Raw genomic sequence first — 72,089 nt, forward strand, 5'->3', positions numbered from 1 at the left:
AGGAAACATTGACAGGGGTACAGCAAAATTATCATTATATACTTAGGGATTATGCGGTACCACCGTCAATGTGTGCCTATACATTGAGCCAGACACTGACAACCCCTATCACTATATACTAAGCCAAACATTGATGTGGTGTAGGCCTACCGCTTTAGTGACTGGCATAGTATATAGTAGGGATGCACCGAAATGAAAATTCTGGACTGAAACTGAAAATTCAGCATTCACTTGGCCAAAACCCAAAAAAAAAAAAACTTTAAAATACTTTATTAAAAGTAACACCAAAATTAGACAAAAAAATCAATAACAATATTAACATTATATATATATATATATATATACACACACACACACACACACACACACACACATATATATAACAACAATCACGATCCTATCATGCCCAGGTTCTAGCATGTGCTGGCTGACTTAGCATGATAGGAGTGTGATTGCAATTATATATATATATATATATATATATTAATACTGTCATTGAATTATTCTGTCCAATAAAAGTGTTAACACACCAAAGTTGGACCAAAAAATAATTTATAACAGCAATCACACTCCTATCATGCCTAGGTAGCCACTACATGCTGGAATCTGGGCATGAAAGGAATGTGATTATGGACTCCCTATGCCAAGCTATCCCCCAACACTTACACATCCATGCTATCTGAAACCCTCATTCAGAAACATTCAGCATAACACCCATCACTCTCACACACTTACATTCAGCATAACACCCATCACTCTCACACACTTACATTCAGCATAACACCCATCACTCTCACACACTTACTAATCCACTCTCCCTGAATCTTGTCCTACCTTTTCTTCTTTCACTCTCACTTTTCCTCCTCCTCCTCCTCCTCTTTTTCTTCTACTTCTTCTTCTTCTTCTTCCTGTCCTTCCGGTGTACTGAGCGCGGAAGACGGTGGGCGTGGCTTCAGTGTTGTGCGCCGGGATTTGACATCAAGTCCCGGCGCACAGCCACAGTTGCCGCGCACATCGTTTCTGAAGGCGTGCCGGCATGGTGGCACCCCTCAGATGAGCGGCAGCCGGGGCGGGGCGGACCGCCCCCCTCCCCCCCCCCGCCAGGTACGCTACTGGCATGACGGCCGCATTCAATCTTGCTCGCGGCCGCTTAGTTTTTAACTTTGCGGCTGCATTGAATGCTCGTCCGTCCGGTCCAGAGTTAGGGCGGCCTGGGGGGCAATCGCCCCCCTGCCCCCCGGCCCAGCCCGCCCCTGGTTATTGGAATGTTTCTAAGCTTTTGATTGGAATTCTCCAGGTTTGACTTGGAGTCTCCAGGTGAGGAGCTTCTTCCCGGGGTCTCTGACACTGCATTTAGTGCGCCCTGCACACTTCCCCCTCCTACTCTCATAGGAGCTAAGGGCTAGCTCCACCCATATGCATTGCTAACTCCACCCTCATAAGCTTAGCCATGCCCTTTGGGTGGATAGCCCTGCCTCCACCCAAAGCCACTCCCCCAGAAGAGGAGAATAGATTGCAGAAAGTTCCTAGGTATGCCCATAATTTCCCAACAGTGATGGCGGCAGCTCCGGATCATACCAAACAGTTATCACTTCTACCCAATAATGGAGATTGTGACAAAATCGTGCCAGATTATTGGTTAAAGGAGGAGCACCCCCCCCACGTTAAAGGAAGTCTGGTACCCAGAGTCGTATTTATATGTTTACTGCATGTTGGAGTCCATTTTGCATTTAAGAGACTTCTGTAAATTTAACTCCTCCCCCCACTGCCTCTACTGAAACCAGGAAGTGGTTATAAGTACACTTTTTGCACATGCTCAGTAGCCCTCCCATTGCTTTCCCATTGAAATCAGAGGGACAAGCAGCAGCCAATCACGTCATCTCAGCACCGATCAAGTTCCTGTTGTAAAGCCCATCGCCTTACAAAGGCTGCCTGAACCAACTTAACAGTAAGAGAGATAACTTAATGGGGAGGAATAATCATGCATTTCATGAAAACATCAGGTTATAGTAAGTTTTTAATCCATATGTACAGTATATAGCTTATTTTAACAAATTAATACCATTATATAAGCTAATTTAACTAAAATGTAGGATTGTACAAGTTACAAAGAAGACCGCGGAGGGATCGGTGTGGAGAATACCGAGCATGAAGGACTGGGGAGGAGTTTTCCCATGATCCTCACTGTCAGCAGAAGAGGTTCAGCGGAGCTTCTACTGGAGACAGCGCCTGAAAATCAAAAGCCTGAGACTCTTGGTAGGTATGATACATGACGGAAATGTAACAGCCAAAGCAATGTAGGCGCTAAAACACGATGTTTGCGATGCAAATGAAGGTGTAGAATGCTGGCGCCCTCTAGTGGACAAAGGGTAGAATATCAAAGCCTACGTCCCAGAATGTTTAGGCTGTGAAGTCTGACAGGCGGAAAATCAGCTCAGGAGGGTCGTGAAAAAAAATCAAAAGACCCCAGAATTACAATGTATTACATCAGCGAACAGACCCCCCATCACTTAATCCATCCACGGCCCACAGCTTCACCAACCCTGTCTGTGTTACATGTACACGGGTCTGAGGACTCGCGGGTCCCACGTGGCTACCTTGTGACCCCCTGAAGCTAAACACACCACTAGGTGGCCGGACAGGTGCGTTAGGCGGTAGGCGGTAGACGGTAGGCGGTCCTTCCCCGCTCCCTCGTCAGCCCCAGTTCCACCCCGATGAAGGCGCTGATCTGGACACCAGAAAGTTGGATGGAATGTCAGCACCTGAGCCACAGCCGATTAAATATCAATTTATAAAGGTCTGGCCAATCAGATTTTTAGATACAGAAACGAGGAGGCTGAAAAAGGGCAGACTAGACGCACCGATTGGTTCTTCTCTGCCGTTACTACCTACGGTACCTGAGAACTGTCTAAACGCGCTGCCCCGGAGACAATTTAAATATTAACCCTTTAATAGCCCATCATGAAGATTCTACATAGCCGCTGACCTACTGTGTTACCCACATGAATCTTATACTGGTCGCCATGGAAACCGTAACTTCTTTTTATCTAAAGATGCACTTAAATAAGTCACCTGCGTTCAAGCAGGGATATTAATCATAACATACTGGGAGCAAAAGCACCAACTGGGAGCCTTATATATGATCCCAGCGGGGGGAGAATAGGAAGGAGTCAGACAGTGTGACCCCGAGAATCTGCCCCGTCACCCCGAGACTGGGGCAAACACCCCTGAGAGTTCCCAGGTGCGCTATGTATGTAACAGCTTGCGGATCAGTCGGAACGCGTTCCTCGGCTCCGGCGGTGAATCCGGTTAGCACTAGGACCGGGCAGAGCCGGCAGCGCTCCTATCGCTCAGCTGCCTGTGTGTCTGTGCGCTGCAGCTTCTCGGAGCATCACCCGTGTGAATCAGCGGAGAACCCGGGGGGCACCTATCTGCCCCCCAACACAAAGCATGGCTTAACCGGCCGCGGCGGAGCTCGTTCTACAGCCTGAGGCTCTCCGTGCGCCATGCAGGGGCCATCGCGTGAGCTGGAATAGAGGAGCACGGAGAGGAACACGGCACCGGGATGGCCCAAAGCAAGAGGCACACGTACAGCCGGGTGAGTGCTGTTCCCATGGTGACAGGTGCATGTGGCAGGGTGACACACGGGGTAACGTTAGTGGCAGGTGATTGTATCCGAGAGGCAAAAAGACAATGGGCGGCTGTGTCTAACGTGCTAAAATGTGGAGCAGTTACCATGGAAACAATAGAATGTTCCTGCTGATTGCTACACATTTAGAACCGTGTGCCAGATCAGCCGTTTATCCGCAGGACTCGCTGTGCGATTAACCTGTTAGATGCTGGCAATGCAGGTTCATTGATGAATCCCCGTTCAGGGCGTTCTGCGGGGCTCGGGTTTATTTCTATAACATTTTATGAAGTTTTGGGTCGAAAAGGGTCTGCGGGATTCCGCTTCTCTCCGTAGCCCGAACCAGGGTTTTATCCTCTGCGTAAAATAAGCGGCAGGCAAGAGGTTAATGAATTGTTAATGAAACGCCTGCGTCATTGGAAGGGTTAATGTTGGGGAACACAGCCACAGATTGGCTCATCGGGGGGTTAATGAAGCCCCCCCCCATAGCATTGTGGATACTGAAAGTGTTAATTTCCCCGCAAGGTTAAAGCTGCCGTTCCACTTACTCTGTTGAATTTAACACTTTCCTTACCAAAATGCCTAATCCCTCCCCAAAATAATGCTTTAATCATGTAATGTGTTGCCGCCCTAATATTTTTATGTGGGGGGGGTAATTATCACGTGACACAAAAGCAGGCACTGATAGGTTGTTGCCATAGAAACCTTCATAGGAATTATTAGTAGGAATGGGTAACCAAAACTGATGGAAACTTAACCCATTCAGTAAGGTGAGGTGTAAAGCTGAGGCTGATGAGAGTTGGCAGACACAGCGGCAGAATAATACATTGTGTTATGGCTGGCTGCGGATGATGGGAGTTGTGGTCCAACCCCGTGTCAGACATAGAGACAGAATAATATACTGTGTTATGGCTGGCTGCGGATGATGGGAGTTGTGGTCCAACCCCGTGTCAGACACAGAGGCAGAATACACTGTGTTATGGCTGGCTGTGGATGACGGGAGTTGTGGTCGGACCCAGTGTCAGACACAGAGGCAGAATAATACACCATGTTATGGCTGGCAGCAGATGATGGGAGTTGTAGGCTCATAGGCTTTTTCTGTAGGGGTTAGCTGAGGGTGATGGGAGCTGAGAGGCATTCTCCAGCAGCTGTATAAATGCTGAATGGGCCTCGTTGTTCGGAGAGGGATCCGTCCTCACCTCGCAGACGAGGCCTTTGTTGCCGGCCGCGGGGAAGGGGTCTCCATTTCAGCCGCAGAGCGGTTAACGCGGAGCAGGCGTCTCGTTTTACTCACTTTTACTATTATAGTTTGTAATATTTGGAGAAATAATTGTTTTTTTAGCTCAATATCATATGATGCGTGGTTTGTCCTGAAGTAGCTATTACTGTGTGTGTAAATCTAGAATAATATATATAATATACATAATATAATATATACAGTGTATACACGCTTTCTCTGGGACTGCGTGGAAAGCGCTGCCATGGATTTCCTGCCGCCGATCGGTTGCTTGCGCAGCAGGGAGGAGGAGCAGGAGGGCTGCTGTTGCTACAGGCCGGCCTCTTCTGCGCCAGACATTGTTGAAGAATGAACGTTAGAGCGTTGGGGTTACTCACGGAGTACTTTAATATGCATTCCGCTGTAAGGAGGTGCCGGAGACATTAAACTGTCCCTGTGAGATAGCCTCCCGTCTGTCCCGTGCGCTTTGCAGGCAGGAGGATCTTCCAGAATCACGGAACGTTTCTGCCTCTTGGAGCATGAAGTCCGCCGGTTCCTCGGTACGGCTATCGATGCCGTATTTATTTTTTGGGAACCGTCTCTCCGTTGGTCTTCATCCCGCTCTTTCTCCATCACAGGGATGCTTGGCTGTCACTTAGTGGCCGCCATGTTGGTTGGGGATGAACGAGCACTTTATCGTTTCTTAGAGGACCCCTAAGGTGGGCAGCGGACGGCCGCACTCCTGCCAAGATGCAAACGACGTCCCGAAGAATGACACGAGTGCGGAGAACGGTTGGCGGTCTTCACCCAGAGGACAACACGAAAGCTGTAAATCGATGACGGTTGTCGTGGAAACTAACCGGCCACGGGTGGTACTCTGGCAGAATCTTGACCTTTCTTCTGATTCAGAGCCGGTTAAAGAGAAAATGAGATCTGGACACAAAGAAGGAAACGAAGCAGAACGACCCGAAGGCGAGACCATTGTGCTTCACTTGGAGTGTGTCCAGCGCACGCTTATTGTGTTACTGCCCTCGCCGCTCTCATACGGCCTTCCTACCCTCATAACGAGCGCCCCCTGTTAACAATCAGCGTGGCGTGGAATAGGTGGTATTGATTGTTTACAAAAAGAACAAAAACGCATATTGTCTCCTGAAGCCAAATGCTTACAATACAGAAAGCAGAGGCTATGAATGGGAAACACGGCGGGTAAACGGGGTAACTTGGGGTCTGGTTACCCCAGCCGGACGTGAGACCAGTGTTCCCTCTAAGCTGTGCGCTTGTGCGTGCGCACATAGCTCTCAGGGGGAGCCCACAACCAATAGCGTACCGAGGGGGGGGGGGGCTACTGGTTGTGCGCACGGCACCCCTCCAGAGCAGACAGTAATGTCCGCCGCTAGAGGAGCAAGCACACCGCCTAAGAATAATCAGAGGGAACATTGGGTGAGACCCTTCTACATTGTGAAACCTCAATCAGAATTAACCCTGGGCGTATTTACATAAAGGCGGGCAGACCCCATGCCAAGGGTCCTCCACCCCCTCCTGGTTTGGACATTTTACCCGCACAAAGAACTCTTTCCAGTTGGGAACCAAATTCTATTCGCCGTCTCGATCATAAACACAGTGTTACAAAGTAGAAACAGTAGCAAGCTCCTCTCCGCCGGTCCTCTCCACCTATGCCTTGACGTCCATCAAACTCATTGGCACCACAACCGAAAGCCTCCCGGCCCAGTACAGCACTACGTTAGAGTGCGGGAGGCTGATGATCCCTTACGGGGAACGCATACGGCCATATTGGTCAAAGAGAAGAGGAGTCTGTAGACCTCCATAATACCTTCTCTTGGGCCAAGAGGCTGCAGGGTCGTCCGAGTTTTTAAGACGTCAGAGGCTTTCTCCGCAGAATTGAGATTGATAAAGATTCTGTTACTTGTGCTCCAGAGCAACATCGTTTTAGAGCGAGATGTTACCCCATGCAAGGGTGAAGGCAGCGGGACTGTTTGGGGGTAGAGGGTTTGTGGCCCCTGAGGGATGTGTCCGCTGTTGATGTGACGGATGGCGCATGTTCCGTGCCCATGACGCGGCTGGGTTTTTATATGGGTTATATGAACAGTGGGTGGCGGGCACAGGTCATAGAGGTCGAATGGTTCCTCGGCTGGGGTGACGTAGGGACTTATCACTACAATCAGGGTCTGTGTGCATTGTGCTGTTTTCTACATGGGGAACACCATGGTTGCCGTGGTAACTAAAGAGTGAATAGAAATAGAACTGAATAAGGCTCTGTGGATATTATCAGCTGACTCCGGGTCATCAGATCCAGAGGAGCCGGCCCAGAGAGTATTTACCCCAGCAGCTGGGATGCCCCGGGGCTGTGCCATGCTGTACACTACAAGGGTCTAATAAATTAAACTAACGGCCTCTCCCCTCTGCTGGGCTGCTATACAATATATCTACTCTGCATTACCACGGTTATTACTGCTGCTCATAGCTGCCAACTGTCTGGATTTGGACAGTCCTGACAGAAGAGCTTGTAATGAGTTAGGGTTCTTGTGTGCACGTCGGCCATTTGGTGAGAACCAGTGAGCTTGCAGGAACGGGGTATAACGTGGGCAGATCGTGACTTCACTACTCCATCATGCAGTAAGGGCGGGGCGTCACTTCACTGCGATGTAACTCGAGGGAGAGTGATGTCACAACTCAGCGACGGCCCAGCGGAGGATAGGTTCCTAGCAGTGAGGCGCGTGTGAAACCTCCTTACTAGATACAGGGAACCGGCCCATACTACAGCAATGCATACCCACTAAGAGTCCCATTTTTGCGGGACAGTCCTGATTTTCAGATGCTGGTCCCGGTAGCTGTCAAGCTTTTGTTGTCGCACTTTGCTGTTGATCCCCATGAGGTGGCTGTTTGGGTATGGTGGGTATGGGCATACCTCTGGTCCTGCCCTAGTGCCACCCCTGCCCATACCCCCATCCTGTCAAACCTATGCTGACTTGGACCCCTGAAATGTTAGGGGGGTATGCACTGACCCGGGAACCGTAGCAAATGCGCACAGCACTGTACATGCGCAGCGCACCAAGGTGGGTAGAAATGGGCAGGAATCAGGTGAGACCGTGCGCGAGATTAACGTGACCTCCTCGTGTGCCTCTTTAACCCCTTCGTTACTGCGGGTATTTTTCAGACCTAGAGCTTTTTTCGGATGTTTAGCGGATTTCTCCCTTGTTCCGTTTATTCCGCGGCAGGCGGGGGGGGGCGCCTTTCTGTGGATAAATAACGTTCAGTGCGAATGTAATATTTGCGGAAATGCCCGGAACGTCACCGTGCATCGTGTACCGCGCTCCTCTCACCGCAGCGAATAAAGGGTTAACTGGCATAATATACTAAACAAGCACGGTTTAGGCGAATCTATTGCGTTCTTCTGTTGCACCTGCTTTCATGTAAATACAATATGTTAAATACAATATAGTATACATTTTACTGATATACGTTATACATTCACCGATCAGCGGCGCCCCCTGCCCCCTGCCCCCTGCAGGTATGCTGAACCTGCTCTCTTCACCAAGCACAAACATATCCCCAGCACGCATGCGCGTCAATGATTATGCGTTCCAAGCCTCCCTAACGTACTCGCGCGTTGATTGGTCTGCTACCTGCGCTCAGAGCGAGGCTTGGGCAGCGCTTTCTGTCACCGGCGTTTCTGTGTGCGAGTGGCCACAGCCCGACACCGGAACCGACCGAGGACGGACGGACAGGCAGACAGCGGGAACCGCACACTCCTGCGACAACCGGCCCGAGGCCTGCAGCGGTGAGAGGCAGTAAGCGACCGCTGCGGGGGCTGTACGCGGGGTGTGAGGGGAGCATCTATTGGCCGCACGGGAGGCAATAAATCCAGTGTTGCGGGGTTAGTATCAGCTGCCGTCACACCATTCCGCCCATTAATGAATAGGCTGGGAGTGATCGGGTTCTCCGCCGCTTAATACAGGAGCCGAAGCGGCACTGCAACCCCTATCATCCTCATCGCAGCATTAAGGGGCGTGCCCAGTGACCGATCAATACATTTCTATACTTTATACATATATCCTCACTGGTGCACTTGTATTATTCCTCCCCAGGTGTTTTGGGAGTGCTATGAAACCATAACAGGTTCCCCGGTACGCATTAAAATAATCCGTCTTCCCGTTATATGGACCGGTATCAGCGGGTGGGCCGGTGTCTGCGCTCTGTACGTCTTAAATGTGTGGCGGATGTGAATTCTGCGTACAGAGAAACCCCCCTTTATTTATTCATTACGCCCGCCATCGCTGTCAGTCATGTGATATTTTGGGTGTCTTTCCCGGCTCCAACACCACACTGAGCTGATGCTTTATGGCGATGCTAATGAAGTCCCTTCCCCATAGACTTTCATTAATCGCAGAGTCCCATTGGGTGATTAAGACTGAGCCGTTCTATTGTTCCCCACAGGCAGTATGATAAGGAGTCGGGGGGTTTAGTAGATCGGGGGTCAGGTAACAGAGCGAGAATCATACAAATGGCTGATATGCAGCTGCCTGAAAACTTTATATTACGGGGCAAAAACTACAACTGGGGTAAAACAAAATATCTATTAATATGGATTTGTGATCTGGTGCTAGGAGTGTTGTTGCAGTTGCTACAATCTTACGTTGGTTAATTATCGGGGCAGCGGTACCTCTTCCCCTGTGTCTGAAGCTCCAGTCCTGCTGAGATCTGTATGTTGGGATGCCAGACGCTGCTTTAAGCGTAAAGCAGGGACGTCGCCGGCGGTTGGCAGCGGTGCCTCCATGTATACAGAGAATGGAAGCTGGGCCGACGTCGCTGAGCGATCTACCGTTTACTTCAGTGCTGCGTAGTTCCCTGCTGCTATCCATCTGCGGTCAGGGTACTTTTACTGAGAGGGTGGTAGATAAGTGGAACAGCCTCCCAGCAGAGGTGGTAGAGGGTAATACAGTGAGGGTATTTAACATGCGCGGGATAGACATACGGCTCCGGAATCTAAGACGAGACCAACGACTGAGTAAGGTTTGGCAGGTACTGGAGTGTGCTGGGAGCTGCGCTGCTATAAATAATAAGAGTCTCTGCCCCCGGCCGGCGTGATCGCTGACGACGTCAGGGTGATTGGGTCTAACCCAGTTATACAGACACGGGGCCCCGCAACCTGTCTATTATAAACCGGGGGCCGGGAGAGATCATGTAGTCGGGGGACACAGACACGGGGCCCCGTAACCTGTCTATTATAAACCGGGGGCCGGGAGAGATCATGTAGTCGGGGGACACAGACACGGGGCCCCGTAACCTGTCTATTATAAACCGGGGGCCGGGAGAGATCATGTAGTCGGGGGACACGGGGCCCCGTAACCTGTCTATTATAAACCGGGGGCCGGGAGAGATCATGTAGTCGGGGGACACAGACACGGGGCCCCGTAACCTGTCTATTTTAAACCGGGGGCCGGGAGAGATCATGTAGTCGGGGGACACGGGGCCCCGTAACCTGTCTATTATAAACCGGGGGCCGGGAGAGATCATGTAGTCGGGGGACACAGACACGGGGCCCCGTAACCTGTCTATTTTAAACCGGGGGCCGGGAGAGATCATGTAGTCGGGGGACACGGGGCCCCGTAACCTGTCTATTATAAACCGGGGGCCGGGAGAGATCATGTAGTCGGGGGACACAGACACGGGGCCCCGTAACCTGTCTATTTTAAACCGGGGGCCGGGAGAGATCATGTAGTCGGGGGACACGGGGCCCCGTAACCTGTCTATTATAAACCGGGGGCCGGGAGAGATCATGTAGTCGGGGGACACGGGGCCCCGTAACCCGTCGTGTATGAAGTGGATCCCCGGGGACTTCTGGTTACTTTGCATGATGTCATGAAATGATGCGTTTCATCATAAAGCCGCTACAAATGAAACGGATTCCGCGCTTTGCCGTCCGCCCAGTATCGTCGCCATGGAGACATTTGTGGCAGAACCAGCCTGTCTGATAACTTCCTGTCCCGGAGCAAAGGGGGCCGATGACTAAGATAATACGTGGGGGTAATAATAATAGCGCGCGTTACTGATTTATATCACACCCGGGGGCGCCGCAGATTCCCTTTAACGGGCATCAAAGCCAATAAATCTCACCTCGAAATCTAAAACTCCCGCAAGTTTCTACGTCGTGGGGGGGAAAAAATCCCATTTTGAAAAAAATATATATTTTTTTTAGAAAATGTAAAAATGCGCATTTTTTTAATTTTTCAGAAAGATAATTGTTTTGAGATTTTTCAGAGAGCGTTAAAGGGGCATTTAATCTGTATAGATAAACGATTATAAGGCGACCCCCAAAATGTGAGTATAAGACGACCCTATATGTAAATAATAATTCATGGTAACAATTTTTTCATATTTAATAAAAACTATGATGCATTTTTTTAAATGAAAGTCCGGGGGGCTTCCGGGTGAAACGCTGTGAGTTTAATAACTGCTGCAGAACCGATCAGAGTGGGCGGATGATGATCAGATCCCTCCTGGCCAATAGGAGTGATCTGATCGTTATGGCGGCCCCTGGATGACCCTTAGAAAGAGAGAGGGGTCATCTGGGGTCATTGTGAAAAAACACAAATTATTAATAAAAAAAAACCGCATAATTATTACCTGATCACGTGATTATTGATCGGCCTCCCTGATCGAGGTCAGCGGCCTAAACTCGTCGCTTTCAAGTAATCTGATAAAAAAAATATTTAAAAAAAAAACTGAAGTGCGCTCGTTCCAGTTTAACTCCGCAATATCTGAGGATCATGACTTGTGATGCATGTGGGGGATCGCTGTACTCGGGGGGGTCACTGAACACAAATCCAGACCGATCTGCTCCGAAAAATAATCACGAGACCGCAAAGGGGATGTGAAAATGTTTTCTTTTGGAAGGTGCCGGGGTGGAATAAGATGCGTGGGACGGGCCAATACGCCCCTAACTAGATTCCCTGAGCTGTATCGTTTTAGGGGTTAAAATGAAATATGGGACCTCTACGTACCCGGACCCAGCAAACTGATCCGTCAGAATTCCACGTGTGAAAACTGACATGCGCATGTTCCAAACCCGCAGTGCCACAGAGACGTGCCCCCCCCCCCCCTGTATACGGGGGGATTCCTGGAAAACAATTCCACAAATACCGGGTTTGGATAGAATGGGTTCGTTAAAAATGAAAAGTTCCTGCGATGTTTAGGACGGACCGGCACTGAAATGGTTAAATCAAAAGCGATGTCATCCTCCAAAAAAATATATACTTTTGTTGGACTTTTTTTTCTGGCCGCTGTTGGGGCGCAACTCCCAGCATGCGCGTCATTCATATTCAACCCTGTAAGTGCCAAAATAAATGAAAATACCAGGCGCATGAGGCGTTTCCTCCAACCGAGAAGAGAGAATTCACTGTTGAAGAGACAGAAAAAACGGCTCCGGTCTTATAATCGAGCAAATACGGTGATAAATACATTTCAATCTAGGTTTAACCCCTTAACGTCCATTGACGGGTCAGGCATGTCACACAAAAACGTCAGATGACGACCAATGACGTGCCTGGCACGTCATTTTATTGAATAACCAATCACGTCCCGCCTGGCCGGTTATTGCGCTGCGCATGCACACCGGTAACCGTGTAGATATCGGTGCTGGAAATGTGTTTTTGCGTTTTTATTCGGATATTGTCGCGGGTCCCGTGTCGCGCGCCCGTCACCATGGAAACCGCCTGTATTCTTCCAGCCGCCTACCATGAGCCGTGTTTTGTCTCCTGTGTTCCAGACCCCCAGCTCGAGCGCCAGGATGAGCGTGGAGGCCTCGGGAAAGCCCCTGAAAGTGGGCTCCAGAGTGGAGGTGATCGGGAAGGGCCACCGGGGGACCGTGGCCTATGTAGGGGCCACGCTGTTCGCCTCGGGGAAATGGGTGGGAGTGATCCTGGACGAATCGAAAGGGAAGAACGACGGCACGGTGCAGGGCAGGAGGTACTTCAGCTGCGAGGAGAACCACGGCATCTTCGTGCGCCAGTCGCAGGTAACGAAGATTTTAATAGAAACCAACCTCCCCGTAGAGATGCTGCCATCCCCGTTCCTAACTTTACTTATTACTCGTTCTTTGTTTCTAGATCCAAGTTGTGGAAGACGGAGCCGACACGACGTCCCCGGAAACCCCGGAACCGGCCTCCTCCAAGCTCCCCAAGAGAGGTGCGATAGTCGCTGCGGGGTATTTCTCTGCGTGTATATATATATATAATACATGCAGCGCGGCCCTGTGATATATATATATATATATATATAATACATGCAGCGCAGCCCTGTGATATATATATATATAATACATGCAGCGCAGCCCTGTGATATATATATATATAATACATGCAGCGCAGCCCTGTGATATATATATATATATATATATAATACATGCAGCGCAGCCCTGTGATATATATATATATATAATACATGCAGCGCGGCCCTGTGATATATATATTTATAATACATGCAGCGCGGCCCTGTGATATATATATATATATATAATACATGCAGCGCAGCCCTGTGATATATATATATATAATACATGCGGCGCGGCCCTGTGATATATATATTTATAATACATGCAGCGCGGCCCTGTGATATATTTATAATACATGCAGCGCGGCCCTGTGATATATATATATATAATACATGCAGCGCGGCCCTGTGATATATATATTTATAATACATGCAGCGCGGCCCTGTGATATATATATATATAATACATGCAGCGCGGCCCTGTGATATATATATATATATATATATAATACATGCAGCGCGGCCCTGTGATATATATATATATATAATACATGCAGCGCGGCCCTGTGATATATATATTTATAATACATGCAGCGCGGCCCTGTGATATATATATATATATATATTACATGCAGCGCGGCCCTGTGATATATATATATATAATACATGCAGCGCGGCCCTGTGATATATATATTTGTAATACATGCAGCGCGGCCCTGTGATATATATATTTATAATACATGCAGCGCGGCCCTGTGATATATATATTTATAATACATGCAGCGCGGCCCTGTGATATATATATATATTTATAATACATGCAGCGCGGCCCTGTGATATATATATTTATAATACATGCAGCGCGGCCCTGTGATATATATATTTATAATACATGCAGCGCGGCCCTGTGATATATATATATATAATACATGCAGCGCGGCCCTGTGATATATATAATACATGCAGCGCGGCCCTGTGATATATATATATATAATACATGCAGCGCGGCCCTGTGATATATATATATATATATATATATAATACATGCAGCGCGCCCCTGTGATATATATATATATATATAATACATGCAGCGCGGCCCTGTGATATATATATTTATAATACATGCAGCGCGGCCCTGTGATATATATATATATAATACATGCAGCGCGGCCCTGTGATATATATATATATAATACATGCAGCGCGCCCCTGTGATATATATATATATATATAATACATGCAGCGCGGCCCTGTGATATATATATTTATAATACATGCAGCGCGGCCCTGTGATATATATATATATAATACATGCAGCGCGGCCCTGTGATATATATATATATAATACATGCAGCGCGCCCCTGTGATATATATATATATATATAATACATGCAGCGCGGCCCTGTGATATATATATTTATAATACATGCAGCGCGGCCCTGTGATATATATATATATATAATACATGCAGCGCGGCCCTGTGATATATATATTTATAATACATGCAGCGCGGCCCTGTGATATATATATATATAATACATGCAGCGCGGCCCTGTGATATATATATATTTATAATACATGCAGCGTGGCCCTGTGATATATATATTTATAATACATGCAGCGCGGCCCTGTGATATATATATATTTATAATACATGCAGCGTGGCCCTGTGATATATATAATACATGCAGCGCGGCCCTGTGATATATATATATATATTACATGCAGCGCGGCCCTGTGATATATATATATATAATACATGCAGCGCGGCCCTGTGATATATATATTTATAATACATGCAGCGCGGCCCTGTGATATATATATATATATATATATAATACATGCGGCGCGGCCCTGTGATATATATATATATAATACATGCAGCGCGGCCCTGTGATATATATATATATATAATACATGCAGCGCGGCCCTGTGATATATATATATATATAATACATGCAGCGCGGCCCTGTGATATATATATATATAATACATGCAGCGCGGCCCTGTGATATATATATATATAATACATGCAGCGCGCCCCTGTGATATATATATATATAATACATGCAGCGCGGCCCTGTGATATATATATTTATAATACATGCAGCGCGGCCCTGTGATATATATATATATATAATACATGCAGCGCGGCCCTGTGATATATATATTTATAATACATGCAGCGCGGCCCTGTGATATATATATTTATAATACATGCAGCGCGGCCCTGTGATATATATATATATATATATAATACATGCAGCGCGGCCCTGTGATATATATGTTTATAATACATGCAGCGCGGCCCTGTGATGTGTATATATAATACATGCAGCGCGGCCCTGTGATGTGTATATATAATACATGCAGCGCGGCCCTGTGATGTGTATATATAATGACCGCCGGCACCTTAATGCACCGCGGTATATAATGTCTGTGTACGCTCTACTGCTTATAGCGCCACGTGGAGAACCCCCTTCTGTATACATCGTGTGTATCCCGCACACCCGTGTGTATCCCATTCGTTGCGTGTATGTCATGCATGTTATATTTTCACAGATGCACCAGAGACCCCCAAGGCCAGCAAACTGGTGAGTCCACGTGTGTTTATTGCATGTATCGGCAGAGGGGGGGTCCCCACATGTGATAATGGGATTATGTGATGATTTTATGAATCTTGCGAAAGTGACTTACTTTACTGAGAGGGTTTAAGATAAGTGGAGCAGCCTCCCAGCAGAAGCGGTAGAGGGAAATACAGTGAGGAGATTAAACATGCATTGGGATTGACATGCGGCTCCTGAATCGAGATTCGGGGAGGAATCACCTCAATCGAGTACCAATACCCTCACAGAAGTGTTTGGGGCGAAGTAGCCACTAGGGGGAGCCGAAGGCTAATGATTCACGGGGGGAGGGGGGTTGGGGCTCTGGGGTAAATATATGCCACTTACTGGGGTAAATCTCACGGCCTGGGGGCAGAGACCGGGGCTGGGGGAGAGGCATCTAAACACAGAAAGGACCGGAATCTAACACTAGAGTCAGAGGCTGACGGAATGGAAGGAAGTTTTACTTTACTGAGATGGTTGTAGATAAATGGAACAGCCTCCCAGCAGAGGTCGTAAGGGGTAATACAGTGAGGGGGCACGGCTCATGATTAAGGTTTGAGTCTTTCTGTCCGTTGCATGTTTCTCTCCCCCTTACATCTGATGGTAATGGGGGGCACAGGCTGGATATCTGGGGCCACCTGCTCCGTGCGGCTGGGCTCTGTATAGAAAGCCCTTATACCTGTGTATAGCATCACCGATTATAAACTGGTAATTAATGGGAGGTCACTGGGAACGGCCAGCTTCTTCCAGACAGAGCGTCTGCTGCGTTATTCCTCCCCGTCTTCCTTCCTTTAACCCCGAATGATACCCAGCGATGGGGTCTCTAACCTGTCTAACCTTTAACCCTTTCCATGCAGCGCGGAGTGAAGCCTAAGAAGGTGCTGCCTGTTTCTTTATTTCTCCCCGGTGCTTGCAGACTCATCACCATGCGCATGAGACCCCCCATTCCTGTGTACCCTCTGTACTGTGCAGCCATCATTCCAGCACCGCATGGCCCCCCCGTTGCATGCTGGGGCGAGGGGGTAATTAGTTGAATCATATTATGGGGAGCCCCACCCCCCAGGCTTGGCGAGCGGGGGGCATCCATCTTTCCTAAATGACACATGCTATTGGATAACCGCTTATGAACTACACGCATGTTACTCGCTCGGATCCGTGTTCATGCAGCGCTCGGTTCTCGGATTACCCCTGGATTACCCCTCCGCGGCCAGCACAGCTACTGACAGGGTGGTGGATACGTGGAACGGACTCCCAGTAGAAGTGGTTAAAGGGACATACCAGCCATGCGTCCAATAGCTGCGTGGTCTCTTTTCATTTCTGTGCCCCTTGCATGGGGGGGGATTCTGCAGAAACCCCCCCTCGGTGATTTGCCGCCGCTGCGCATGCATCCCGCTGATTGCAACAGGGATCGCGTTCTGGCTGCTGATTGGCTGCAGTGACGGCAGCTGCCGGGGGTGATGAGTACCGGTCAGTGGCGGCGGCTGTCGTGATTAGTAAAATGAATGGAGGTCTGTGCTGTTCCAGCAGGTGGGTGGCCACACCTCCAGCCCCGCCCACTCCTGCCCACCTCTAGCCCCGCCCTCACCCCTGAAATGTTGGCGTACGATACATGTTTATAAAAGGTGCTGGCAGATCTGTCACCCGAAGGGTTAATCCTATAAAAACCACAGAACTGAAGAGATTTGTTCTGTTTCTATGGCAACAGTGTATCAGTGCCTGCTTTTGCTCATATGACAATTAAGTGTTCCCGGCGTTTTATCATCTGGTGCCTTTTCACTCTACCTGTGCCTGCCAGGAATAATAATCAATTACCCATCTAAAGCCTTTTCACTCTTATACCTGCCAGGAATAATAATCAATTACCCATCTAAAGCCTTTTCACTCTTATACCTGCCAGGAATAATAATCAATTACCCATTTAAAGCCTTTTCACTCTTATACCTGTCAGGAATAATAATCAATTACCTATCTAAAGCCTTTTCACTCTTATACCTGCCAGGAATAATAATCCATTACCCATCTAAAGCCTTTTCACCCCTACCTGTGGCCGCTGGCACGGTTCTGCTGCTGGATTACCACGTAGAGTCCTTGTATTATTGTCCTCTTGAGGAGTCGAGGCCTGTCTGCCCCCAGTTAGTGCTCCGACCTGTCTATGCCCCCCCCCGGTTAGTGCTCCGTCCTGTGATTCCTCCCCTGGTATTAACCCCCATGTGTTTTGAATCACGGCAGGATGTTCCATGCGTCCTCAGCAGTCCCGGTCTGTGTGAACTCAGGGACCGTTCTCACCCCTCGTGTCCTCTTCCTCCTCCTACCACGATGATGTCATCAGCCCCCAGTTCTCACCTCTCATGTCCTCTTTCTCTCATGATGATGTCATTGGCCCCCCGGCCCTGCTGCGCCCCCTCTTTGGGGCTCTCGTGGTGGCAGATGGCGGCAGCGAGGTGAACGGCTGATTGACCTTTAAAGCAGCCTGAAGCCATCTGCCGGCCGGCGGATTATCTGTAATGGAGACTCTTCCAAGCTCATTAATACCCTCAGAGGGGCAATTGCAGCCGGGACTGTCCCTCCCAGCCGGGCGGCCTTTACCCTGTAATGATACATAAAAAATATATATATATAAATACACTCCGTTACCCCCGCGTTACCCCCGCACACACCATGCCCACGTTGTTTCCTTAATCAGCAGAGTATAGAATATGTGATCCGGTCCTAACCCCAACGTGCGAGGAGAGGGGTTTCGGGGTAATTATTTCTGAGGATGTAAAGGTAGGCAGGCAGTGCAGTAGGGCAGCAGGTAATGCGAGCAGAATGCTTGGTTGTATAGCGAGAGGTATTAGCAGTAGAGAGAGGGAAGAGCTTGTGCCGTTGTACAGAGGACCGCTGAGACCTCACCTGGAGTGTTGTGTACAGCACTGGAGACCGGATCTCCACAAGGATATAGAGATGTTGGGGTGCAGAGAAGGGCGACTAAAATGGTTTATGGATTACAGGATAAACCTTACCAGGAAGGGTTAAATTATCTCAATGTGTATGTATATATATATATATATACATACATACATACTGTGCTGTATACATATACACTGTGCTCTATATATATATATATATATATATACTGTACTATATACACACACATATATACATACTGTGCTGTATACATATATACTGTGCTGTATACATATATACTGTGCTATATACATACTGTGCTGTATACATATAACTATGCTCTATATATATATATACTGTACTATATACACACACATATATATATATATACTGTACTATATACATACTGTGCTGTATACATATATACTGTGCTGTATACATATATACTGTGCTATATACATATACACTGTGCTCTATATACATATATATATATATATACACATATATACTGTACTATACACACACACTGTGCTGTATACATATGTGTAAGGTTAATGATGCCTGTGTTTGTTACCCCGGGGGTCTCAGTCAGGGGGTGTGTGCACAGCGCTCCCTGGGGCCGCCGCCGGGAGTCGGATCTCTGTGCTGGGATGTGCCGCTGTTCCCATGATGCTTAACCCTTTCGGGTCCCTGGGCTTTGGCGCTGAAAGGGTGCGGCGATTCTTCCCGCTGCTCCTGAGTCCCTGACAGGCTGATTGCGTTGCCGGGTAACCTGCGGCTCCGCCCCCTTCGTGTCCTACTCCGTTAGATGACTGATGATGTAATCGGCGAACGGGGCGGTGGTTAGCGGAGCCGGCGGGGAGCGGCAGACCAGGTTGCGGTGGGAGGAAGGACTCCGTCATCCCGTCCTCCAGTATCCTGCCGCATCCCGGGGATGGAGACGCGCGGCGGGGGCCGTGACCGGCGGCCGTGACAGGCGACGCGCACACTGCGGACATTTGCGTGGCATTGGGGGAAGCTCCGGCCGCAGTGCCGTGATTTCATGCGTTAACCCTTTCTCTCCTTCTCTCTTCTGTTTCTCTCGTCTGGCCCTTGTGTGAAAATGAGGCAGGCGCCGACCACCCGGAAGGTACCCCCCCCCCCCCCTATTTATCCCCCATCCTCATTCACCCCACCTTTTTTTATTCATCCCCCCTCTCCTCGTTCACCCCCCCATCGGTTCCGTGCCCGTCGGTAGTGTGTCGCATGCCCCGTGACCCGAGCCGTTTCCATCTCATCTGTTAATCGTCGCAGAGCTCGGGGACCCCCCCGGCCCCAGTCCGAGTATCATTACTCCGGTACTCCTGGCAGGGGGGTCTCCAGGCTCTGCGGATTTTTATAGACCTGTATAAATTTATGAAATGCAGCAACTCTAAAATCAATACTCCGTGTTATCATTCACCCCCCATCCATGTCTGGGGGTGCTGGGAGTTGTCTTATAGAGCCACTTAGCGGATATCACCCTCGGATTGTAGATCATCCACCTGCCCCATAGATCCGTGATACCCCTCCCCCCCCCTCCCCTGAGGGTCCGGACTCGTTACCGGGGATTGGGGGCGAGCGATTAACGTGTAGCCGGGTAGCGATGTTTGTTATTCTGCCCCGCGCTGCCACCCCGTCTACCGGGGAGAACCTGGGTCTAAATGACTTCAGCCTCGCGAACTGTACCTGCCTCGCGTATCCGGGCTCTAATTAGTAATTTTGCCCCCGGGGTGTGTGTTTGGGGGGCATATTAAACACCCCACCTTTATACAACCCCCACCCGGAGAAAACAATTGCCGTGCTATGAATGCGCTCTGGGATGCTAAGGGTTAAAGTGGGGCAGATATTTGACCATCGAGGCAGATGCCCCGCTCCCACCGGCCGGGGGCTTTAACCCGTTATCCTCTCTTACGCTGTCCCTTTAATAAAGAGCCCGTAGAGGGGCAATTGTGCTACAACCCCCGGGGGGCAGCTCTAATTACCCCTCTTACTGAGGCTTTCGTTGGGTTGCTGGGAGGTTTCTGGCTGCCGTTCTCTTCTCCCGTGGCTCCCTGCCGGCCCCCGGGGACGAGTGAAGTGTTTGTCGATGAGCCCTGTGTGCCGGCTCCTGCTTCGCATGCCAGGCCGGCTCTCCCCCCAGCCCCTACCGTGCCCCCCCCCCCCCACGGGGCCTTCTATTAGGTACCCTTCGAGACACGCAGGGAAGTCCAGGCTAATGAGCTTCTGTTCTGGCCAAGAGTTTTCCTGTCCCAGCCCTGCTGGGAGTCGGCTCCGGGGAGAGACCAATATGTCAAAGATTAAGAAACCACAAAAAACAAAAGTGACTTTGCTGTCTGTCCCGTGTTCCGAGTCTGTCGCATGTATGTTTGTATGTTCTGGCCCCGTGACGCTCTGCTCTTCCTCGCCGGGGCCGTCTCTCTCTCTCTCTTTGTGTCACTAACTGTCTCCTGCTGTCTTATCTCCCCTGTGCCTGCTGCTGACTCTCCTGCTGTGTGTGTGCCTGCTGCTGCCTCCGACTCACGTCCGCAGATCACCGCGCGCCGCACCAAGGTGAGAGCAGCTACCCTATTACCCCGTCCAGGGCAGGAGGTCTCTGCGGCCGTGCCCACCAACTCCCATCACTCCTTACCATCGTGAAGCCCGATCGTCGACTCGATGAGCCGCATGTTTCTTATCCGCAGCCGGGTTCTGTGCTTTTAGGGTTAAATGGGCTCTGCTTTCATGCAGTAAATTATGAGACAGGCTGATGTCATTCATACCCCCCCAGGGGGTATCTCTCCAGCGCTGCCCCTACCCTCACCATTAAATTCTTCTTTGATGGCCAGGGGGCCGTGCGCTCGGCTCCTCGTCGGGACAGGCCGTGAAATCGCATCGCGTGTAAAGTGATATGTTCTGTAATCTAGAACACTGACCGCTGCACGTGTGTGCGTTCTGCGGCCACGGCGATCTAGAACTCTGTTGTTTTCTGCTCTTGTCTTTAGCAGTGATCTAGAACATGGGTCTCGGGGATTACCCCGCACTCTTATAATCTAGAACATGGGTACCAGTATCTGTAATCTAGAACATGGGTTTCGGGGATTACCCCGCACTCTTATAATCTAGAACATGGGTACCAGTAGCTGTGATCTAGAACACTGTGTTTTCTCTGTGGTGGTAATCTAGAATTTAGCGCTGTACGTGTTCTGTACCTTTACTTGTTCTTAACGTAAGACGCCAGGTGTGAGGCTGTCTAATCCGCAATCGGGTTCCTCGCGGGGTCCCTTTCCGTTGTCGGTGGTCCTCAGGTGGCCCCGCCCCCTTTGAGGGTGTTTAGCGCGTGGCCCCCGTGGTTAGGTCAGTGTGGAGAACAGGCAATGACCATCTCTCTGGGTAACGTTTGCTCGGCAGCCCGCCCGGCCCTCCAGCTCGGCAGCCTCCAGCGGAACCGCGGGGGCCTCGGGCTCCGCGTCCGCGTCATGTGGCGAGATCAGCAGCAGCGAGCCCAGTACTCCGGCCCAGACTCCGCTGGCGGCCCCCATCATCCCCTCACCTTCCTCCGCTCTGACCTCGCCTGTGGCCCCGATTCCGGCCCCAGGATCCAGCAAGGTAAGACCAGCTCCGCATTAGATGTTCCGTGTCTGTCTCTGTGGGAGGTTCTAGGCTGGGCTCGGACGTACGGGTGGCTCTCATCCTATCGCTGGCCTTGCAGGAGGAGGAGAACCTGCGCGCCCAGGTCAAGGACTTGGAGGAGAAGCTGGAGACGCTGAAGATGAAGCGGGCGGAAGACAAGGTGAAGCTGAAGGAGATGGAGAAATCGAAGCTGCAGCTGGAGCAGCTGCAGGAATGGAAGAGCAAGATGCAGGAGCAGCAGGCCGACCTCCAGCGCCAGCTCAAGGAGGCCAAGAAGGTAGGAGGCTGTGCTTCGAGTACGCAGGGAAGCTGCAGTTATAACCGGGGGCAGTAAAGGGAGGGGGGTAATAAGCTCGCGGGATTCAGGCTTGGTTTGTTTTGGTAGGAAGCCAAAGACGCTCTAGAAGCCCAGGAACGTTACATGGAGGAGATGGCCGACACGGCCGACGCCATCGAGATGGCCACGCTGGATAAGGAGATGGCCGAGGAGCGAGCCGAGTCCCTGCAGCAGGAGGTGGAGACGTTCAAGGAGAAAGTGGAGGAGCTCACCATGGACCTGGAGATCCTGAAGCATGAGATAGAAGAGAAGGGTGCGTGTCCGGGCCACCCAACACCCGGAACCCGCGCGCAGCAGCGGAGATACTTGTGGGGAGCGCCAAGTTAATTCAGCCTCCGGGTTAAAGTCAGGAACCCAAAGTTCACGCTGGCGAGAGGGGTATTGCTGTGAAGTGGTAGTGGGTTCATTGCTTAGCCTTCTGTCAGGTGTTGGTGCTCTAAGGTCCTTTGTCCCTCCCGGTGCAGGTTCGGACGGAGCGGCATCCAGTTACCAGGTCAAGCAGCTGGAGGAGCAGAACGCCCGGCTGAAGGAGGCGCTCGTCAGGTAAATGCCCAGGTTTACGCCGGGCGGGGGTGCTGGGGGTATTTAGGTAGGGGGACGTCCGGGAGGCTTGATGCCCCGGGTTACAGGGTGTACGCGTTATGAAGCGTGGGGCTCTCTCTCCCAGGATGCGGGATCTGTCGGCCTCGGAGAAGCAGGAGCACGTCAGGGTGCAGAAGCAGCTGGAGAAGAAGAACGCGGAGCTGGACTCGCTGCGCCAGCAGAAGGAGAAGCTGCAGGAAGAAGCTTCACAGATGGAGAAGACCATCGACGAGCTGAAGGAGCAGGTGAGTCTCGCGGCCGAGCGACGGGGTCTCTAGAGAGAGCGGTGACGCCGTGGAGCAGGGGGATCTCCGTCTTCTAGCGTTCCCCCCGCAGGGTGTAATTAATAGCCGGATTTCGCCCCAAAGCGGTGGGGGGGGGGTTGCTACAGAGCGGTTTGCGGCTGGATGCGGATCTCGGGATGCAGCGGCGCAGTGACCCCGGTGACCTTTAACCCCCATGCCGTTCGTCTTCCCAGGTGGATGCTGCTCTGGGAGCCGAGGAGATGGTGGAGACCCTGACCGAGAGAAACCTGGACCTGGAGGAGAGAGTCCGCGAGCTGCGCGAGACCGTCACCGACTTGGTATGAGCGCCCCCTGCTGTAAGATACCGGTGCCGCATGTCCTTGCAAATATCTTAACTTCTGTTTTATTATTCCTCCCCAGTAGGTTCCATTTATTGTAGTTATTTGGTCGATGAACTCTTTTGTTGCCGGTTTAGTTATTGACGCCTCCGGAATGTAAAAGCATTTTTGAAAACCTTCTCGCCCCAACGGGCCTTTACAGGAAGCCATCAATGAAATGAACGACGAGCTGCAGGAGAACGCCCGCGAGACCGAGCTGGAGCTTCGGGAGCAGCTGGACATGGCGGGCGCCCGCGTGCGGGAGGCAGAGAAACGCGTGGAAGCGGCCCAGGAGACGGTGGCCGATTACCAGCAGACGATCAAGAAATACCGGGACCTGACCGCCCATCTACAGGTGAGGAACTGCTGGGGGTTAGAAGTGTGTGTGGAGTGGCTGTGTGTGTGTATGAATGTGTGTGTGTAGTGTGTGGTGTTGGAGAGGCAGTGTGTGTAGTGTGTGGAGTGGCAGCGTGTGTGTGGAGTGGCAGCGTGTGTAGTGTGTATGAATGTGTGTGTGTAGTGTGTGGAGTGGCAATGTGTGTGGTGGGGAGTGGCAGTGTGTGTAGTGTGGGGAGTGGCAGTGTGTGTGTAGTGTGTGTGTGGTGTGTGTGTAGTGTGTGTGAAAATCCCTCCATGAAGGGGGGGGTAACTCCATCTCAAAAGCTTCCACCCGTTTTTAGGGTGAAGCTGTGGGGCGAGTCCCCGGCGCGGGGGGTGTCCGTAGGATTTCTAGCCGTATATACAGTCATGATGATGATCACCGCTGTTGGCGGGCGTGATGTGGCCCCCGCGTGGCCCTCGCACACCCCAAAATGTTTTTCACGCTGTTTGTTGTTGCAGGACGTAAACCGCGAGCTCCGGAGCCAGCAGGAGGCCACGGCGGAGAAGGAGCAGCAGCCGTCGCCGGAGACCTTCGACTTCAAGATTAAGTTTGCAGAGACCAAAGCCCACGCGAAGGTACCTAGCCCAGATACACGGGCCGGCGCACCGGCGGAGGTGGCCCACGTGGCGCGTGAGTCTAGTCCTGTCTCATGCTTTGTCCTCAGGCCATCGAGATGGAGCTACGGAAGATGGAGGTTAATCAGGCCAATCGGCACGTGTCGCTGCTCACCACCTTCATGCCGGACAGCTTCCTGCGGCACGGCGGGGACCACGACTGCATCCTGGTGCTGCTGCTGATCCCCCGACTCATCTGCAAGGTGAGTGCTGATCAGACACCCCGCGCGGACTCTGTGAACCGCCCCACGGAGCTTACGCTTCATTCCGCACTGGCGCGTGTCGCCCGCAGGCCGAGCTCATCAGCAGGCAGGCGCAGGAGAAGTTTGAGCTGTCGGAGGCCAAGGAGGAGCGGGCCGGCATGAGAGGAGCGGTGGGAGAGCAGATGAGCTTCGCCGCCGGGCTGGTGTACTCCCTGAGCCTCCTGGAGGCCACGCTGCACAAATACGAACAGTAAGTGGCGGCCCCCGATACCTGCGTTAATACGCCGGCGCGCCCCAATACCCCCCCCCGACACCTGCGTTAATACGCCGGCGCGCCCCAATACCCCCCCCCGACACCTGCGTTAATACGCCGGCGCGCCCCAATACCCCCCCCCCCGACACCTGCGTTAATACGCCGGCGCGCCCCAATACCCGACACCTGGGTTAATACGCCGGCGCGCCCCAATACCCCCCCCCGACACCTGCGTTAATACGCCGGCGCGCCCCAATACCCCCCCGACACCTGCGTTAATACGCCGGTGCGCCCCAATACCCCCCCCGACACCTGCGTTAATACGCTGGCGCGCCCCAATACCCGACACCTGGGTTAATACGCCGGCGCGCCCCAATACCCCCCCCCGACACCTGCGTTAATACGCCGGCGCGCCCCAATACCCCCCCCCCGACACCTGCGTTAATACTCCAGCGCGCCCCAATACCCCCCCCGACACCTGCGTTAACCGACTAAACCCTTTAAGAGAAACATGTTACGGCCACCGGGTGGCGACATTTAGTCAAATACTAAATACATCTCATATATATAGAGGTTCTTTCTCTGTGACCTGATCCCCGATCTACTAAACTCCCCGACTCCTTATCATACTGCCTGTGGGGAACAATAGAATGGCTCAGTCTTAATCACCCAGCTGGACACTCTAATGAAAGTCTATGGAGGAACGGACTTCATTAGCATCGCCATAAAGCATCAGCTCAGTGCGGTGTTTGAGTCAGGAAAGTCGCCCAAAATATCACATGACTGACAGCAACGGCGGCTCCAGGTCTGCAGATAAAGGGAGTTTATTGGGATAAAATGAGATATACAGTATGTGGGGGTAGAGGCGGGGGTGGGGTGCACAGTGGGGGTAGGCGCGGGGTATATGCGCTTAGTGATAAGCGTACGCTGGACGTATGACTTTCACCTGAACTGACTGCAGACTTCAATAATCTGTTGTGGAAATTTCTGCAGAATATTTAATTTGTGTGAAATATTTTTATTCCCCCCCCTGGTGTAAAATCCCTGACACCGAGGGGTTATTAGCAGGGGCCCCTTCTCATCCTGCGCTCCCTGACCTGGAATACCGCGGATCCGGGTCGCCTCTTCTCCATCCCGGCCCCATAAAAAAGTCACCATGGGGGTCAGATCTTCAGCCGTGTTATTCCACCCCAGCCTCGGTAGCGGGGGGCCGTGTATTATGTAGCTATTTCAGCCCTCGGTGGGTAGCAGACGGCAGGGAATGATGCTTTATGTCATCTCCTTCCCATATAACCGGGGGGGGGGGGGCGGGGTTTACTCCGGCAGCTGCAGGAAGTCCAGCTTCCCTCCTTCCTGTGGGATTTAGGTTCTGCCGGCAGGTGCAGCAGGAATCCCACGGCAGGGGCCCCCGGTTCTCCGTCCGTGCGCAGCGTGGCTCCGTGTGAAATGTACTAATAGGTAGACTTCCTCTGTATAAAGAGCCGCTGGGCTGCCCTGCTCCCCCAGAGCTTACGCTCTAAAAGGAAAAGAGTAAGCGGCACAGAGGCTGCGCCCCTCATTGGCTGCATGAAGTTTGCCGGTCAGGAGTCTGGGGGGGGTACACTGTCATGGCGTGGGGGCCCCCGGCTGACGTGTTGTCCCGCAGGGCCCTGGGTCAGTGCGGCGTGGACGTGTATAAGAAGGTGGGCTCGCTGTACCCGGAGATGAGTGTCCACGAGCGCTCCCTGGACTTCCTCATCGAGCTCCTGCACAAGGACCAGCTGGACGAGACGGTCAACGTGGAGCCCCTCACCAAGGCCATCAAATACTACCAGGTGCGCCCGGACCCCCCAAACAACTGGCCAGCGCGCCTTCTAACCCCCCCTAAGAGTGCCGCGTCCGGAGGGGGGCGCTCTCTGCCGCGTCTACAGAGCCCCCTCCTCGCTGGAGGGTTGTAGGACCCCTGAAAGACGCGAGCGTGACCCCCTCTTCTTGTTCCCTCAGCACCTGTACAGCATCCACCTGGCCGATCAGACCGAGGACTGCACCATGCAGCTCTTCGACCACATCAAGGTACGTTAACCCTTCCATCGCCTCCTTTAGATATCGGGGGGGGGGCGTGGCGGGATCTCCACCGGGGGTCATGGATTAACGCGGTTCCTGTAAAGCTTCACGCTCCTCCTACGTTATTTCTCCCCAGTTTACGCAGAGCGCCCTGGACTGCGTCGGGGTGGAAGTGAGTCGGCTGCGCGCCTTCCTGCAGGTGAGTCATTGGAGCCCCTCCGCTCGCTCGGCCCCTGCTGTACGCTGCGTGACGCGGCCGTCTCGTTCCAGGCCGGGCAGGAGGCTTCCGATCTGGCCGTCCTCCTGAAGGATCTGGAGACCTCGTGCAGCGACGTCCGCCAGTTCTGCAAGAAGATCCGCCGCAGGATGCCGGGCACCGAGGCCACCGGGATCCCCTCGGCGCTCAGCTTCGGGCAGCAGGTGAGACGGGCTGCGGGCTCGGGGAGCAGAGCGTCTCGCCCCTCTGTGCCTTCCGGCCGGTGAACTGAAATCCGTCCTCAGGTGTCGGAGTCGCTGCTCGAGTGCCGGAAGCACCTGAAGTGCGTCGTGGCCGTCTTCCAAGAAGTGGCGGCCGCCGGGGCGCAGATGATCGCTCCCTTGGGGGAGAACGAGGGCCTGCAGGCTCTGAGATTGGAAGACGTGGCTTTCAAAGCCGCCGAGCAGGTAAGGCTTTAGGGCTCGGGGCCCCGGCGCTTCTCCGCGAACGCGTTCTAGAATGTTCCTCGAGCCGACGCTCTCGTCCTCTGACATCTCTGTCCGCGCAGGTTTACGGCGTGCAGGGCAGTAACCCACACGAGTGCCTGCGCCAGTCCTGCAACCTCCTGATAGCCGCCATGAACAAGATGGCCACCGCCATGCAGGAAGGCGAGTACGACGCCGAGAAGCCGCAGAACAGGGTGGGTAATCGAGGAGTCGGGAGACGGCGGCCGAGCGCCTCCGGTTCCTCCTCGTTCCTTCGTTAACCCCGTGCTTTCTGCCCCCGTAGTCGCCTCCTCCCGTGGACCAGAGAGCTGCCACCCTGCGGGCCGAGATCACGGACGCCGAGGGCCTGGGCCTGAAGCTGGAAGACAGGGAGACGGCCATCAAGGAGCTGAAGAAGTCCCTGAAGATAAAGGTGAGTCCGGGTTCTGTGCGGGGAGTAGAGGTAGAGGAGCCGGCACGGGGGGTGATTTGACGAAGCGGAGACCTCCGTGTCGTGGGATGAGGTACTCGATGCTTTCCTTCACTTCTGTAGGGCGAAGAACTGAGCGAGGCCAACGTCCGCCTCAGTCTCCTGGAGAAGAAGCTGGACAGCGCGTCCAGAGAGGCCGACGAGCGGGTGGAGAAGATCCAGAGCAAGCTGGAGGAGACGCAGACCGTGCTGAAGAAGAAAGAGAAGTGAGTGGTCCGCGTGCCCCGGCCTCTCCGTCAGAGCCCCCCGTTATCCGTGCGTCACGCTGTCGCTGCGTTCCCCCCGTCTTTAGGGAGTTCGAAGAGACCATGGACGCCCTCCAAGCGGACATCGACCAGCTGGAGTCTGAAAAGGCCGAGCTGCGGCAGAGACTGAACAACCAGTCCAAGCGGACCATCGAAGGGCTGCGCGGAGCCCCCGCTTCCGGGGTCGCCTCCATCGTCTCCGGCATCGCAGGAGGTGAGACCGAGGGGTAGTGTGAGGAGTACACCTGCAGACGGCCGATACGTAAAGGTAGTGTGAGGAGTACACCTGCAGACGGCCGATACGTAAAGGTAGTGTGAGGAGTACACCTGCAGACGGCCGATACGTAAAGGTAGTGTGAGGAGTACACCTGCAGACGGCCTTACATGCGATAGATCACCGCTGTGCCGGGGGGGGGGGGGGTTTAAAGGGACGGACGCGTTCTCTGCTGTAACCAACGCTTGTTTCTTTCCTGGGCTCTTCGCTCCGTCTCTCTAATCCTCTTCCTTCTGTCTGTCTTCTTGGTGCTCTTCACCCGTCAGAGGAGGAGCAGACAGGTACGGTACCACGCCGCTCCCCCCCATCCATCAAACCCATCCAATAAAATTCTGGCGTAAGGCAGCGTTTGAGAAATCATTCCCCATGTCCAGGCAGCGACCGGCCGTGCGGCACGTGGGGCAAATCCCTGGGGGGTCGTCGGCCGACAGCTCGCCCCATCTGCCGCTCCGTACGGCGCCTATAAGTGACGGCCGCTGTCCGATGCCCCTCCTGCACCAATTATAAAACATGTAGATTTAAAAAGCTATAGCTCAGCCAATCAGGGAATGGGGCTGCGGGTCAGATGCATGCTGGGATACGCAGTCTTCTCATTAGGGAGTATAAGGGCCAATCTTTAGCTGCCAAAACATGTCGGCTGCGGTGGGTGACGGGGTCGGCCTCGTTGGTCTCTGCGTGTAACTCATCGCCGTCTCATGGGCTCTCATGGATCCTGCATGTGTGATGGGAACATGCATGTTGTGGGTAACGCGTGACCCTGTGCTGACCGCTTTGTGTCCCGCGTGTCCAGGGGTACCGTCCGGCCAGGCGGTGCTGAACGGCTCGGTGCAGGTGAAGGACTCGCCGCTGCTCCTCCAGCAGATCGATGCCCTGCGGCTCTCCATGAAGCACCTGAAGCACGAGAACAACCGGCTGAAGGTGAGCGGCGCCGCGCGGGGCAATTAGCGCTGCTCCTCGTACCCCCAACCCCCCCCCCCCCCGCCCATCAGAAGGTCGTTAATGTTCTACGGCGAGGGCTTCACCCGTCCGTTATCTTTAACCGTTTCTGGGGTGGCCCCGGGAATAGCGTAACCTCTGCCCTCCTCGTCTCCGTCCCCAGGCTGATCAGATGAAGGAGGAGCTGTCGGCGCTGCCGGCGCTTCGCGTCCCCAAACTACTCCCGCCTAAAGACCGCCAGCGCGAGGACGCCGTGTCCGGGACCCTCTACCGCAAGACCAGCCAGCTGCTGGACACCCTGCAACAGATGAGCGCCAGCACCAAGGTGGTGGACATCACACACAAGAAGACGGGTATGTGGAGCCGCCGGGGGGGCACCGGCAGAGGCTTTGGGGTCCCTCTCACCCACGCTCTGTCTTGCAGGGAGCCCGGCGGCCCAGCTCCTGGAGCAGACGGCCCGGCTGAAGTCACTCAGTGACACCATCGACAAGCTGAAGGTATGGGGGGGGGGTCACACCGTCCGGCTGTTTCCTGAACATTCTACGTCAAACTGTGTGCGGCAAACCCGCCTCTGTTTAAGGGACTTGTGACCGCGACGCGGGGATGGGACCACATGTAGTTGCTGGTTTGTACCGGAGATCACGCCACTTTGTGTAACACGCTTTAATCGTGTGATTCTGTCCCCCTACAGGATGAAGTCCTAAAAGAGACCGTGTCCCGGTGCCCCGGCGCCAACGTCCCGTCGCACTTCGCAACCTTCCCATCCTCTGACTTTATAAAGGTGAGACGTCCTGACGTGTAATGTGGGGACACGCGTGTGTGTGTGTAATGTGGGGATGTGTGTGTGTGTGTGTAATGTGAGGACACTGTGTGTGTGTGTGTGTGTAATGTGAGGACACTGTGTGTGTAATGTGAGGACACTGTGCGCATGCGTAATGTGAGGACACGTGTGCTTCTGACTCAAACCTTCCTTTTTTTCCTCCCCATCACAGGCCAAAGAAGAGAAGAAGGGAGACACCGTTTACGTCGGCAAAGTGACCCTCGCGTGTGAGCCGGGCGACGGGCAGATCCACCGCCTCGTGCTGACCCCGGATCAGCTGTTCGAGCTGCACGAACGGCTCATCTGCTAAAACACATCCGAAAAAGGTTCCCCGGCCCCCGGGGGCCGCACTCCCAGAACGCTTATTACCCAGCTTGTTCTATCCGGCTTCTCGTTGGACTCAGAGCTCCCAAATATCTGCTTTCAGGGCGAGGGCCAAGTTATTGTTTCACATAAAGTGTATCTGTGGCCCTCGTGCCGGCCCTCCGGAGCGCTATATACTGTCATGAATATATGTGTCTGGGGTTACCTGTACTGCGGATTACGAGATGTGGCGGTGATGTCGGCCGGCCTCAGGGGGTCCCAGACACCCCCCCCCCCCCCCGTCTCTGGGCCCCGATATCGGGGGTTTTGGGTGAAAATTGTTATTAATCAGCATATTACGCAAAACATTAAACTTCACAAACCCGCCCCGTTTCCATGGCGGCTCTTCTCTCCTAAACCCGCCGCGGTCTCTTCCCCTCTCGCCTTTCTGAGGGGGCGGATCCTAAAGTGGCCCCTTTGGACAGGGTGAGCAGATGCCCCCTGGACAGGTGATGAGTCCAGGGTGGGCCGGAGCCAAGTAGGCTCGAACCAGGGGCACCTGACGGCGGGAGAGCTTCCTTAATTTACCCCTGGAGGTCAATTAAGACACCCCTGGTCTAACTAGCACCCTTGTGGTGCGCGTGACATGATTACTTAGATAAGTGGAACAGCCTCCCAGCAGAAGTGGTAGAGGCTAATCTAAAGAGAGAGTTTATGTCCGCAGCGGAGAAGGGCAGCACGGAGGGCGGTGGTCTCACTGCACGCATGACTGAGCGGTGGCGCGGGCTTCTCCTGTCACGTGTTCCCCGGCATACAAATGGCTTTTCTTGGCGTGATCCGCGTCCCATCCGCAGCTCCTAAACATGTGATGTTTCACAGACAGCGGAAGTCACGGCCGCCAACTCCCAGCACTCCCAGCAGCACTAAATAACGGACACCCGAGCAGCCCCTGTGCTACGCAGCACCGAGTATCCCCGCGTATGAGCGCATACAGGACACCCGCGTGGTGTCGGGCGTGTGATGTAGGCGTGGGGACGTCCCCTGCGGGTGATACGACACGTCATGGCGTCACTTCGGGCGGCGCCGGGGACGACCCAGAGAGCAACCTATCAGCAAGAACATCTCGGCCGGGGGTCGGATGATAACGTCTCAATGTGTCCCGCGTGGGGGGGGGGCATTTAAATCCATAAAGGGGTTCATAAAGGACGAGAGGGAAATTATTCCACAACAAGAGAGCGGACTCTAACACTACAGAGACTGAGATGCAACGGAAGGAGGTTTTACTGAGAGGGTAGTAGATAAGTGGAGCAGCCTCCAAGCAGAGGCGGTAGAGGGTAATACAGTGAGGGATGGACATATGGCTGTTCTGGCTCCATTCCTCGTCTCCTCCGTTCTGTGATTATATCTGGACGTTCCAGCCAAGTGTCTCACTCGCAGGCCTCACTCCCCGGAGTGCTCTCTCTGGCGTACTCGTTATCTCTGCCCTGGGGCTGTGTGTCTGTCTGTCTCATCTGTCTCTGACTCCATGACTCGGGACGGACTCCCACCGGCCGATCCAACTGCCCCGCCGGCCAACCCGCTGCCCCCCCCACGCTGCCGTCCCACTGCCTGACCCGCTGCCTACCCGCCCACCGCCCGACACACCGCGCACACGCCACCCACATGCCACACGCCGTAAACACGCCTGTACCGTGACTGGGTGTATGGAGAGGGCACCGCGCGTTCTGTGCAACAAGCTGCCTCCCCAGATCTGCCCCGTGTGATGATTACTGATTATTACCCCGCTTATTATCTCATAACCGGCATCTTTACCACACCCGGGGTACGTCTCCATGGCAACCGGGATACACTCCCACATCCTGCCACCTGCTAGCACAGGGGTAAGTGTAGGATTTGCCCCGGTGAGGCAAAACAGACAAAACTGGGGGCTCTTGGAGCAGCCACAGGGTATGGAGCCGAAGCGCCCCCTCTCTTCCCCTAATAACCCCCCAAGGTCAGAGTGTTTGCTGGGTATGAGGGGATCGCAGGGTTCTACGGCCCTAAAAGCCCCGATAATGTGTATAGAAACAGCAGGAAACGGCCTTATAAACTAAACGGGGTAAATAAACCCCATTATTCTTCTTTTAAATGCCCCCCTCAGGTATACGTATAACCCCGCCCACAGACGTGTCTAAAATGCCTTTCATTGGCTATTTCAAATGTTGGAGGTGTGGCTAAGACTCCAAGCTGTATATGAGAGTCATTTTATATCTGCGTATATTTAAACTCTATAGAGGGAACCCCCCTACTGTATAAAGAAGACATTCACGGCGCGGGGGGAGGGAGAGCAGTGAGTTTATCTATAAGCTGTTTAAATAGCGGAAATCACACCTATTTGGTAAAAACACAATTTTAGTAAAATATTAAAACCAACACAAAAGCAAAGAAAGTCATGCAAACTGTTTAAGAGTCGGGAGTTTCTCTTACGAGGTCACCCTTGGCGATCCCTAAGAGTTTAGAGAGGGCCGGCTGATCCATTCTAACTTTAAAAACATGTTGTTTATAAAAATATTTCCAACTAAAAGGAGCGTGTCGCGTGCGCAGGGCCGGCCTTAGGGGCGTGCGACCTGTGCGGCCACACAGGGCGCCATGGCAACAGGGGCACCTGCCCGGGACTTAAATAAAAAGTTTTTTTTTACTTTATTTAACATGGAGGATGTTAAATAAAGTTAAAACAACAACAAAAAAACGATGCTTTAAGTTAAGTCCCGGGCATGGGCGCAGAGCGGTCGCTCGTGAAGTTTTCAGCAACCGCTCAGCGCCCCTCACTCTCCGTGACTCCGTCAAGGTGCCGGCGTTTCATGCAGAGCATCGAAATATGATGTCATATTCCGGCGCTCAGCTGTAAATGCCGGCACCGCAAAAGAGTCACGGAGAGTGAGGGGCGCTGAGCGGTTGCTGAAAACTTCACAAGCGACCGCTCTGCTCCCCTGCCGGGGACTTAACTTAAAGCATCGTTTTTTTGTTGTTGTTTTAACTTTATTTAACATCCAGAGCGGCAGAGGGGGAAGACGGACGCCTCCCGCTCCCACCGCAGGACTCAGCAAGGTAAGTAAGGATAATGAGAAGTAGGGAGAGGGGTGAGGGGAAGGCAGTGAGAAGGGCAGAGGGGGGGAGTGAGAAGGGGCAGGGGGAGGCAGTTAGAAGGGGCGGGGGGGGCAGTGAGATGGGGCAGAGGGGGGGAAGGCAGTGAGAAGGGGCAGAGGTGGTAGATAGGGGAGTGAGAAAGGGGAGTTTTGTGACAAGATTTTTTTCCTTTTTTGGGATGGGGAGTAGTCCGCACAGGGCACCGGAACACTTAAGGCCGGCTCTGCACGTGCGCCTCGGGCTCCTCCTCCACACGTCTGCGTCGCTGTTCAACCTCTCCATGGCTCCCGGACCCGGTGACGAAGGCACGACGGCCCGAGCTGCTCCCGACGGCACGCGACACACGCGACACACGCATCGGCGAGGCCCGAGTACCTGTTTCCTATAACTTCCTCAGTCTTGCTGCGTCCTTTGCCCGTTCCAAGCGTTAGACTGCTGTGATGTTCTTGTGCATTACAATATATCTGATCTTTGTGTAGCGACCTTTGGTCTGTTTATTGACTACGAATCTTCTCTGCCTGCCTACTACCCGGACCGTTTAACCGTTTTGCTCCTGTGCTGCCTGCCCTGACCCCGGATTTGTTTGACCTCGCTGCCTGCTATTGGCCCCGACCAGGGACTGTGTTTTTGAACCGTCTCTTAGCGGTATTGCGTCTCCCTGTCTGCATGGTCGGATCCACCGCGTCTACCGACACCGTGACAGAGAGGAAGATTTCCAATTTCTAGCAATCACCGTCTTCATTGTTAGTAATAATTTATCTCTGTTTTTTAGGGACCATCTATTAATGACTTTATAACGAGTCTCCATTATAATGACTTTGTTCGTATTTCGCTGCGCTTGGATCCATTCAGATCGACCGATCTTATAATTCTATTCCTTTTCCCAGATTTTTATACAGGGGGGGTCTGGTGTTAAATCGCATTCTCTTTATTTGAATGGAAGATTTCACTAAGATTATCTGTCTGCGGGGTGCTTTTCATGAATGAATTACCGAGGGCGTTCTTTATTCTGAAATATTTAAATATCTCTGTTGATTTCTTGTAGGTTTGAGGAGGTTTTTATTTCACCGTCTAAAAGCAATCGGTCGATGGAGTTTAATCCTCGTTGCTTCCATCTTTTTATATGAAGATCCTCCATATTGAATGCCAGGACGTCTAGGCGCTCGAAGTTAATCAGTGTTTTTATCTATTTTCCAATGGTTTTTTTTATTCTCCCAAATGGGGATCAATTGGTCTAAAATTAGACTCCCTCTAATATTCTCTTCTCCGGTACGCAGGGTCGGAGCCGGCTTGCTCCCGGATCCCAGGTCCCGACGTCGTCTCGGTCGGCTGCTTCTTCAGTTGGGGAAGATGGCGACGGAGCAGCTGCGGGTTCCCAGAGAGGGGCGGAGCTTCTGCACGCCGCTCCGGCACCTCCTTCTTCTGCCATCCGTGTGCAGGAGAGGTTGGGAGGTGCCGCAGAGGAGGCTGTTGCTAGAGGGGCGGCACTTCCAACGCCGTCTCCCTCTAGAGACTGTGTGAGGGGCGGTACGAGGGCTGGATCTACAGGTGTGACGTCATACCTATGATCCCTATAAAAGCTCCAAGCTCCCTCTCAGCAGTGCTCAGATATTCTGAGATGCTCTGCGCCTGCACCTATACCTATACCTATACCTATACCTATACCTATACCTATACCTATACCTATACCTATACCTATACCTATACCTATACCTATACCTATACCTATACCTATACCTATACCTGTACCTGTGCTTGATTCTGACCCTGGACCGTTACCTAGTAAAGTGAGTCTGAACTTTACCTGTTTTGCTTCTCCGTTCCTCCTGCATACTGGGCTCCTTCTCTTAACGGAACACAGACAGCTAGTGGTGTCTGACACAGACCAGCCTTCTTCTTTAGCTTGGGTTAATCGCATTCTATATATATGGACAATCCTATTAGCTAAATAGAGATTTCTTATGCTCGGAAAAGAAATAACTCCTAATTGGGGTTTTTGGATTAATATACTTTGTTTTAATCTCGGTCTTTTTCCCCTCCAAATGAAGTTTGAGAAACTACTTTGAATCAAAGAGAGCCATTGGTCGGAAGCTTTTAAAGGTAGCATTTGTGTGTGTGATAGCATGGCTGTGTAAGTGCTGGAACCTAGGCATGATGGGACTGTAATTGCTGTTAGCAATCACACTCCTATCATGCCAAGTCAGCCAGTACATGCTGAAACCTGGCTAGCTGCCCCCTTGTGTATTGATGCTGCCAGCAGTATGGGGTCTGCACTTACAGCCACCCTGTACCAGCATGTACTGGCTGATTTGGGATGATAGGAGTGTGATTGCTAACAGCTAACAGCAATCTGCTAACAACAATCACAGTCCCATCATGCCTAGGTTCCAGCATTTACCGGTTGCCTGGGTATAAAAAGAGTGTGTTTGCTGTTAGCAATCCCACTCCTATCATGCCAAGTCATATTGTTGATTTTTTTTTGTCCAATTGTGGTGTGTTAACGCACTAAAATTGGACAAAAAATACAATAACTATTAATTTATATATGATTGCTGACAGCAATCACAATCCTGTCATGCCCAGCCAACCAGTACATGCTGGAATCTGGGTATGCCTGAGATTGCTGTTAACAATCGTAATATATATTTTTTTTGTACAATTTTGTTGTGTAACTTACTTTTATTAAAAGTGTGGGATTTTTTTATTATTTTTAAAGGTGAGGGGGGGGTCATTTTCGGTTTTGGCTAAGTGAACCCTGAGTTTTCGGTTTTGGTCCAGATTTTCATTTCGGTGCATCCCTAAAATAAATAAACTTTCATTTTTACTTATCCTGAGTCCTGAATTTGTAGTCACAAAACTTTCTAGGCCCAGAAATCAGTGAGAGGAAAAGTAAAGGTTTTGTGTCATTTACTTTATTTTAATCTGCATATTTTATTAAAGGCCATATTTTCTCACAGTGAAAAATGAGTGCGGCCCTCGCACGGATACAATTCTGATGAAGTGGCCCACTGCAGAAAAAACTTGGACGCCCCTGCACTATACTGTTATAAATAAATACATTAATAATATTCACTGCCCCCAGGATTTAGATTCCCCTTAGTTTGCCCCCCTTTACCTCTAACTGCACCTTAAATTAATTAAATTAACCCTCAGTCATCAGCATTAAATTAACCCTGAACACCCCATCAACCATAACGGCTAGTGATGTCCGGATCATGAACGAATCGTTCATTTGATCGGAATCTTTTTAGTGATCCGGATGAATCGGTTCAGTAGACTGAACGATTCATTTGTAGCAGTTCAGTCTGTGAATCATGATCCTAGAGCTGTGAGTCATCTGCAGAGCACTCAGACACAGACTCTGGGATCAGGTTACAGCTCATTAATTCACACAGGAACGATGACTCATAGAGTCAGAGAGTCGTTCAAATGATTCATATGATTCAAATCTTACAGGGATTCGAATCGTTCAGAGAATATCACCATTCTTTTATAAATAAATACATTAATAATCACTGCCTCCAGTATTTACATTCCCCTTTACCTGCAACTGCACCTTAAGTTAACTTTATTAAATTAACCCATAACACCCCATCAACCATGACTGCCCCTAAAATTAACCCTTAACACCCCATTAATCATAACTGCACCTAAATTAACCCTGAACACCCCATTAAGCTCTATGAGTCATCGTTCCTCTGTGAATGGATGAGCTGTAACCTGACCCCAGAGTCTGCAGATGACTCACTCTAGGATCATGATTCACAGACCGAACTGCTACAAATGAATCGTTCATTCTACTGAACCGATTCATCCGGATCACTGAAAAGAATCGGATCAAGAGAACGATTCGTTCATGATCCGGACATCACTAAGTCACACTGAGTGATCCGAAGATTCGGATCATGAATCGGATCATTTCAATGAACGAGTCGAAATGATCCGATTCACTTTAATGATCCGAACTTCCCATCACTACTGAGTGCTTCACAGGGAGAAATGGGGAGGAGGCTGGTGGAGGGGAGGCCCGGGGGGGGGGGCTGTATATAGAGGGATGGAAGGAGGGTACCGGGTGAGTAGTGGAGGAGAGGTCCTGGGATGGGGGGAGGTGGCAGTTCTCTCACACACAGGGGCTCTAAGTGGCCCTGGATATGGATTTTACTTCTTCTGCCCCCCCATCCCACCCCAGGGCAGGAACTGGGTGAGTTTATGATTTAACCCTCTGCTTTAAATTGCCCCCGGAGGGGGGTGAGCTGCTGCCCCGGGAGGGGGGTGAGCTGCTGCCCCGGGAGGGGATGAGCTGCTGCCCCGGGAGGGGATACTTACGAAAAATTACTGCAGTTTTTTTGGACATGAAAAAACTCCACTCCTGCACTTTTACTTCACTGAACTGGAGTTTTACTGCAGTAATTTTTTGAAAAGAAGTACAAATGCAGTAAAAGTGCAGGATTGGAGTTTTTTCATGTCCAAAAAACTGCATTTTATACAAACTGCAGTAATTTTTCGTAAGGGCGCGCGCCGGGAAGGGTGAGCTGCTGCCCCGGGAGGGGGGGTGAGCTGTTGCCCCGGGAGGGGGGTGAGCTGTTGCCCCGGGAGGGGGGTGAGCTGTTGCCGGCACATGACTGAAATCACACGGCTGGCGGACATGAGGGGGGGCACCGGCTGAGATGGAACACAAGGGAGTTTTACTTTACTCAGAGGGCGGTAGATAAGTGGAACAGCCTCCCAGCAGAGGTGGTAGAGGGTAATACATCGAGGTCTGAACCTAAGACTTGTGAGGCTCCGACACACAGATTATCCTCATCATTATTCTAGTAGCGGATGCAGCTTCCCAGGCAGGAGGGAGGTCCCCGGCGCGGAGATTCCTGCTGGTTACACGCTGTCTGCGTGTTCCTCGGTCTTACTGACAGATAGAACCTGCCTGCAGATCGGCCCCCGGCGGCCCCTGTCTAGTCGCCCGTTTCTCCTGCTGTAACGACTCAAACCTTAATCAGTCGTTAGTCTCGTCTTAGATTCAGGAGCCGTATGTCTATCCCATGCATGTTTAATCGCCTCCGCTGTATTACCCTCTACCACCTCTGCCGGGAGGTTGTTCCGCTTGTCATTATACTCCGCAGCGCTGTAAAATGTGTTGTATCTGACTGATGAGGGGGATACGGCCCCCTTACAGCTCCGGGGGCCGCTGGTACGCGCAGGCGCGGGTTTATCTCTTATCGGTGCGGAGACGCGGGTTTCTCTATATACGGCATTCTTCAGCTTCTCTGCCAGGAAGGGGTTAAAGTGACCGGCGGATATCAGAACATATAGGGGGGGGGGTGTTTCTGTAGGGTTAGGGAGTTGAACCCCCCACCCCCAGCTCTCTCTATTGGCTGCTGGTTTTGTTTCGGACTCACCGGTGCAGACTCGAGCGCTGCAGATGTTATGGCCGCCGTTATTGAAGTTGTTATTCTGGAACAGCCGGCTCGCTGAGGGTCAGAGGTCACTCGTCTCAGATGATTTACTGATCGCCCGAAGCAGCTGCGGTACAAGCGAGATCCGCCGTACAGCAGAGACGTTCGTATCAAAGCCGCGCAGGTGTCCATTCCTCCCGAGAGCGGCCGCTGGACAAACGCAGCTGTCTCGCTCTGTCACGACGAGACCCCCGAAGGCCCGACAGCGTCAAATAACTCTATGTGTCAAATGCCCCCCGATAAACGGAGATGCTGATTGGTGGCAGGCGGGGGATACTGAACGGTGTCCCGTGTCTTTATAGATCAGAATAACGTCCTGCGTCTTAAGTCTGTTCCTCCATAGACTCTCATTAGTCAGAGAGTCCTGCTTGGTGATTAAGACCGAGCCATTCCATTGTTTCCCATAAGCAGTATGATTTTTGGAAAAAAAAATTTAGTAATAAAAATAATGCTGGAAGTCCTTTGAAAATAAGATTCTACCCCCCTCCCCCACCCCTGCTTTGGAAGGGTCTATTAGTTGCACAAGTAGTAGGGTCTAATAACAGAAGGTAATGGCTGACAGATGCCGTGGCTGTCACGCCCCGAGAGAGCGTCTCCGTCAGAATGCGGACCGCAGAGTCTCGCCTCGTTTCGCTTCCCACAGACCTCGTTTTCCGGCCCCAAAAACCCCTCGTGCCTCCCCAAAACCCCCCGCACCGCCCCGTGAAGCCCCTAAAGTACCACGAAGGCTACATTTCCAGATTCCTCGGCTACTCTTTGAAGATCCCGTTCCCGCCACGTTTTTGTTCAGTTGGTCAGCTGGCGCTGTCTGGGTTTCTGTGTGGTGAAGGCCGATACAGCGCATCATATTAGCCTTTACCGTTTCCGCTGGGAAGCTCTTCCATGTATCTACTACCCTTTAGATAGAGTAAAGCACCTGCGCTGCTCCTATTCTCTGGGATCCCCGGCTCTGTCACTCTCTGCCCTGCTTGTTCTACCTGTGAACACTCACTAAAACCAACCTGTTCAGAGGAGCTTACAATCTATCCCGCTAACACCCTCAGCCGGCACCCTGCACGAGCCATCCTTCCTCCCCACCTTCGAGATCTCCGGCCACTGACTTCGCCACATCCACCTCGCTACGCTCACATCAGAATCCAGTATAAAGGACCGATTGGCCCCCGTGGCCAGGCGTTCCCTGTGTTGCGATGTGTTTTTTAGGACAGCGCTGTGTATACGGCCGGCCCTCGTGTCTCAGATCCGCATGGGCTGGGGTTAGAGGATCGGGCTCTGTAGGGCCCGTGGTCTTTTCTCTTATTTCGGGGGCCCGTGGCTCCTAGTGTTTGGTGAAAGCTCTTTGGGGTGGTCCGTCCGCCGCGTCCCACCTCAGGGCCAGAGCAGGAACCTATTTCTGATCAGTTCCCGGATCCGAGGGCCACGAGCCGGGGGCCACAACCTGTTCTACTGATTGCGGCTGCATCCTGTGTGTTGTGTCACCCGAGGATAACGTCTCCTCTTCTGCTTTTGCTTCTGCCGTTTATTCCGCCCCGTGGTTGATGTTCCGCTTTTCTGCGGGTGAAAGTTACGAGTCTCATGCCTCCCAACTCTCCTGCTTTGTGCGCGACAGTCCCTATTTGACCGCTCTGTCCCTGATCTGCTTTTCGGGGGGATTCAGGAGCGCCATGCCGCGGTCTGGGGCACCAAAGAATGAGTTTGAGTGACACTCTCCCTCCCGAGCCTCGGGCCTGGGGTAGAAGTTGGGGGTATGGGGTCTTCCCGCTTTGCCGGTCTCCACCAATCAGGATTTACGTCTCCCAGAGACCAATAAAATGCGTTTACAAACACCGGGACTGCCTGCTGGAGCCAACGCCGTCGCCTATGGCGCCTGGCCATATATATATATATATATATATATATATATATACACACACACACGTTTTCTTTATTTTCTGCATTTTTGGGGAAGAAATCACGTTTTATATAAAAAAAATAATACAGTAACTGCCAACAGATTTAATGATAAAATAATAAAAATATTGAAAATAATATTTAATTCAAATATTCATACATTAAGTATTTAATCTCAGGGTCAGAGGTCATTGCCCAGTGCGCTGGCATGTAGAAGGTTAATATTTTTTTTTTATATTATAATAATTATTATACTGAATATATTTTTTTGGGTTGTAGAGGCAAACATTGTTTTTCCTATAAATAATATTATATGTGATTTTTGTATATTTATTTTTATGTATATAATATATGTGTGTTTTTGGTGCATGCGCTGTGTTGAAGGGAGGTGGTGCTGGATTAAAAAAAACAGGAAATTGAGAAGTAAAAATAGTTATTTTTCTGCCAGAAACATGTTGCGGTGTCTCACGGGACGTGGTGTCGGGGGAGGGGTGGCTGCGGATGGGGCATTTTATCAAAACAATAAAATATTCAACTTTTTTTTTTAAATCTATGATTTTTTGGAAAGTTGGAGACCTCCGATGATGTCAGACTCCCCTCGCATGAAGCGGCTCTCGTATGGGACGTTGGCTGCCATTTTTTGGTCGATGATGTCAGACGCTCCTTGTGTAAAGCAGTTCTTGTATGGGATGTCAGAGGCCAATTTTTGGTCCATGATGTCAGACGCTCCTTGTGTAAAGCGGCTCCCATATGGGACGTTGGAGGCCATTTGCATGATGATGTCAGACTCCTTTTGCCCCTCTGATGCTTTAATCTCCGGGCAGCGATTTGTCTCCTTGAACGCTTGTGTGGCCAATAAGCTGCAGGACGTCGTCCATGAAAATATCTTTGGGTCAAACACCAAGCCGCTGTGTGCCCGGAGGAATGGTTGGTCTGCGGATCTTCCCACCATGATGTCCACTTGATGGTTTCGCTGAGTAGATGGCATCTCCACCGTTATACTTCATGTTCATCCAATCCTTCACGGCGTCTTCTATCGGAAATAATCCATGGGGTGGCGAAAGAGCGTTAAAGGGGAGGACTTACCAATGGAGCTGCGTCTAAAGCCTCAGTGTGACGCGGTCTACGTGCTAAAGCCACCACATTTCAACGCATTCATCCAGGAGGCCCTCGGATACACATAGATAGGCCGATGGATCATACCATTCTTCACCTTGTCCTATAGATATAATCACGTGCCCGCAGTATGGGGCATTAGAATCCCGTGCACACCGTTGGGGTAGCTTTCACCGGGGGTTCTCTAAGCTGAGCAGAATTCCAAGTTCATTATGTTTAGGTTCTGTGAAGGGGACTTCCTCGGAGGTCAGCAGAAAGTATCCCAAACTGCTGGCTTCCGACATTTTCTGGATTCCTGGGCCGGGGCAGTCTGTCCGGACTCGGGGCAGCTCTGTTTCTCTTCTCTTCTTGCGGGTTGATGCCGAGGTCACGTTGGACGCTGTTGTTGATGGCTGTCTGTTTTCTTTGCCAGGTTCGGTGCGCGGAGAGGCCGTCACCGCTACGTGGCTGGAGAATGGACGGGTCAGGAGGTCGGTGGACTCCACGGATGAGGTAGGCATCCTGCATGCTGCCGTGTTCTCCAGATCCGCATGCTTTTTCCTCCCCGTTATCTGTCCTCTGTTGCACGCTTTTGCTGATTGGTCCAGGCAGCGCTTTCATGTGACGTCTGCGCGTGTAATGGCCGTCAGTCACGGTCTCGCTCCTCTCCTGCGCTCTCGGTGTTTCAGGGCTCGTGTTTTCACCGTGGGAGGACTCTGCGGCTTTAACAATGAGACGAGTGTACTCGCACCTCGTGGTTTTGGCCGCATTTCATGATTTATTTGCAAATTCTGAGATGTTTTGGTAACAAAAGAGAAGTTGAGGCCGATGGTGGCGGCAGCTCGTGCCTCACGTGAACAATGAAGTACTTGTGGTCCTCGTTTTAAACTTCTGGTCCTCGTGGTCGAGGGTTAGACCTAAAATACGGAACTTACTGCGCAGGCCGGAGCCGCAACCAAACCATTGTGTCCAGAGCATCTCTGGGGCAAAGTTCTAAACTCATACCTCCCAACAGTCCTGTTTTTTTTCCACCGTCTCGCGTAGTTGCCCCACTGTCCTGTGTAGGCAAGAAGTTGGGATCATGGGCTGGTTTTAGATCTTCTGACCTCCTATGACCAGCCCAGATGCCCCACGTGGCCACCTCCTGATCTTCTGCAGCTGGGTGCCACAAGGGGGCTCTTTGGGCGAGTGGAGGGCGGGTGGAACCTATGGACCCCTTTAATGCTTTGTTAATTGAGGAGCAGCAAAAACACAGACCTCTATCAGACCTCGCTGGGCCGCTCGGGAGGTTCTTCCCAACCGGCCAATGAAAAAGCGTGGCAGTTGGGGGTGTTTGGCCAAAACTGGGGCTGTCCTACCACAAGCGGGACAGTTGGGAGCTATGGCAACATATCCATAATAAAAGAAGTGGTTGCACATGAACGTATTTTTTTTCGGGGGGGGGTTCCTGACATCTGGAGAGTGCTCTCCCTGCGAGAGACACTCAAACAACGAGATTCCGGAGCTTCAGGACAACAGCAGCTGCGAGGAGAACACGGATCCAACACGGGGTCCGCTCGCTCCCCCCCGAGACCCTGCAACACGCAGAGAGCTCGCCAACGAACCATCGAGGGGTTAATTAATGAGCAACAAAGTAACAGAAAACAGATTGTTTACCCCGTAAAGCCACCAACATTCCGGGCGGGAAACCAAACTTTCCCTTTTTGAGCAGAATTAAAGCTTCTGTTCCAATTAGAAGAACATTCTTCAACAATAAGAAGTTTTTTGTTTTTTTTATTGTTTCTATGGCGACAACCTATCCGGGCCCGCGTTTGCGTCATTGATTATTAAGAGTTCCCGGAAAAGTTACGATAAGTCCTCGCCATGGAAACTGAAAAAAGAAGCTTCTTATAAGATTCCGCTGAGATATATTGGTAGAGAAGCATGGCTACCTCCTTCTACCGGCGGCGGATCGGAGCGCGTGGGGCGGAACCTGGCAAGTGGTGCGTCACCGTTTTGTGCATCTCTCCCGGGACAAAATCAGGACTGTTCTGTGCAAAGCGGGAGAGTTGGGAGGCATGCGATAGAGAGCCTAATGAATGTTTTATGAGTGGAATGAGACTTCATTCTTTATCCTGGAGGAGAGGAATGATATAAACAGAGATAACACGAGACAGATGTTACATAAACAGAGGCCCTGCTGGGGGCAATTAGAATGGGGGGGGGGGGCAGGTGGAGCAACCAGAGTATCATTAACCCTTCTGTAAGTTATGTATAGGAAGTTTGATTACCCCGGGCAGTAGAACCCTGGCAGGGCAGATCTCAAGGCTTTACCTACCACGGAAACGCCAGACTTTTCCCTCGGAAGTTATTTAACGGGCAGACCCTCCCCCCCCCCCTTATGTTTAACCCATGGTAGCATCTGTCTGCCCTAGACCGGAAATAGTGATAAAAACAAAAATATCCACCCTTAATACCCCCGCAATTAACTATAATGATATAACAAATATCAAAATAACGCTGCCACCCCAAGGCAATTTATAAATGGGGTCCTCGGCCCCCCCAGCGAATTATACTATAAAAACCACACAATATATTATAATTCCAAATTACCGATAAAACGGTCTCATCAGGTAACGCGAGTCTTTACCAGACAAAGGCAGAACTTAATAAAGGAATATTTATTATGAGCAAAAAAAATCACAGTGCATACAAAAAAGATGATAAACAGATTATTTACACCAAACAGATAAAAATAAAAAGGAGAAAATTACAGAAAACCCAACTACTCACTGAATGGTAAAGTAACAGTTTTTCTGTCCGTAGGGCTCCGGCGAGGAAAGATGGCGACTTACTCAAAATTAGATCTTGGCCCCTAGTAAGCCCCCCGACCGATTTCCTCGCATTAACTTTATACCTTTCCCAGTTCCTCTCGAGTTTCCAAGCCGGCCCAGAGGGGGTATATAGCTACCAAAAGGCCTCCTTTTGCCGGGACAGTCCCGGTAATGGGGCAAATGTCCTGAGAAGCGCGGCAGCCTGGATTCCGCACGTGCAGAAAAGGGGGAGGAGACAGGGCATTCTGTGACATCACAACATAACGTGGAGGTGACATCACACCTTGCATTTTGGGGGTGGAGAATCCTGTGATGTCACATGTGTTGCTATATTTATGTGGGGGGGTATGAGCGTCCATGGCTGTTTCTAAGCAACCCAACAACACCCCAAAACCAGCACAGGGTAGGTCCCGGGTTACGCTGACCCGTTTGGGGCGATGGGCCCCGTACGTGTTCTGTGCTGGGAAGACGTATGGAAATCATCACCGTCCGCTCTTCCCCCTCTGGCTTTCCGGATTATTTCCCCCCCCGGCCACTCTCTGACCATACGCGACCCGCTCTGCTGGCTGAGAGAGTTGTTATTTTGCTGGGATCTGGTGCTGAGGCAGCTTTATTATAAACAGGCCTCCTGCCGAAAACCCAGCAACATGCGCGGGGACTTTCCTGAGGCCGCGCTGTGAGAGCAACGGCTTTATAATAAACAGGCCTCCTGCCGAAAACCCAGCGGCATCACGCGTGTAAATTCAATCAATGATTGATTTGAGGGATAATGACGGAGAGAAAGGTAGAGGATAAACTCTGCGAGCCCCCCAACCCCTTACCCAGGGGAAACAATAGAATGGATCAGTCTTAATCACACACGTGGACTCTCTGACTACAGACTATACAGCGCTAGGGGGTTATATTACTGTATACAGTGCTGGGGGTTATATTACTGTATACAGCACTGGGGGTTATATTACTGTATACAGCGCTGGGGGTTATATTACTGTATACAGCGCTGGGGGGTTATATTACTGTATACAGCGCTGGGGGTTATTACTGTATACAGTGCTGGGGGTTATATTACTGTATACAGCGCTGGGGGTTATATTACTGTATACAGCGTGGGGGTTATATTACTGTATACAGCACTGGGGGTTATATTACTGTATACAGCGCTGGGGGTTATATTACTGTATACAGCGCTGGGGGGTTATATTACTGTATACAGCACTGGGGGGTTATATTACTGTATACAGTGCTGGGGGGTTATATTACTGTATACAGCGCTGGGGTTATATTACTGTATACAGCGCTGGGGGTTATATTACTGTATACAGCGCTGGGGGGTTATATTACTGTATACAGCGCTGGGGGGTTATATTACTGTATACAGCGCTGGGGGGTATATTACTGTATACAGCGCTGGGGGGTTATATTACTGTATACAGCGCTGGGGGGTTATATTATTGTATACAGCGCTGGGGTTATATTACTGTATACAGCGCTGGGGGGTTATATTACTGTATACAGCTCTGGGGGGGTTATATTACTGTATACAGCACTGGGGGTTATATTACTGTATACAGTGCTGGGGGGTTATATTACTGTATACAGCGCTGGGGGGTTATATTACTGTATACAGCGCTGGGGGTATATTACTGTATACAGCGCTGGGGGTTATATTACTGTATACAGTGCTGGGGGTTATATTACTGTATACAGCGCTGGGGGTATATTACTGTATACAGCGCTGGGGGTTATTATTTTCTTTGGTCTGTGTTGTTGCTTTTCACCCCCCCCCCGGCGGCGGCGGCTCCTCAGTATATACACCCTTCCTGCTCCATCTGCAGCGATGCCACAAGCTGCCGGGCTGACGGTGCAAAAACATCACCTGCTCTGATTAATGAAAAACAACGGTTTAAGTTTACCAGACTTCTACACGCTGAATAAACTCACGTAAAGCTGCTTACATGCAACATATATATATTTAAGAACCCCCCCCCTTATGTGTATACCGTGGGAGCAGCACTCTTAACCTCCTGTTCTCAGGATTATTCCTCCCCGTAATGTTATCTCTCCCCTATTGTTAAATTGCTGGTTGGTTCAGGCAGCCTTTTCAAGAGTGTGGCTGATAAAAAGAAGCGACGTTCAGGACAGGAAATCAGATAATAATCTCTGCCACAGCCGTTTATGGGCGGTGTATGTATATATCTATATGTGTGTGTAAGGGCAGTGTATGTGTAGGTGTGTGTGTAAGGGCAGTGTGTAGGGGTCCTGGGAGGGAGGGTAAAAAAGCATTATGGTGGACACCTGGCTGGCTGAGAATCATAGGAATTTTAGTTCACAGCTAGCATCTGCAGCTTTACTGTTGCTGCACTTCCTGTCTGGCTGAGCCTCATGGGAATTGAATTCAATGTGTTGGTTTAATACGCATGACTCTGCTGACAAAAAATGAAGCGCGTTTTACGTGGCGATGCGAGCGCGGCATTTTAAAGTGCGATTGCTTGTATTGGTTCCGCGAGATTTCAGAAGAAAAAAGTGCCCCTCTTTCTGAATGTCGGGAGGAGTGAATATAAAGTGTGAATGCGGTGGAATCGAAGGCCGGGCTTTACGTGGTTTCAATAACAATAAAAGTCGCTGTCATGCGAGGAGGACGAATCGCAGAAACTCCTGTTCTAAAAAACACCTCAAAACCAATGAAATTTCCGACTTTTATTTTAAGTCGTTCGGTTCCATATTTAGTTCCAATAACGGCTGAAATGAACCCCCCCGGCGGGTAGCAGAACCAGCATGCAAGCTGCAGATTTACTGTATGAATGGGGGTGGGGGGACGGCTATATATAGAACCTCATCTGGTGCTACTTATTTGTCTATTTTGTCGGGACTGCATTAAATCGAGCAGCGGGGGCAGAATCCCGGCCGGAATCTTAAGGAGAATTTAGCTTTTCTCCAAACGTCTAGTTTCTATATCGTACGTGTTATATATCCTTATATCGTACGTGTTATATATCGTCATATCGTACGTGTTATATATCCTTATATCGTACGTGTTATATATCATTATATCGTACGCGTTATATATCGTTATATCGTACGTGTTATATATCGTCATATCGTACGTGTTATCCTTATATCGTACGTGTTCTATATTGTTATATCGTACGTGTTATATATCGTCATATCGTACGTGTTATATATCCTTATATCGTACGTGTTATATATCGTCATATCGTACGTGTTATATATCCTTATATCGTACGTGTTATATATTGTTATATCGTACGTGTTATATATCGTCATATCGTACGTGTTATATATCCTTATATCGTACGTGTTATATATCGTCATATCGTACGTGTTATATATTGTTATATCGTATGCGTTATATATCGTCATATCGTACGTGTTATATATTGTTATATCGTATGCGTTATATATCGTCATATCGTACGTGTTATATATCGTCATATCGTACGTGTTATATATCCTTATATCGTACGTGTTATATATCGTCATATCGTACGTGTTATATATTGTTATATCGTATGCGTTATATATCGTCATATCGTACGTGTTATATATCCTTATATCGTACGTGTTATATATCGTCATATCGTACGTGTTATATATTGTTATATCGTATGCGTTATATATCGTCATATCGTACGTGTTATATATCGTCATATCGTACGTGTTATATATCGTCATATCGTACGTGTTATATATCGTACGTGTTATATATCGTCATATCGTACGTGTTATTTAGGGGTACCTGACACATAACATTCTAATTCAAAAAAATAACATTATAATTTTAGAAAATAACATTCTAATTCTTGAACATTACATTCTAATTCCCAAACATAACATTTTCATTCTAGAACATAACATATTAATACGGCATAAGTTCTGAATGTATATCGGAGAGTCTGTGGCGGGGGGGGGGGTGACCCGTGTCAGTGATGTCACAGTCCTGGCATCTGATGCTGAGAACGTTTATCTCCGGAACGGGCCGGAGTTATCTCCAAACGTCTGCTGCCCTTATTTGGGCAAATGAATGGACGGCGGCGGGGAGAGCCAAAAGAGCTAAAAAATGCTCTCTGCATCCCGATGAAATGAGTAAAAAAAAGTCTGGAGTTAAGTCAACATTGTAATTGAGCGATTTGGTCGCGTCCTCGGCCCGCGGTGTCAAAAGCCCCCCCTCCCGCCGACAGGGAGCCCAAAGACAATGGGGGGAAAGCCGGATCCTCCATCTCCTTTATAAAGCATAAGGTGCAAAACTAGGAGACTTCTCAGCGCTTGGTGTGCATGCGCGGACCCGGGGTCTCCATCTGCAGCTCTCCTCCTGCTCCATATGGCAGGGAGAGTCAGGGCGAGCTGGTTATCTGGGAATGGTTACCCTTATTACAAAGTGGTCGGGGTGTAGAGTGCTTCCCCACAGCTTTGATACTCGGAGCCGCTGGGGCGGACCCAGGTCTGCGCATGTACACTTGCTATATTTCAGGTCGCGAGTCTCTCTGCAATTGAAGCCAAATCCCTGCTTGAATACAGGTGACCTCTTGTAACTAGCGGCACGCTGGCAGATATATATATATACACTTAGATTCCGTCTCTTGCTCTGCATGTTTATGACGCGGTTGAGACCCCGGCCATCCGTGGAGGCTGGGAGGACACTCTCTGTCCAGGTCGGCCCCTCTCTCATTACTTCTCCAAAGACTCCAGATGTTTGGACCGCGACTCCTCACACCGGAAGGAGCAGAAGCCCAGCAGCTGCCGGATGGGGCCTCGTTACCCAACGCGCTGGAGATGGTGTGACCACGTCTGCCCCCCCCCCCCCGCAGGGTGTGAAATGCGTCATCTAACGGAAGGGAGACTCCTGGCAGCTGCCACAATAATGCTTCTGACCTTGTGCAGAGAGTCAGCCCTCGCGGGAGACTCTCTGCTACTCTCATAATACAGACGCCAGCACTAATGGTATAGAACCCCCTAGAAGGAGCTTGATAAGATCCAGTTATGGTGAGACAGACATCTGAAGACTATTCATGACATCTCTGGTGCCACCTGTGGACATCAGTAGAACTGCAAGCAAAGGAGATCCATTTGTGACCCGACGGTCCCTCTGTGACCTCACTGCTCGTTGGTCCCTCTGTGACCTCACCGTCCGGGGGTCCTTCTGTGACCTCACTGCTCGTCAGTCCCTCTGTGACCTCACCGCCCGTCTGTTTAGTCTTTAAAACTAAGTTAAGAAAATTATTGCTGATAGAGTCTTTGTGATGACATTAAAGCGTCAGCGGGGTGGGGGGGGCAGTTCCTGTAATAACTGGGTGCAGCCGGATTCCGTGTTTTAGGTTTCATCGTTATGTTTGGCAAACGCCCTTGCTGGGAGGCGGATGTGGTTGCACCCTGCAGTCTAGATAACGGTTCATTTTTTGACACCTCGACTCCCAAAACTCTGCTGAGTAAAACATTTTATCAGTAAACGCAGCAGAAACTATTACCCCATAACTGCTAAACGCCTGCCGGCCCGGGGCCGTGGGAGACAAGATGAGGGCAGGGGTAGGTAGCAAGGCTCTGTTGCCATAGCAGCAGAAATAAATGATGTAAATAAGTGGCACAGAGGGTAATACAGTAAGGGAATTAAACATGCATGGGATAGACATACGGCTGATTTAAGGAGAAACAGTCGTCTAGCCGGGGGCCGGTGGGGGCCGATCTGCCGGCGGGTTCTGGGTTTCTCTAGGCGGAGGATACTTTCCCTGACTCTTGTGTTCTGCTGGAGGTGAGAGGAAGCCCAACCAATCATTAGAGCGGCCCAAAGCGGACCGTTACTGAGCTATAATAATACCCCAAACCCCCGCAAATGACGGGTTTGCCTTCCGCGGCTCGGCATTTGCCAGCGTGGACTTTCGGGGTGGTCGTTCACCTCTTCTCTTGTCTTGCATCATCTTCCTATCTTCTTCTTGTTCCCGGACTCCCAAAATGAACGCGCAAAAGTCCTCCTGTCTAAAACTCTCTCCAATTTGTTGTGGTGGATAAGTGGCGCAGCCTCCCAGCAGAAGTGGTAGAGGGTAATAGCGTGAGGGGATTTAAACACGCATGGCATTTAGCCCCTGAATCTAAGACGAGACCAACGACTGATTAAGGAGAAATGAACAGACTAGGCGGGCCGAACGGGGGCCGATCTCTCGGCAGGTTCTGTTTGTCAACTGAGGATACTTTCCCTTTAAGTGCATCTTATAGGATGTGAGGCGCGTGAGGATGATGGGAATTGTAGTTTATTAGCCGGGATACCGTCTGACCTCATCCTGTTTTTCTGGGTTAAGAGGAAATAATACTACAGAACACATCATTATGGTCTGGCTCCTCTAGACGAGAGACACGTGGCTTACTTAATAACGGTCGTCATGGAAACCGTGACTTGTCAGGAGGTAAAGATATTCTGAATTGTCACCTGTATTCAAGCAGGGATTCCAGCTGTGATAAAGCAGGGAGTAAAGCACCAATCAGGACGCTCAGAAATAATTAAATCAGAAGAGACAATGACTGTGTGACCCTGAGAATCTCCCCATTCACCCCGAGACTGGGGTAAAAATCCTGAGAATCTGCTCCATCCCCCCCGAGACTGAGGTAAAACCCTGAGAATCTGCCCCTTCACCCCGAGACTGGGGTAAAACCCTGAGAATCTGCCCCTTCACCCCGAGACTGGGGTAAAAACCCTGAGAATCTGCCCCTTCACCCCGAGACTAGGGTAAAAATACTGAGAATCTGCTCCTTCACCCCGAGACTGGGGTAAAAATCCTGAGAATCTGCTCCATCCCCCCCGAGACTGGGGTAAAACCCTGAGAATCTGCCCCTTCACCCCTAGACTGGGGTAAAACCCTGAGAATCTGCCCATTCACCCCGAGACTGGGGTAAAACCCTGAGACTCTGCCCCTTCACCCCGAGACTGGGGTAAAACCCTGAGACTCTGCCCCTTCACCCCTCTGTGCAGAAGGGGGAAGGAGGCGACCCCATGGACAGACTTTTCCAGGGACTTTATTCACTAAGTGACTCTGCCTGATGTCTAATAATGAAGGACGTGACGGTCTCTTGTTGCAGCCAGGCGGTCTCTTGTTGCCCCGCGCTGTGCCAGGCGCTCTGGTTAGTTTCAGGTGCTTCCTAATGAACACGGAGTTTATTTATTCCTCCCCTTAGCGGGAAGCGGCCGTTCTTGCTCTTCATTCACACTTCTCGGTATAAATAACAGAGAGATAACGGAGAGCGCGGGGGTTTTGGGGCAGTCGCCGAGGCTACAAGCTGACGGGTTTTTCCTTGTTCGTTCCCCTCCCCCACACATTGCCCTTACCATTTTATCCCCCCCCCCGTAAAAGTGGCGATGAAAGTCTGCGTTATTTACAAAGGTTCATTTCATTTTATCTTAAACAGATGGCGCCTCCCCAAGGGGAGATCCTGGTGACCGGCCAAAAAAGACGACTCGTCCTGGAGGTGGAAAAAAACCAGTAAGTCTAATGACATAATTACTACGGGACATACGGAACAAGCCCCCCCCCCCCAAACTACACCAGCTAGGGGCACCTTGGGTATGAAGGACGTTGAGGGGGTGGTTCCCAGCATAGTGAACTGTGGTGGCTCCAAGCTTCTGAAATACCGATGGCGGCCTGGGTTGGGTGGCATGTGGGCAGAAGAGGACAATTAGTAGAATATGGCTGGTCTCTAACAAAACGCGGCCCCAGTTAACAGCCCATTAACGGGGCGAAACCCCTCGGAATAGATGTGGCTGCTGGGGTTTCTGTTGGGTTTGGGAGGACCACCTGCGTGATTTGCTTCCTCTAGTGATAAGACCCCAAATAATTACTAGTAGAGTGCATTCACCGTCCTAGGGTAAAATCTGACATTTCCACCCCTCCCCCAACTACCCTTCCAAAAGCGAACCAGAACATTAGAAAAAATGAATACAAAAACATTGGGGCGTCTCCGGACCACGCGAGGTTCTCCACCATCTCCTCCATTCCCACCTGTTGACAGACGCCGGGGTTTCCAGTCCTGCTCTTGTGGTTTCATTCCTTCTGCCCACTGGGAGATCTCGAAGAGGCCACACTGATGACAAAACCCCTGGAACATCCAAGGAAGTCATGAGGTGGGCACCTTGTGCGTTAGTGGAAGATCTGCGTGCGAGGAGGTGGTGGGGAGCGTGACGGCAGCGGGGGGGGGGGGGGGCGTCTTCATACTTTTGTCCTCTTTGTACCCTCTCCACCGGGAGACATTAAGCCTGCGTTTATATTATTCCTTACGCCTGCCAAACATCGTGATGCGGGCTGCGGGCCAGACATAAACATTCCCCGGGACGCACGGCGCTGCGGAAATCCAATCATAATAATAATAAGTCTGATTTCTGAGGACCGACCGGCTCATTTTCCTTTCGAGGCGAGTTGCGTGATGTCACTGGTGTCTCGTTCACTCAGGGATTAGGCCGTGATGTCCTTCGAGTTCATACTCGCCAAAGAACAACGTTCAGTGTCGGGACAGTGGGGCATGGATGATGTCATGCAAGTCTCTGCCCCCCCCCCCACAGGTCATGTTATGATGTCATGCCTAATCCGTGTTATGATGGACACGCCACCTGTTCAGATTTGGGCTGAGCTGCCAACCGTCCCAATAAACTGTGACGGAGTGTCTGACGAAGGAACCGGCGTTATCACTGGGAGAACACTCAGAGTGTCCTACTCCATGTCTTCAAGGTCCTCCATGTAGGTGACCCTCAGATCCATGTTTTCTCTGAGCCTCAGGTTGGTCTCTCCATGGGGCCCGTGATTGGAGCTTAGACCTTCGCACTGGTGGCCCTCACATCTCTCGATTGGTCATCGAACGTGAAGAAGACCTCCGTGTATTGGATGTCGGCCGGCGCTCTCGGCTCCTTCTCTCGCTGTCTGATGATCTCTCCGTGACACTTTGCGTCGGGGACACCGTTGGCTCCACGTTCACCCCGTCTCAGGGCAGAGGCGCCATCGCAGCTCCACATGCGCGTCTTCGTGCATCTGGTCGCCTCTCTCCGGCTGCGATGGAGTTAAAATACGCTTGTCCTGAGTCGACTTTCTGTAACAGATACTTCCCCGGAGCCCGGATCAGCTCCGTCTCTTGGACAGCAGCCTAGACAGGACATGTTTGGAGGAGGAAAAACAGAAGGGCTGCTGGGAGAGGGACGGGCAGAACGTCTCATCTGTCGGCTGCTGGGAGAGGGACGGGCAGAGCGTCTCATCTGTCGGCTGCTGGGAGAGGGACGGGCAGAGCGTCTCATCTGTCGGCTGCCTGGGAGTGATTAGCATTCGCCAAAAAGAAAAAAAAGGCCAAACATGAATATTTCATTGTTTTTGCTTTAGAGACGGGAAAAGTGAAGCACCGAGGAACGGCCGCGAAATAACTTCGTAACGTCCCTTTTCTCTCTCCCTCCTCTCTCTCACTCTTCTCTCCCTCCTCTTTCCCTTTTCTCTCTCCCTCCTTTCTCTTTTCTCTCTCCCTCCTCTCTCACTCCCCCTCTTTCCCTTTTCTCTCTTCTCTCCCTCCTCTTTCCCTTTTCTCTCTCCCTCCTCTCTCTCACTCTTCTCTCCCTCCTCTTTCCCTTTTCTCTCTCCCTCCTCTCTCTCACTCTTCTCTCCCTCCTCTTTCCCTTTTCTCTCTCCCTCCTTTCTCTTTTCTCTCTCCCTCCTCTCTCACTCCCCTTCTTTCCCTTTTCTCTCTCCCTCCTCTCTCTCTTTTCTCTCTCCTCGCTCTCTCTTTTTCTGTGAATTCTGCGGAATCCGATTCCACAGTAACCAAAACCAGCTGTTTAACTCGCAAAGAGCCAGCGGCAGAGGTTTAGCTAACGGTTCCTTGGCAGCGGGCGTCTCTGGGAGGGCGACATGCGCCGGAGCGGGGTCACGCAGGCGTCCATGACGGTCATTAAGGCAAAAGTCGCAGGGGCCCGGGAGAGAAAGGGTTAAAGTCTCCCACCCCGGATGCTTGGAGGGTGAGGTCACGTCTTGGATGAACCAATCAGACCGAAGATCCCAGCGGGTTCTATGCCAGGTTCTCGAGCGCGGATCTCAGATACAGGAAAGCAGATAAAATTTACAAGAGACGGGAATCTGACACTAGAGGGTGAGAGGCTGAGAGGGAACGGAGGGGAGTTTTACTTCACTGAGAGGGTAGTAGATAAAGGGAACAGCCTCCCGGCAGAAGTGGTAACGTGTTTCCACTATAGGTTCTTTAGCACTTTTCTTATGGGCTCTTGCATTATTTTTTCCCGTCCTGGAACGTGCGATTAGCGGTCTCATTCGTTTTAATGAATTTATTCTTAATAAATAAGCAAATAGATAAAAATGATGAAACTAGTAAAATGGGGGCGTTAATCTGCGCGGCGGGGGCCGCGATGCAGTTTTACCAAATCACTAAGACGTTAAAGCTTGAAGGGACAGGCATAGTTTGTTTAAATAATATTCTTTTAAAGAGAAAATTGATGGGTTTCCATGACAACAGCTGCCGCACTATTCACCATCGTCTTCCTGACATAATTAGCGTGCCGAGGGGTATTAGTGTCTCCCAGAAAATCTCTGGGAATGACCCAGTTTTCCGCCCTGCCAGTAACTGTAATAGTTACCATGTGTCCCGCGGCCTCCTGGGACTAGTGAGAAAAAGTTGGCTTTCTCAGTTTTGTTTTTCCAGAGGACAGATTGAGGTAACCGGAGCCGAGCGGCAACTTAATCCTACGCAGAGGGGCATGCCGGGGCAATAATTCCCGCAGAGAGGGACTTGCCCCCGGCCAGCGTGTAGTTAAAGGAAGTCCTATTATTATCCCCGGGGGAAGGCATTACGTGTAACGCAGCCGGTGTTCATAATACCAGCTTCTAATCATATGACCCAATTATGCTCTGCCCACTTCCTGTCCGTCACCCTGACCCTTCTAACCTCCACCCACTTCCTGTTCTATATCCCGCCCATCTATGCCCAGCTCGCTGATTTTTCTACATTTTCATCCTTCTAACCACCCACTTCCTGTCCTTTGCTCTGACCCATATATGCCCCACCCACTTCCTGTCTTTTAAGCTGATTCTTCGAACCACCACCCACTTTCTACCTCTTACCCAGTCTATGCCCCGCCCACTGCTGTTCCTACATTCTGATCACTTCCGGTAAATATTTTGTGTTATTGATGTTTCGGATATTCATGTATTTTCATTTTCGTAACCAATCCATACTCTGCCCCCCCCCCAGCCTCCTGCTGTCCCCCCGCTACACGGAGACCCATTACACAGCTGATGGACAGAGGGTGACAGTGACCCCAAACCTCACGGTGAGTATTACCCCGGCTACGGTATAATAAAAGAGGGGGCAATAACCTGCAAATACCCCATCTGAAAACTATTCGAGCGCGCACGGAGGCAGCCATTTTGTTGAGTGGCAGTGCTCAGGCGAGGCAGCCTCCCTCACTAACTTGCTTGGAGTATCTCATTTTTTGATACGGGGGGGAATTTCTCCAGAGATTAAAAAAAATATTTATTTTTTTAATTTATTGACCCATGTTTGCCCTCGGAGATCTTTTACAGACTTAATAAATGAATAATAAAGTAAATATAATTATTAATCAGTGCTGTGTTATATCATTTATTATTAATATTATTATTATCATTATTAATATTATTATCATTATTATTATCATTATTAATATTATTATCATTATTATTATCATTATTAATATTATTATCATTATTATTATCACTATTAATATTATTATCATTATTATTATCATTGTTATAATTTTTGTTTGAAGGCTCATTGTTATTATCACGGCCGGGTGCGGGGCCAGCGAGACTCCTCGGTCGCTCTCAGCACCTGCGCGGGGATCAGGTAATGTATTCCATTCCTTCTCTGGGGTGGGGCGCACAGCGTGATAAGCTGGGGGGAGGTGGCGGCGGCGGCGGCCATCTTTTTTCCCAGTGATATGTTTCCCATGCTGCTGCCCCCTGTAGTATGCGGGAGGTATTACCAAGTAAGTGCCAGCTGGGAGGTTATACGCCCCGCATACTGCAGGGGGCGGCACTTTAAATGTATGAATCCCTCAATAAAGCTTCCATACGGGAGGGGGGGTCTGCAATCAGGCCTGTGTCCCTCTAATGGAGAAAGGTGGGCTCCCCGAAAATAATTCTCCCCCAAACAGTCACATTTTATGGTATTAAAGAACGAAGCATAGAGAAAAACTCATAGAAATAGCACACATCACATCCTTTTACTTTACTGAGAGGGTGTTAGATAAATGGAACAGCCTCTCAGCAGATGTAGATGTTTCTGGCCATCTCACACTCGGGTCATAATCTGCCCTATTGGTAGACCCCAGTAGGGGCAATTCCATTATGTTACCCAAGATGGCGGGGGTATCCACGCTGTTTAGGGCCCGGAGTTATGGCCGCTCTTTTTGCTTCCCTCCCACTAGCGGCCTGATCGTACTGAACAGTAATGACAGCTACTACCTGAAACCAGTGAACGCGTCAGGACACCCAACCCACGCGCTGCACCGCGCGGACCACCTGCCCATCTCAGGGGGCACCTGTGGACACGAGAGCCACGGGAAAGGAGCCACAGACCCACTAGGCAGCTTCCTGCCTGGGTCCGGCCATCACAGGGTAAGACCCCCTATAAAAGGAAAAAAACACGAATATTTACCCTGTTAGAGATTGGAGAATTGACAGGAAAAACGTCTTAGTGGGTGCCTGGAACAGTGACCCGGCAGGGGAGGGCTAGGAGCAAATTCAAATAAAAACACAGTAAATTGGGAAATGAAACGAGGCATTCGTTAGCTGGGCTGTGCTTTGGATTCCCACTCACCTTGTTACACGGTCAGTGTCCGGTGGGCCACATACCCAGGGCCCAGGAGAAGAGCATAGGCTCCTGGGGATGAATTACATGGGTGTTCTGGGGCCACCCAGTGGCTGTTCTGCAATTGGCAGGACGTGGAGGAAAGGTTTTATTTTCTATACTTACATACGAAGCGAAGCAATTTATTTGCTAAAATCCCTCTTTAAATACCCCCTCCGCCTGCCCCATACCTGTCCCCACTACCCTCTCATCCTATTTATTTTGTGCCTTTTTGGCAGATGAAGAGGAATGTCTGGGGAGCCCAGAAATACATGGAGCTCTTTATCGTTGCTGATCACAGCCTGGTGAGTATCACATGTCACATACGGGCGGCACGCGTGTGCACACGGGATTAACCCTTTATGTCTCGTCACGGGAGGATAGCCAATGAACTGTAGTAGGGGTACATGGATGATGGGAATTGGAGTGCATGTTAGAGGCCACATGTTAAGCCCCAAAGTACGTTTAGAGCCACAATAGGGGGCTGCTGTAGGCGTGTTAGAGCTTGTTGTCCCCTTCATCCTTACTACCACCCCCACCAGTGCCCGGGGACATGCAAGGATGTCCGGAACGGCAGTGGTGATGAGAATGCTAAAGAGTTAATTGTAAGAGGAGTCTCTCCGAGTAAGAGTACGACCCACTCATTGAAATGTTTATGGATTTTTTAACCTCTTAAGCGCTGAGAAACGTTATTAAAAAATAAAAGTAGTTTCAGTCGTTACTTTGTATCCGTCTGTAAACCGTTTCCATGGCGACAGTATCTCCGGCAGAGCAGGAACCTGGGTCTCACCAAACAGCGCATCCTGGAGATCGCAAACTACGTGGACAAGGTGCGTCTCGCCATCAGCCCCCTCACCGCGCGCGTCTCGCCATCGGCCCCCTCCCCGCGCGCGTCTCGCCTTCGGCCCCCTCACCGCGCGCGTCTCGCCATCAGCCCCCTCACCGCGCGCGTCTCGCCATCAGCCCCCTCCCCGCGCGCGTCTCGCCATCAGCCCCCTCCCCGCGCGCGTCTCGCCATCAGCCCCCTCACCGCGCGCGTCTCGCCATCAGCCCCCTCACCGCGCGCGTCTCGCCATCAGCCCCCTCACCGCGCGCGTCTCGCCATCAGCCCCCTCACCGCGCGCGTCTCGCCATCAGCCCCCTCACCGCGCGCGTCTCGCCATCAGCCCCCTCACCGCGCGCGTCTCGCCATCAGCCCCCTCCCCGCGCGCGTCTCGCCATCAGCCCCCTCCCCGCGCGCGTCTCGCCATCAGCCCCCCGTGCATCTCGACGGATCTGTAACGGCGGCTCCGCTGTCTCCGCAGTTCTACATGTCCGTGAATATCAAGGTGGCCCTCATAGGCCTGGAGGTCTGGACGGAAAGGGACCAATGTGACGTGACGGACGACGCCAACCAGACCCTGTGGAACTTCTTACTGTGGAAGCAGAAGACCAAGAAGAAGCACGATAATGCCCAGCTCCTCACGTGAGTGGCTGCTCGGCCGCTGCTAAATCTGCTAGAAGGGTGGCAGATAAGTGGAACAGCCTCCCAGCAGAAGTGGCAGAGGCTAATACTATGAAGAAATGTAAACATGCGTGTGACGGGCCTATGGCTCCTGGTACCGATCGGATATCGAAGGGGTTCGTGGAATCGTTGGGACAATAAGCGTTGCTGGGTGTGATGGGAGTCTCGGCAGGATTGCCACAAACTGCCAATTTTATTTTCTCATATTTTGTTTTTTTAGAGGCGTTAAATTCAGAGGGACCACCATCGGCATGGCGCCGTTAGAAGGCATGTGTACCCCCGAGAATTCTGGGGGTGTCAGCATGGTAATTATACGGCGTGTACGCAGACATACTAACACTACTAACCACCAACCTTCTGACACAGGGAGATCCGAGAGGCACCCAATCCTTGAGCAAGGACTCCCCTGCTGTCACTCGAGTCTCGGAATCCATACATTGTGTCTAGAAATGGGTTTATATCTATAGATCAGGTAAAGTACCAGGCGAATTATTACTGCAACTCTGCCCAAACCGGCAAAGGAACCCACAAGCTGTGCCAACCTCCGTCCCATCTCGCTACTTAATACCGACTAGAAAGTCTACGCAAAGATCTTGGATCTTTACCAAAAATGATAAACCAGGACCAAGCGGGCTTCACAGCGGGCCGACGGGGCTCGGACGCAACACGGCGTGTGATGAACATTGTAGAGAGATGCTCAGCCGGGAATTCGACAGACGATCCGGAAGATGGCGTTTCCGGAGAGTTTCATTAGAGCAGCCTTGGGTCTATACAATGCCCCAAGAGCCAAGGTGCTTACCCCGGGGTGCCACTCAGTCCCCTTTCCTATAACAAATGGCGCTAGACAGGGGCGCCCACTTTCCCCGCTTTTATATATTCTTTCCTTAGATCCTCTGGCATATGAGGTCAGAGAATCTGAATCTATTACTGGCATCGTTGCAGATGGGATCCATGGCAAATGATCCATGTTTGCAGACGATGTCCTCCTGATGTTTCCAAATCCTCGAAGATCACTAGTAAATTTCCATGAAGAATTCAGAGAATACGGTGACTTGTCATATCACAAGGTCAATGTGAACAAATCTCAAGCCCTGCCAGTGAATGTAGAAAAAGAAGATACAGAGACACTAAAACAACCGTTTAAATTGGATCGAAAAAGAAAAAAAAATTCTATCAAATATTTGGGGATCGACATTTATAGTAAATTGACAGAGATAGCAAAACCTAAAAAGAGTATGGAATGGGATAAAAACCTAAGTTCAAGGGCTGGAGTACTTGCAATATTTCCTGGCTTGGGAGGATTGCAGCCGTTAGAATGATGTGGTATATACAGAGGTGGTATATACAGAGGTGGTATATACAGAGGTGGTATATACAGAGGTGGTATATACAGAGGTGGTATATACAGAGGTGGTATATAGTTACGTAGTTATATAGGCTGAAAAAAGACCTGCGTCCATCAAGTTCAGCCTTTCCTATATCTGTTAATTTGTTGCTGTTGAAGGCAAACCCCCCGCCCCCCCCCCCAGTTTGGCTCTTTCTAATTTTGCACTAACCAGGGAAAAAATTCCTTCTTGACCCCAAAATGGCTGTCAGATTTCTGCTTGGATCAGTAAGCTGTAGGCATTCTAGAATCCCAGAAACAATACGGTATCGACTTAAACCAAAAGGTGGCATGGGCATTCCCATGTCTCGGATATAGGCCGCACCCTAAAAGTTTGGTGCTTTTTTAAAGAAAAAGTTTTTTTTCTTTAAAAAAAGCACCAAAAAAAACATGCTGCCACTGTCCTCCCTGCCCGAGATATGCTGCCACTCTGTCCTCTCCCCCCCCCCGAGATATGCTGCCACTCTGTCCTCTCCCCCCCCCCGAGATATGCTGCCACTCTGTCCTCTCCCCCCCCCCGAGATATGCTGCCACTCTGTCCTCTCCCCCCCCCGAGATATGCTGCCACTCTGTCTCCCCCCCCCGAGATATGCTGCCACTCTGTCTCCCCCCCCCCGAGATATGCTGCCACTCTGTCTCCCCCCCCAGATATGCTGCCACTCTGTCTCCCCCCCCCGAGATATGCTGCCACTCTGTCTCCCCCCCCAGATATGCTGCCACTCTGTCTCCCCCCCCCAGATATGCTGCCACTCTGTCTCCCCCCCCGAGATATGCTGCCACTGTCCTCCCCCCCGAGATATGCGGCCACTGCCCCCCCGAGATATGCTGCCACTGTCCTCCTCCTCCCCCCCAAGATATGCTGCCACTTTCCTCCTCCCCCCTCGAGATATGCTGCCACTCTGCCTCCCCCCCCCCGAGATATGCTGCCACTCTGCCTCCCCCCCCCGAGATATGCTGCCACTCTGTCCCCCCCCCCCGAGATATGCTGCCACTGTCCTCCTCCTCCCCGAGATATGCTGCCACTCTGCCTCCCCCCCCGAGATATGCTGCCACTCTGTCCCCCCCCCGAGATATGCTGCCACTGTCCTCCTCCTCCCCGAGATATGCTGCCACTCTGTCTCCCCCCCCGAGATATGCTGCCACTCTGTCCCCCCCCCGAGATATGCTGTCACTGTCCTCCTCCCCCCCGAGATATGCTGCCACTCTGTCCCCCCCCGAGAGAAAGTGTCGGCACCCCCCCCCCGTGGGAAGTGCTGGCAGGGGAGGCTGTCTGAGCGTATCGGGGAGTAGGATGCAGGTTCCCTGCACCGCTGCGGGGGATCTGTATCCTAACCGGACTGCATGTCCCGGGCGTCGGGCGCTAGACCCCGAATATAGGCCGCACCCCCACTTTAAAGACTTAAAGTGGGGGGGGGGAAGTGCGACCTATATTCAAGCCAATACGGTATGTAATTTAATATAATATAATAATGCTATATCCCCCGCACAGGGTCCAAGATATAGCGTGGGCTAAGCAAAAAGTAATTATTCACAAAAATGCTTACTCCTCTACCAAAGCTTTCCTTGGTTATTGGAATCGTACGATAAAGAAAAAAATCTGGGGCAGCAGCAATACGCAGCTCGCAGGACCGGGTGACGGATTTTAATCCTAAAACATGGGAATTCGTTCACCTACACCGGGTTTTTGAGAATGACGCGGTCTTATCGTTAGAAACACCCAGGTCGAGTATTTCATTATCTACGATTAACCCGTTCCTTTCAGACGCCAGCGCAAAAAGACGGATTCAGAAAAGACAATTTCAGAGCGATTGGGCGCAGACTCATTAACCCCAAAATGTCAGAGGTGGCATCTCTATATTTTACAATCTCTTATTAGAACTTTAATTATTAGAATGTAATTATTAGAACGTAATTATTAGAACGTAATTATACGTCTATACCCTCCTACCAGGCACAATTTAGTGCCCAATCATATAAACCATCAAGGGAATCCCAGGGACACCGACCTCACAGAATCTGCTATTAAGGTTCTCTTTAAGCGGCAATAAGAGACAATACAGCAGGGGCGTCCAACCAGCGGCTCTCCGGCTGCTGCGGGACTACATCTCCCATAATGCTCTTTCAGCTAAGGGGGGAGGATGGGAGATGTAGTCCTGCAGCAGCTGGAGGGCCGCAGGTTGGACTCCCCTGCGATACAGAGTCACCTCTATGCAGGGGGGGGGGCACTTTGTTAGAACTGGGATGGAGATCCAAACTGCGATATTCCCAATAACAAAATGACCACCCGTGTTTAAGATCAATGAATACAATTAATATTATTATTATTTTATTTTAATCTTTTTTTGATTGTCAGTCGGCTACAAATAAGTGAGAATAAACTGAAGATTATTTTCCTGTAATAAAGTTTGATATTAATGCCTGACTGACCCCTGATTTCGATACTAACTATACTCTCCATACTCTCTATACTCTCCATACTCTATACTCCGTACTCTATACTCTCCATACTCTATACTCTCCATACTCTCCATACTCTATACTCTCCATACTCTATACTCTCCATACTCTCCATACTCTATACTTTCCATACTCTCTATACTCTCCATACTCTCCATACTCTATACTCTCCATACTCTATACTCTCCATACTCTATACTCTCCATACTCTATACTCTCCATACTCTCCATACTCTCCATACTCTATACTTGTTACAGGGTCACCGTACCCAAGGCTCCATACTCTATACTCTATACTCTCCATACTCTCCATACACTCTATACTCTCCATACACTCTATACTCTCCATACTCTCTATACTCTCCATACTCTCCATACTCTCTATACTCTCCATACACTCTATACTCTCCATACTCTATACTCTCCATACTCTCTATACACTCCATACTCTCCGTACTCTATACTCCGTACTCTATACTCCGTACTCTGTACTCCGTACTCTGTACTCCGTACTCTGTACTCCGTACTCCGTACTCCATACTCCGTACGCTATACTCCGTACGCTATACTCCGTACTCTATACTCCGTACTCCGTACTCCATACTCTATACTCTATACTCCATACTCTATACTCCATACTCTATACTCCGTAAATAGAAATTGGGGTTTATACCTCTACAGCGGGAGGGGGTCAGGGGCTGTATTTAGGGGCCACAGACACGCGTAGTAAAGCGCTTGTGACCCGATACTAATGACTCGGAGAGCGCGGCCCTCGTGGACAGGACCGGCTGGAAGGAACCCGTGTCATAGAGCCGTATCTCTGTCTTCCAGGACCACGCGGACATCGCGATCGGAGCCGCGGCCACCATGGCTCACGAAATCGGCCACAATTTTGGCATGAGCCACGACAATGATGGCTGCTGTGTGGAGGCCACACCAGAGCAAGGAGGCTGCATTATGGCGGCTGCTACTGGGTGAGTGGGCGTTAGTGGGAGAGGGGGTGTGAGTGGGGAGCAGGTATGACTGGGAGAGGAGGTGTGAGTGGGGAGCAGGTGTGACTGGGAGAGGGGATGTGAGTGGGGAGCAGGTATGACTGGGAGAGGGGGTGTGAGTGGGAACTGAGTATGAGTGGGAGAGGGTATGTGAGTGGGGAGCGAGTATGAGTGGGAGAGGGGGTGTCAGTGAGGAGCAGGTATGACTGGAAGAGCGGGTGTGAGTGGGAGAGGGGATGTGAGTGGGAGAGCGGGGGTGAGTGGAGAGCGAGTATGGGAGGGTGTGTCAGTGAGGAGCAGGTGTGAGTGGAGATCGAGTATGAGTGGGAGAGGGTGTGTCAGTGAGGAGCGGGTGTGAGTGGAAATCGAGTATGAGTGAGAGAGTGTGTGTCAGGAGCGGGTGTGAGTGGAGATCGAGTATGAGTGGGAGAGGGTGTTTCAGTGAGGAGCGGGTGTGAGTGGCGATCGAGTAGGAGGTGGAGAGGGTGTGTCAGTGAAGAGCGGGTGTGAGTGGAGAACGAGTATGAGTGGGACAGGGTGTGTCAGTGAGGAGCGGTTGTGAGTGGAGAGTGAGTATGACTGGGAGAGGGACTCTTATGGTTACTGAGTAATAACGGTCTTCCTCCCCACTCAGACATCCATTTCCGCGCAAGTTCAGCTCGTGCAGTCAGAGGCAGCTGCGGAGCTACTTCCAGAAAGGTGGAGGCATGTGCCTCTTCAACATGCCCAACACCAAGGACCTGGTGGCCGGCAGGAAGTGCGGGAACGGCTTCCTGGAGGACGGGGAGGAGTGTGACTGTGGGGAGCCGGAGGTGAGACCCCCCCAGATATCTGCCCCCTCTTACTCCCTGCGCCCCTACCCTCTCCCTCACTGCTTACTGTAACCCTTCCTGACGTATGGGGCAGTACACAGGGTCAGTTTAACCCTCCAGGGGGCATTAGGAATTGGGGGGGGTAGGTGCAATGGGTTTTTGGGCCCCAGGCCTGCAAAGTACAACTCAGCCAATCCATGGCCTCCCTAACCGGCCCTTTAAGAACCGGGGCTAGTCGGCTGCTTTAATGGCATTTTCAAGAAGCTTTTTTTTTCATCTTTCTATTTCTAAGGCAACAGCCTATCAGTGCTTGTTTTCGTGTCACATGACAATTAAGGGTTCCCATCGAAATGCTCGATGATTAACTCTTTGTGGGAAGGGTTCGGGGAGTCAGCGGGGCCAGATGTTGTGGATACTTGCCCTTGGAGCTGACACTCTAGGTGAGATATTCTTTAGAAGGTAATTGGTCCCTGTGGGGGACGATATAGAGTTAGACAGGTTGCAGTGACCATGCTGTGATTCAATGATTGGCCACAGGGGGCGCTGCATTCATTTTAATGTGAACCGGTTGCTTTTGCTCTTTGATTTGCACCAAATAATGTTTGTTTTGGGATACATGATGTTAAAACGCTGGGAATTTGTGTATCTGACAGTGTTTTTCCTCCCCGCAGGAATGCACCAACCCGTGCTGTAACGCCAATAACTGCACTCTGAAGGCAGGGGCTCAGTGCGCCCACGGGGACTGCTGCCAGGGCTGCCAGGTCGGTGCCACTAAGCTACGGGGCATGCTGGGAAGTGTGGGGGGGGTGTCTGTTCTACGCAAATAAACCCCAGAAAGATAAACAATAAACTCAAAAGAATCAAGAAAATCTTTATCTAAAATATCACTTTTTGTAGCAGCTTTATTAATCATACAAAGCTCTCCATGCATTCTCTAATGATCCATTAGGGGGCGCCAAACCATAGACTACAGCAGCATCAACCTGGCCAGTAGCTCTGTTGCGTGGGGGTGGTAATTAAGTGGAACAGCCTCCCAGCAGAAGTGGTAGAGCGTAATACAGTGAGGGTGTTAAACATGCACGGGATAGACGAGTAGACGGGGGCCGGATGGGGCCGATCTGCCGGCAGCTTCTGTATTTTTGTGACTTTTACCCATGTATTGACTTGCTCTCTCACGTGGCAGCTGAAGGCGGCGGGGACTCTGTGCCGCGAGATGTCCGGGGCATGCGACCTGCCCGAATACTGCAAGGGAGATGCGCCTTATTGCCCCCCTAACGTCTATATGCTGGACGGCTCGCCCTGCGCCTACGACGAAGCGTACTGTTACAACGGCATGTGCCTGACTCACCACCAGCAGTGCGTGGACCTCTGGGGCCCAGGTACCCTCCTCGCCCTCCATTATTACATATGATTATTAAATACCGGGCAGACCTATATGCAAATATATGATCTCATTTGCATATGGCGCTGCATGTGATACCAGAAAGGGAGCCCTTACCGTATAGTGTGTGATGTATAGATCAAACGTTAACCCGAGCCCCTCAGCTTGTGCTGCCCGCTTTAAACCCGATGTTACCCCCCCCCCCGCAGGTGCACTTCCGGCCCCCGACAGCTGCTTCATAGCCGTCAATAAAGCCGGTGACAAGTACGGGAACTGCGGCAAAAGAGGGCAGGACCAATACGTGTCGTGTAGGACTGAGTGAGTACTGAGGCTTTACTCCTCCATCCCCGGGGGGTTTCTCTTCCAGGAGACAGGGGGGCCAAAGACCGGTCATGATGGTCACACAACCGGAGGGAAGTCTATGCTTCGGTCGATGGTCCTCCTGAGCCGCGTCAGGGCGTGAGATAGAGGGACTGCATGGAGCGAGCCTCACAGGGTGACTGATGGGGGAGAAGACGACGTGTCTGAAGAAGTCCATGTCACGTGTTTTTCAGGGACGCCAAGTGTGGGAAGATCCAGTGCCAGAGCAGCGCCCAGAAGCCTAGGGACCGGGGGATGGTCCCGATGGACACCACGATCCGGCACAACGGCTACGAAGTGAAATGTCGGGGGACGCATTCTTACTCCGTCCAGGAAGACGACGGCGACTCTTCGGACCCAGGACTAGTGATGACCGGGACCAAGTGCGGAGACGGCAGGGTGAGCCTCCAGCCGCTGGGGAACGAACGCAGCGATGGAGTCCGGTCTAGGTGGCCCTGGAAAACATAATTCTTTGCTTGGGTGTTCCGCACCCCTGAGGGCCGAGGGGGGACGCGGCATGGAGGGTCTGTGTCCTGGCTGTGGTGGAGGGATATTCTCCAAAATATTCTTTCACACAGCTTCGTCTCTCCCATCCTCTTGTTCTTCTGTCTTCGTCCTCTTATCCCAGTGTCTTCTGTCTGGCCCTGCTGCGCACTTCCACAAATTGGAGGTCCGAGGGAGAAGCTGTCCACGTAGGGCAGTCTCTAGCCAGTTACTCCTAGGGAGCGAGGGTCTCCACGGAAGCGCCTCATTTTTGTGGAAGTGCGGGAGGCCTGACAGAAGACATGGGGATAAGAGGATGAAGACAGAAGAACAAGAGGATGGGAGAGAAGAAGGAGCAGCGGGAAAGGAGGCGGTTGGCAGAGAAGGAATGGAGACATTGAGAGAGAGCGAGAGCATGAGTGAGAGTGAGAGCGTGAGTGAGAGCGTGAGTGAGAGCGTGAGTGAGAGCGTGAGTGAGAGCGTGAGTGAGAGCGTGAGTGCTGTTTTAGTCTTCTAGTAATGTGTGTTTTTTTTATTACATTTTCTTTAAATTAGCACCAAGCTTTAGGGGTGTGGCCTATATTCGGGGCCATACGGTATTACGGAGGGCAGAGGTGGCATGCGTGGTCAGTGACCTCCTAGACCCAAGGTCGGAGGTGGTATGGTGAGCCGAGCAGCCGGTGCTCAGTCCATGTACAGTATGCACAGGACCGAAGGTGGAGACGTGTTGAGGAGAGGACTGACGTGGCGCGGCCGGCGGGTCGTTTGTCGCCCGCTCTGCAGTGATTCTTTTTCTCTGATTCCAGGTTTGCCGGGATGGAAGATGTCAAAACGCCTCCTTCTTTGAGTACGACAAGTGCATGTCGCAGTGCAACGGGAACGGGGTGAGTGAGCACTCTAAACGCGGGGAGCGCTGTGTGCCGGGGCATAAACCCACACGTGTCTTCTGGTGACGTGACGGCGATTTCACGAGGAGGCCCCGATAATTCCCACCAGCAGTCAGAGTCCATCGTCCACCAGTGTCTGAAAACCATCGTTCTCTCCGTCTCCAGGTCTGCAACAGCAACAGAAACTGTCACTGCAACTCCGGCTGGGGACCCCCGTACTGCGACAAGCCGGGCCAGGGGGGCAGCGTGGACAGCGGGCCCGTCACCGAGAGCTGTGAGTCTTCTTCTTTGGTGGTCACCATGCTGTCATAAAGTGAGACCTGCAGCAGCATCATGGGAAATAATGGACAAGGAAGCTACAGGGGCTGGAAATAGACCATTTTGTGGGTTTTCCTATATTTTGCCGGTTTATAGGAAATAATACGCGGCGAGTCTTTAAGGGAATGCACGTTATCCTGTTTAGTGGCAGAACGTGGCATTTTCCCAGCATGACCAGTGATTGTTGCCCTTTTACGTCTTCATGATATGGATTCCAGTTCACTCTCTTCTTTCCAGTTCATGAAGGTCTCGTGGTCTTCCTGCTTCTCCTGTTTCTCGTCTTCCTGCCTCTGGTGGCTTTCGGGGTCTTCTACTGGTATCGGCAGCCGGGCTCCAGCTTGAAGAAGTGTCTGAATAAGAGCAAAGCCAAATGCGGGTGAGATATCTCTCAGCGTACGCCCCATGGGGGGGCACGACCAGAACCAGGAAGGAAGAACCAGTCTTGTGGTCATGCTCCTCATGAGGCGGCCATATGTAAGCGGAGACCTCCACCAGAAAAAATATCCAATAAATGGACCTTTCGCCGAGGTCCATGTCTGAAGCAGTGGTGCCGCCATCTTTACGCCTGAGCGCCAGGATATGACCTCATATCACAAAGCTCCTCCTTTTAAGGCCCGTCCTGTCCTCCAGTTAATGGTATGGTTGGGGGAGGGGGATCCGTGAGCAGCGGCACCACAGGAAGTCTGATTATCCAATAAGATGCCTGGCTAACTGTTATTACGGGGTGTCGGCAGCCCCTCTTCATATGTCACCGTCCATAGGTGCCGGGTATCCAAAGATGGCCAGTTGTATCCAGTAGATCATATGTGAGGGATAATTACTACTAACATGATGTATATGGAGCCGTCTTATTCTGCAGCGTCTTATCCTCCTTTCTGATCTCCCTGCTTTTCACACAGTTTGGGAAGAGCCACCCAGCAGAAGAGGCATCGAGGTGACGCAGGCACCGTCTCCACCTTGTGCAGTTTCCCGACTCCCGGCAGATCCCAGAACGTAAGTATTTCGTGGCTTCACTGCGGTATCCCCTCACTGTATAACCCTCTGCTGGGAGGCTGTTCTACATATCTACCACCCTCTTTGTAGAGGTCGTAAGAATGGCTGTAGAGTGGCATGAAACAGATCCAAGCCGAAGCACCGTTCACTTGTGCTGTAGGTCTTATTTACCCCTTATAAAATGCTCCTTCTTCCCGATTTGCCTCCTCTCAGGGTGCCTGGGGGGCATTCCAAGGAAAGGCTGCGGCTTCCCAGCCGGTGAATATTGTGCGCCCTCTCCGTCCTGCCCCCGGCCCGGTTACCAAGCCCTCTACAGAGTCAAAACCACTGAGACCTCCTCCACCCAACCATCAACCAGCGAGACCTCCTCCCGTGTCACCCGTCATCCACCATAAGGAAGGCACAGCGCACGGCAAGCTGCTCCCACCCAAGAAGCCTCTCCCCACGTGCCCCGTCAAGACCCCTCAGGTATTTCCAGCCGTAGCAGGGTCTCCCAGTATCTTCTCCCAAGAGACGTTATGTCGGTGTCACAGCAGGACACAGAAGGCCCCCGATGAAAGCCACTCGTAGCAGCCATGGCCGGGCCATCTGGACTGATATCGCGTAGCAGTTCAGTCTCGCAGAGTGGAGATCGAGGTCTCTCACGGAGCTGAACTGTGACGTCATTGAAATGTAGTAGTATTACGTATACTATATTATAGAGATATTTATTATTATATAAATATTATATGATCATATATATATTAGTAGTAGTATTATAGATATATAACCGTATATAGATTATTATTAATAATAATATATCATATAGCGATATATTATCATACAGATAGTAGTTGTTGTATTATATATATATTATTTATATAGATATTATATTATCATATAGATATATAGATATTATTACAGATATTGTTAGTATTATATAGATAGATATATAGATTATTATTAATAATATATCATATAGCTATATATTATCATACAGATAGTAGTAGTAATATTATATAGATATTACATTAGCATACAGATAATAGTGGCAGTAGTATTATTATATAGATATATTATAGAGAGAGATATTATATGATCGTATAGATATACAGATATTATTACAGATATTATTGTTAGTATTATATAGATATTATATTATAGAGATAGATGTTATATGATCATATAGATATGTAGACATTATTGCAGATATTAGTAGTATTATATAGATAAATATTATATAGATTATTAATAATAATAATATATCATATAGCTATGTATTATCATACAGATAGTAGCAGTATTATATAGATATTACATTATAGAGATAGGTATTATATGATCGTATAGATATATATCATTATTACTGATATCGTTAGTATTATATAGATATTATATTATAACGATATTATATGATCGTATAGATATCTACTGTAGATATTATTATTACAGATATTATTAATCGTATTATATAGATTATTACTAATAATAATATATCATATAGCTATATATTATTATACAGATATTAGTAGTATTATATAGATATTAGTAATATAGATATTACATTATGATATAGATGTTAGTTGTAGTATTATTATATGTTAGATATTATATTATAGAGATCGATATTATATGATCGTATAGCTATATATCATTATTACAGATATTATTGTTAGAATTATATAGATATTATATTATAGAGATGGATATTATATGATCGTATAGATATATATCATTATTACAGATATTATTATTAGTATTATATAGATATTATATTATAGAGATAGATATTATATGATCGTATAGATATATATCATTATTACAGATATTATTATTAGTATTATATAGATATTATATTATAGAGATAGATATTATATGATCGTATAGATATATATCATTATTACAGATATTATTGTTAGAATTATATAGATATATTATAGAGATAGATATTATATGATCGTATAGATATATATCATTATTACAGATATTATTATATAGATATTATATTATAGAGATAGATATTATATGATCGTATAGATATATATATCATTATTACAGATATTATTGTTAGTATTAAATAGATATATTATTATATTATATAGTATAAATAAATAAGGATTCAGGTACTAGTATAATTCCTAATTAAAGAAAAAAAAAGCCCAGGTCTTGGCCTCTCCGTGGTATAATATATATACTATATACCAAGTTTCAGAAACGGAATATGTAATCATCAAAATCCACGACCCAATGCCCAGCCC

At 50.5% G+C, this 72,089-nt stretch overlaps 1 protein-coding gene and 1 pseudogene across 1 annotated transcript; both read left to right on the forward strand.

Annotated features, from left to right (window-relative positions):
• Positions 1-3,565: 3,565 nt before the first annotated feature.
• On the forward strand, positions 3,566-31,047 carry LOC149281010 (dynactin subunit 1). Its single transcript, XM_089499800.1, has 28 exons — positions 3,566-3,598; positions 12,631-12,879; positions 12,971-13,049; positions 15,696-15,727; positions 22,034-22,231; positions 22,335-22,532; positions 22,641-22,845; positions 23,057-23,135; positions 23,260-23,419; positions 23,653-23,757; positions 23,960-24,151; positions 24,637-24,753; positions 24,843-24,995; positions 25,085-25,245; positions 26,894-27,062; positions 27,232-27,300; positions 27,428-27,490; positions 27,562-27,711; positions 27,793-27,954; positions 28,056-28,187; positions 28,277-28,405; positions 28,526-28,668; positions 28,755-28,921; positions 29,772-29,899; positions 30,081-30,270; positions 30,341-30,414; positions 30,609-30,698; positions 30,910-31,047. The coding sequence occupies exons 1-28, from the start codon at positions 3,566-3,568 to the stop codon at positions 31,045-31,047; spliced, it is 3,765 nt and encodes a 1,254-aa protein (XP_089355926.1).
• A 21,774-nt stretch (positions 31,048-52,821) lies between these two features.
• The window catches only part of LOC149281011 (disintegrin and metalloproteinase domain-containing protein 33-like), a 21,515-nt pseudogene continuing 2,247 nt past the window's right edge, over positions 52,822-72,089 (forward strand).

This window comes from Sceloporus occidentalis, unplaced genomic scaffold (assembly GCF_023333645.1).
Source record: "Sceloporus occidentalis isolate IW3139 unplaced genomic scaffold, rSceOcc1.0.p SCAF_140, whole genome shotgun sequence".
Lineage (NCBI taxonomy): Eukaryota > Metazoa > Chordata > Lepidosauria > Squamata > Phrynosomatidae > Sceloporus > Sceloporus occidentalis.

Excerpts from the sequence above, each read along its gene's own strand:
- LOC149281010 (XM_089499800.1), top strand. The coding sequence starts at position 3,566 with ATGGCCCAAAGCAAGAGGCACACGTACAGCCGG. Across the intron at positions 27,063-27,231 it reads AGGCCATCAAATACTACCAG|CACCTGTACAGCATCCACCT; the intron begins GTGCGCCCGGAC and ends TTGTTCCCTCAG. Across the intron at positions 29,900-30,080 it reads ACGAGAACAACCGGCTGAAG|GCTGATCAGATGAAGGAGGA; the intron begins GTGAGCGGCGCC and ends CTCCGTCCCCAG.